This window comes from Bubalus bubalis, chromosome 18 (assembly GCF_019923935.1).
Source record: "Bubalus bubalis isolate 160015118507 breed Murrah chromosome 18, NDDB_SH_1, whole genome shotgun sequence".
NCBI classification, from domain to species: Eukaryota; Metazoa; Chordata; class Mammalia; order Artiodactyla; family Bovidae; genus Bubalus; species Bubalus bubalis.
The window spans coordinates 12940506-12999798 of NC_059174.1; the positions used below are offsets into that span (position 1 = coordinate 12940506).

At 56.6% G+C, this 59293-nt stretch overlaps 1 protein-coding gene and 1 long non-coding RNA gene across 5 annotated transcripts; both read right to left on the minus strand.

Moving 5' to 3' along the window:
• Positions 1–8369: 8369 nt before the first annotated feature.
• On the minus strand, positions 8370–11484 carry LOC123330346. 2 transcript variants are annotated; one of them, XR_006546201.2, is made up of 3 exons: positions 10536–11484; positions 9680–9887; positions 8370–8693 (listed from the first exon to the last, which is right to left on the minus strand). It is a non-coding gene; the product is annotated as an uncharacterized LOC123330346 (long non-coding RNA). The 2 variants fall into 2 exon arrangements; XR_006546202.2 differs by having other exon boundaries at positions 8370–9503.
• Positions 11485–19856: 8372 nt separating this feature from the next.
• Positions 19857–48636, minus strand: SLC7A5 (solute carrier family 7 member 5). Of its 3 annotated transcripts, XR_003104499.3 has the most exons (12): positions 48002–48636; positions 41375–41512; positions 35989–36114; positions 27628–27733; positions 27206–27250; positions 26720–26843; positions 26213–26316; positions 25748–25844; positions 25089–25238; positions 23341–23518; positions 22114–22285; positions 19857–20638 (listed from the first exon to the last, which is right to left on the minus strand). XR_003104499.3 is itself a non-coding variant. In XM_025268507.3 (11 exons), the coding sequence occupies exons 1-11, from the start codon at positions 48531–48533 to the stop codon at positions 22230–22232; spliced, it is 1656 nt and encodes a 551-aa protein (XP_025124292.2). In that variant the 5' UTR covers positions 48534–48636; the 3' UTR covers positions 19857–22229. The 3 variants fall into 3 exon arrangements, 2 of the variants coding, with proteins under 2 accessions (XP_025124292.2, XP_025124295.2); XM_025268507.3 differs by having other exon boundaries at positions 19857–22285; XM_025268510.3 differs by lacking the exon at positions 41375–41512 and having other exon boundaries at positions 19857–22285.
• Positions 48637–59293: the final 10657 nt, after the last annotated feature.

Sequence of the window (59293 nt, forward strand, 5' to 3'; positions counted from 1 at the left end):
TGGACCAGGGCACGTGTCACCCTATTCTAGGGGGTTCTCTGATGCAGTGGCCTTATGTGGGTTACTTCGTTCTCAGGGATGGTCTGTATACCAGCCAGGAGTTGAAATCTTATGTCTCCAGAAGCTGGAGACGGAAGAGAAAGGAGTTGACTGGGTGGGTGGACGTGATGGTTACACGCCCAGGTAGCTGCTGTGCTCACCAGCCAATTCAGTCCCTGGGGACGGAGACTCTGACATTGCTAGATCCTTGGGTGGGTGTTTTTTTTTGTTTGTTTTTTTTTAAGAAAAACAATTAGAAATTTTATTTTTTTTTAATGTGAAGTTTACTGATTTTTTAAAATCACAAATAAGGCTTTTCATTATTTAGCTTCTTACAGTACTCACATAACAGAAACTGACAAATCCATGCTGCTGTTTAGTCGCTAAGTCATGTCCGATTCTTTGCTACCCCATGGACTGTAGTCACCGAGCCCAGGAGAAAGGAGCAAGAGACTGACCCAGACTTGCCTGTGAGTGTCCAGGAGTCTCCGGCGGAGGCGTGGGTCGGGGTCACTGAGTGCAGCAGTGCATGCACCGGACCATATGAGGGAGGTGCCATTATCTTCATACCTCTACCATAGTTTGGTCTCAGGTCAAACAACGGGGAGGGAACACAGCCCCACCCATCAACAGAAAATTGGATTAAAGATCTACTGAGAATGTCCCTGCCCATCAGAACAAGACCCCACTGTTTCTCCCACAGTCAGTCTCTCCCATCAGGAAGCTTCCATAAGCCTCTTATCCTTCTCCATCAGAGGGCAGACAGAATGAAAACCACAATCACAGAAAACTAATCAAACTGATCACATGGCCCATAGCCTTGTCTAGCTCAATGAAACTATGAGCCGTTCCTTGTAGGGCCACCCAAGACAGAGGGGTCATGGTGGAGAGTTCTGACAAAATGTAGTCCACTGCAGAAGGGAATGGCAAACCACTTCAGTATTCTTGCCTTGAGAACCCCACGAACAACAGTATGAAAAGGCAAAAAGATAGGACACTGAAAGATGAACTCCCCAGGTCAGTAGGTGCCCAATATGCTACTGTAGAAGAGTGGAGAAATAACTCCAGAAAGAATGAAGAGGCGGAATCAAAGCAAAAACAACTCCCAGTTGTGGATGTGACTGGCAATGGAAGTAAAGTCCAATGCTGTAATATTGCATAGGAACCTGGAATGTTAGGTCCATGAATCAAGGTAAATTGGAAGTGGTCAAATAGGAGATGGCAAGAGTGAACATTGACATTTTAGGTATCAGTGAACTGAAATGGACTGGAATGGGCAAATTTAACTCAGATGACCATTGCATTTACTACTGTGGGCAAGAATCCCTTAGAAGAAATGGAGTAGCCTTCATAGACAACAAAAAGTCCAAAATGCAGTTGCTGCTAAGTCACTCTAGTCGTGTCCGACTCTGTGCGACCCCATAGACGGCAGCTCACCAGGCTCCCCCTCCCTGGGATTCTCCAGGCAAGAACACTGGAGTGGGTTGCCATTTCCTTCTCCAATGCATGAAAGTGAAAAGTGAAAGTGAAGTCACTCAGTCGTGTCCGACTCTTAGCAACTCCATGGACTGCAGCCTACCAGGCTCCTCCATCCATGGGATTTTCCAGGCAAAAGTACTGGAGTGGGGTGCCATTGCCTTCTCCGATACTTGGGTGCAATCTCAAAAATGACAGAATGATCTCTGTTCATTTCCAAACCATTCAATATCACAGTAATCCAAGTCTATGCCCCAACCAGTAATGCTGAAGAAGCTGAAGTTGAATGGTTCTGTGAAGACCTACAAGACCTTCTAGAACTAACACCCAAAAAATGGTGCATTTGGGTGTTGGATGGATGGATGTCCTTTTCATTATAGGGGACTGGAATGCTAAAGTAGGAAGTCAAAAAATGCCTGGAGAACAGGCAAATTTGGCCTTGGAGTACAGAATGAAGCAGGGCAAAGGCTAATAGAGTTTTGCCAAGAGAAGTCACTGGTCACAGCAAACACCCTCTTCCAACAACACAAGAGAAAACTCTACACACAGACATCACTAGATGGTCAACACCGAAATCAGATTGATTATATTTTTTGCAGCCAAAGATGGAGAAGCTCTATACAGTCAGCAAAAACAAGACCAGGAGCTAACTGGGGCTCAGATCATGAGCTCCTTATTGTCAAATTCACACTTAAGTTGAAGAAGGTAGGGAAAACCACTAGACGATTCAGGTATGACCTAAATCAAATCCCTTATGATTATACAGTGGAAGTGACAAATAGATTCAAGGGATTAGATCTGATAGACAGAGTGCCTGAAGAACTATGGACAGAGATTCATGACATTGTATAGGAGGCAGTGATCAAGACCATTCCCCCAAAAAAGAAACATGAAAAGGCAAAATGGTTGTCTGAGGAGGCCTTACAAATAGCTGAGAAAAGAAGAGAAGCTAAAGGCAAAGGAGAAAAGGAAAGATATACTCATTTGAATGCAGAGTTCCAAAGAATAGCAGAGTTGAGAGTTGGACTATAAAGAAAGCTGAGTGCCAAAGAATTGATGCTTTTGGACTGTAGTATTGGAGAAGACTCTTGAAAGTCCCTTGAACTGCAAGGAGATCAAACCAGTCAATCCTAAAGGAAATCAGTCCTGAATATTCATTGGAATGACTGATGCTGAAGCTGAAACTCCAATACTTTGGCCATCTGATGCAAACAGCTGACTCATTGGAAAAGACCCTGATGCTGGGAAAGATCGAAGGCAGGAGGAGAATGGGACGACAGAAGATGAGATGGTTGAATGGCATCACCAACTCAATGGACATGAATTTGAGCAAGCTGTGGGAGTTGGTGATGGACAGGGAAGCCTGGTGTGCTCACAAAGAGTCAGACTTGACTGAGCAACTGAACTGAACTGAAAGAATAACAAGGAGAGATAAGAAAGCCTTCTTCAGTGGTCAATGCAAAGAAATTGAGGAAAACGACAGAATGGGAAAGACTAGAGATCTCTTCAAGAAAATTAGAGATACCAAGGGAACATTACATGCAAAGATGGGCACAATAAAGGACAGAAATGGAATGGACCTAACAGAAGCACACGATATTAAGAAGAGATGACAAGAATACACAGAAGAACAGTACAAAAAAGATCTTCATGACCCAGATAACCACAATGGTGTGGTCACTTACCTAGAGCCAAACATCCTGGAGTCTGAAGTCAAGTGGGCCTTAAGAAGCATCACTATGAACAAAACTAGTGGAGGTGAGGGAATTTCAGGTGAGTTATTTCAAATCCTAAAAGATGATGCTGTGAAAGTGCTGAACTCAATATGCCAGCAAATTTGGAAAACTCAGCAGTGGCCATAGGACTGGAAAAGATCAGTTTTCATTCCAATCCCAAAGAAAGGCAATACCAAAGAATGTTCAAATTACTGCACAATTGCAGTCATCTCACATGCCAAGAAAGTAATGCTCAAAATTCTCCAAGCCAGGCCTCAACAGTACATGAACCATAAACTTACAGATGTTCAAGCTGGATTTAGAAAAGGCAGAGGAACCAGAGATCAAATTGCCAACATTCCACTGGATCATCAAAAAAGCAAGAGAGTTCCAGAAAAACGTCTATTTCTGCTTTATTGACTGTGTCAAAGCCTCTGACTGTGTGGATCACAAAAACTGTGGGAAATTCTGAAAGAGATGGGAATACCAGACCATCTTACCTGCCTCCTGAGAAATGTGTATGCAGGTCAAGAAGCAACAGTTAGAACTGGACATGGAACAACAGACTAGTTCCAAAGGAGGAGTACATTAAGGCTGTATATTGTTATCCTGCTTATTTAATTATATGCAGTTTAAATAACTTATTTAATATCGTGCAAAATGCCGGGCTGGATGAAGCACAAGCTGGAATCAAGATTGCTGGGAGAAATATCAATAACCTCAGATATGCAGATGACACCACCCTTATGGCAGAAAGCGAAGAAGAACTAAAGAGTCTCTTAATGAAAGTGAAAGAGGAGAGTGAAAAAGTTGCTTAAAACTCAACATTCAGAAAACTAAGATCATGGCATCCAGTCCCATCACTTCATGGCAAATAGATGGGAAAGCAATGGAAACAGTGAGAGACTTTATTTTCTTGGGCTCCAAAATCACTGCAGATGGTGACTGCAGCTGTGAAATTAAAAGACGCTTGCTCCTTGGAAGAAAAGCAATGACCAACCTAGTTCAGTTCAGTTCAGTTCAGTCCCTCAGTCATATCTGACTCTTTGCGACCCCATGAATTGCAGCACACCAGGCCTCCCTGTCCATCACCATCTCCCGGAGTTGACCCAAACTCACGTCCATTGAGTCGGTGATGCCATCCAGCCATCTCATCCTCTATCATCCCCTTCTCCTCCTGCCCCCAATCCCTCCCAGCATCAGAGTATTTTCCAATGAGTCAACTCTTCGCATGAGGTGGCCAAAGTATTGAAGTTTCAGCTTTAGCATCATTCCTTCCAAAGAACACCCAGGACTGATTTCCTTTAGAATAGACTGGTTGGATCTCCTTGCAATCCAAGGGACTCTCAAGAGTCTTCTCCAACACCACACTTCAAAAGCATCAATTCTTCGGTGCTCAGCTTTCTTCACAGTCCAACTCTCACATCCATACATGACCACTGGAAAAACTATAGCCTTGACTAGAGGGACCTTTGTTGGCAAAGTAATGTCTCTGCTTTTGAATATGCTATCTGGGTTGGTCATAACTTTTCTTCCAAGGAGTAAGTGTCTTTTAATTTCATGGCTGCAATCATCATCTGCAGTGATTTTGGAGCCCCCAAAAATAAAGTCTGACACTGTTTCCACTGTTTCCCCATCTATTTACCATGAAGTGATGGGACCAGATGCCATGATCTTTGTTTTCTGAATGTTGAGCTTTAAGCCAACTTTTTCATTTCCACTTTCACTTTTATCAAGAAGCTTTTTAGTTCCTCTTCTCTTTCTGCCATAAGGGTGGTGTCATCTGCATATCTGAGGTTATTGACATTTCTCCTGGCAATCTTGATTCCAGCTTGTGCTTCTTCCAGCCCAGCATTTCTCATGATGTACTCTGCATAGAAGTTAAATAAGCAGGGTGACAATATACAGCCTTGACGTACTCCTTTTCCTATTTGGAACCAGCACTTTCACAGCATCATCTTTCAGGATTTAAAAAGCAGAGACATTACTTTGCCAGCAAAGGTCCATCTAGTCAAAGCTGTGTTTTTTCCAGTAGTCATGTATGGATGTGAGAGTTGGACTATAAAGGAAGCTGAGCACTGAAGAACTGATACTTTTGGACTGTGGTGTTGGAGAAGACTCTTGAGAGTCCCTTGGACTGCAAGGAGATCTAACCAGTCCATTGTAAAGGAAATCACTCCTGAATATTCATTGGAAGGACTGATGCTGAAGCTGAAACTCCAATCCTTTGGCCACCTGATGGGAAGAACTAACTCACTGGAAAAACCTTGATGCTAGGAAAGATTGAAGGCAGGAGGAGAAGGGGACAACAGAGGATGAGATTGTTGGATGGTATCACCAGTTGGTTATGGACCTGAGTTTGAGCAAGCTCTGGAAATTAGTGATTGACAGGGAAGCCTGGCGTGCTGCAGTGCATGGTGTTGCAAAGAGTCGGGTATGACTGAGTGACTGAACTGAACTGGACTGTAGTCTGTCAGGTTTGTCTGTCCTTGGGATTTCCCAGGCAAGAATACTGGAGTGGGTTGTCATTCCTTTTTCACCAATTTTTAAATATTAATGAGTATTATTTGAAAATACTATGTGCAGGGGAAAGTAGCCCGTGGTCCCCTATCAGCTGACCCTGTGCTGGTCAGGCAGGTCCCAGCACCCAAAGTGACCGTGGTGACCAAAGTGACTTCACCTGCTCAACTGAGAGCTGTTCCCACGTGGTCCAGGCAACAAGCTGTGAGGGACTCTATCACTCAGCTGCTGAAGGACACTCACTCCAGGGCTCGAGGCTGAGAACATGTGAGAAAGGGGTGGGAGGCAGGAGGGGACGAGACCCAGGATCTAGTCTATGGCTGTGAAACAGGAGGGAAGAGGATAGGGCACAACCTTTAAAAGAATGACATAGCTGTAGGACAGGACATAAACTGGTTAAAATCCTCTAGGACCAAGATGGTGTAAGATTGGACTTTCAGTGGACCTTGAGCCATCCAGACTTCTCTGGTGCCTCAGAAGGTAAAGCGGCTGCCTGCTATGCGGGAGACCTGGGTTCAAACCCTGGGTTGGCAAGATCTCTTGGAGAAGGCAATGGCGACCCACTCCAGTATTCTCGCCTGGAAAATCCCATGGAGGGAGGAGCCTGGTAGGATACAGTCCATGGGGTCGCAAAGAGTCGGACAGGACTGAGCGACTTCACTTCTACTTTCACTTTGAGCCTCATTCTACACTCATTGTAACACATCAGCATGAGCTAGGTGACACACCCACTGGCACCCTGAAGTCTCCCTTCCCTGAGAGCCAGAGGGAGTCCGGGTCCTCTGAGCATGAACTGCTCATATTTCTTGCTCGGCTGCCTGATTTCTTGGGGTTTCCCAAACCCTGGTCATCCCACGACTCAATCAACCCCCTCACTTTCTCTTTAGCTGCTAGTCCTCTCAATATTTTTCTATAAATTGACTCACTTTCGAGCTTCCCTGGTGGCTAAGAGGGTAAAGCGTCTGCCTGCAATGCAGGAGACCCAGGTTTGATCCCTGGGTCGGGAAGATCCCCTGGAGAAGGAAACGGCAACCCACTCCAGTACTCTTGCCTGGAAAATCCCATGGACGGAGAAGCCTGGTGGGCTACAGTCCATGGGGTCGCAAAGAGTCGGACACGACTGAGCGACATCACTTATTTACTTAAAGGGAAAACCAGACATAAACAGAAGCTAACTGTAAAAATAACGTGAACCAAGCACCACCTTAGATTTGGAGGGGAATCAAATTTGTCCTGCAAATGTGTCTTTTTGGAATATTACTGTAAGCTGGTTATTTTCCAGGAAACAGCAGACATGGGGGGTGGGGTGGGGGGAATGCTGAAAAGCAAGTAAAAGTTAGCTTTGGTCAGAAACACTGACTTTTGTAAGAGAAATCTCCAGCTGTCAGATGCCCACCACCAGCCCCGCGTACGGAGAAGGAAAGAACTGTGTCTCTAGAATGTGTTATTGATGAGGAAGTCATGACCTAAATCTGCATCAGAGTCTGACCCTGGGCCACTGGGCTTTTCCTGCTAAGCTGCACACCTGACTATCCCCCTCTTTCAATATCCTCTTTTGGATCCTCTTTCAGAGTTTAAGCTGAAGACCTTCTTTAAGGTAATACTTTCATTTGAGTTTTCTCCCATTAGTCAGTTTCCTATCTGTTTTAATTCTTAGCCCGTACGCAAGAACCTAGAAACGTAGAGGAAAGCTTCCTCCTCAAACCACAGACACTAGCAGGTTTGGCTGTTCGGCCAGAGAATCGGAAGTCCAGATCTGCCAAAAAGGAGATTCACGAGTGTTGAAAGGCGTTCTAACTGGGGCTTTCTTGATGCCACTGGAGGGGCTGTGAAGGGGCGGATGAGGGCAGGGCACCTTCGGTGGGGTTGCCATGCCCCTGGCTACCTGGGTCAGCTGGCTGGCAGAGCCTGGGAACCAGGCCCCCTCCCCCTCCTAACTGGGAGCCTGAGGCTGGCAGCTCTGGGGAAGGTGGGGTGAGAGCTGGGCCAGAGCATCCAGTCAGAGCACGGAGAGGCAGGTGCACGTCACCTGCACCCCCAGGCATGTGCCCCAGAGAGATGAGAATGGGCGTCGGAATCACCACTGATCACCATGGCAAAGAAGAAACAACCCAGACGTCCGCCCACTGAGATGGTAATACTCCAGCCAAACAGCAGAATACCGCTCACCCATCAGAAGGAATAAGCACCGACGCAGCTGTGATGTGACAGACCCTTGACAACATCATGCTGAGTGAAGGAAGCCATCACGAAAGCCCACATGTCACGTGGTTCTGATAGCTGAACGGTGTCAGATTTGTTATCTCCGAAGAAGATTTAACTTCGGGACCAGGCTTGATCCCTCAAGAGCTTTTGCATAGCAGAGTTTTATTAAAGTATGAACAGGGATCAGAAGAGGGGTGGAGAGTGCCCCCCTTGCTAGTGTTAGCAAGGGAGTTATATTACTTTTTTAAATTCGTTATTACAATAAATCAAAAGAATGTCTCAAGGTTGTAAAAATTTTACCAGACCCACTCCCATAACTTACATTTTAAGATAACAGGATTAGCCAGAAGGTTTTCAGGAAGGAGAAACTGTCCTCAAGCAGGATACATTGTTGTTTTATAATCCTTAGCACAGAGTTTAAACTGAGTTGTTTGTTGTGTAATCACTGGTTCCCGCTTAAAGAAAAAAACGTTTTTGACTAAGACTAAGGAATGTAGAGAGAAAAAAAAAAGATGTTTGTCCTTTCCTCCTCCTTGAGGATTGCAGACCTCTTTCTCCCTGAAAGCCCCAGACCCCTTTCTCCTCCTCGGGGATCCCGGGCTTCTTATCAACCTGTGTAGGAATTGACTCTCTCAGTTCCGCACGTGTGAAACGTCCAGAAGCGGCAAGTCCAGAGCGACAGTGCAGGGACTGGGACGGAGGATGCGGGGTGACCACCAGTGGCTGCAGGGGCTCCTGCTGGGGTGACGGAAACGTTCTGCGACTACACAGAGCTGCTGGTTGTACAACACTGTGAAGGTACTGAATGCCACTGAGGGGTAATTTTTAAATGACTGATTTTACATTACACGAGTTATTCCTTTTTTTTTTTTTTTTTTTTGCTGCGCTGCACAGCTTGCAGGACATCCGTTTTTCAACCAGGGATGGAACCTGGGCCAGTGCAGTGAAAACACTCAGTCCTAACAACTAGGCCACCAGGGAACTCCCTACAGCTCGATTTAAAAGTTTTTTAAAAACACATTTTTGAAAAGAAAGAAACTCAGGGAGAGAAGAGACAGAGGTGGCTTATGGCCTGAGACTGACGAGAAGCTCAGCGCAGTGGGCTCCCCCAAGCCCCCCAGGGCAAGGGCCATCATGCTCAGCCAATTGCTCTGGCCCCCAGAGGACATAAGGAATGGACACAACCAGGCGAGGAGGGGACCCTGAGGCCCAGGCCTGTGTTTGGCGGGGACCCCTCCTGCCTCCCCTGTGCAGCCCCTCCTCCATCCCCCAGGCCCCCCGGGACATTTTTGCTGCTTCTCCCCAGCCGCCGTCCGCCTCTGACCAGCGGCTCCTCTCCCGGCCACGTGGCCCACAGCGAGGAAACAAAGCGTGCCCAGTGTCCAGGCTGACAGAGATGTCCTGAGGCCACTGTCTCTCCGCAGAGACTCAGGGACACCCACACACAGGCCCGATCTTGGGAGGTGACAGCCGTCTGCCAGCTCATCTGAATGGTGGCGCCCACATAATCCTCCTGCCGGATGGGAGATTCCTCCCCATTGGAGAAACCTACCCACGTGGAAATGATGAGGTTGGGGTGCGGGGGGCTGGAGTCCAGTCAGGCCTGCAGGGCTACCATGACCTGGAGCACCCCAGGGGAGTGGCCGGGACCACCTACACCAGACATGCCAGGAGCTGGTGACAAACACCTTGTTTGTCAGTAAGACGGTGACCCCCTAATTTACCTCTACCCGGAAACACCGGTGTGATCTGACTTGGAAACAGGGTCTCTGCAGATAGTCAGCTGAATTTAGATGAGTTCCAAACTGAGGTTAGGGTGGTCCGATGAGCAGTGTCCTTATATCTGAGGCGCATACACAGAGGAGATGACATGTAATGATGGAGGCAGAGCCTGGAGGGAGGCGGCCACCACCCGAGGGACGCCTGGAGCCCCTAGGAGTTGGAAGAAGCAGGAGGGACCTTATCCAAAAGGCCTGTGGAGGGAGCCCAGCCCTGCGACCCTTTGATTTCAGACTCCTGGGCTGGAGGAAAGAGATTTCTGTTGTTCTAAAGCTCCCCAGCTCCGGGTCATCTGAGCCTAGGACACCAGGCCGGGGCAATATGTGGTCTTAGGGCCCAGATCCTTCCTAGGCCTCTGGGCTGATGCTGAGACCGGCTCCGGCCTCACCCACAGCTTCCCCCAGCCCGCCTCTCACATCCCCATGGGAGTGGCAGCCGCTGCACTGCGTGGCCACAGCCCGACATCCACGTGGTTCTGCCGCATAGTGACTCACGGAGCTGGTTCTGAGAAGCACGGCTCACCATTAGGGCACTGCGGAGGCAGATGGAGCTCACCCGTATCCACACAGCCGTGACGACCGCCCAGAGCTTGGGACACTGAGGGCAGGCCACCCCTGCCTCGCCCCGAAAGCAGTCCCACAGGACAGCTAGGGTGCCCGTCCTTGTGTGGACCAGGGTCCGGGGAGGCGCCCTCCAACCCAGGTGAAGCACAGCCCAGGGGGGCCTGGACGGGCAAACAGAGCCACAGGCTGGAGCCCGGCGGCCATGGAGGGAGGAGCGGCCGCACCTGCTTGCACTCACCTCCTGCTGGAGCCAGAAGTGGTCAGTGCTCTCTTCTGACTCTGAGTCCTTAAAACAGCCAGGGCACCTGCGACCCCACTGCGGCTTGGCTGCCTGGAAGGTCCCTGGAGGGTCTTCTCTGAGCCTGGCCACAGCAAAGAGCTCACATTCCCTGATGGTCTGAGTCCTATGAGACGAAGCTGCCTGAAGGAGGAAAAGATTCTCCTCAATAAGGGGCACCTGGGCCCGGGGCAGACCCAGACTGACCAGAACACAGCGATGGACGTGACCAGATGGGGTCGTCGTCCTCCAGGGACAATCCCCAGCCTCAGACCCAGGGCCTGGCTTCTGGTCACCGTAGAGCTCTGGTGCTGCTGAAGAAGGCTGGGCCCAGCTCCAGCGCTGGGTGTAAATTAGGAAACAGAGAAATTCTTCTTTAGTGGAAGTCTGTCGCATTCGAGTGCTTATTCCAGAAATAAAACTAGGAAAATGCCTGGAGAAGGGCGCTGGGCTCTGGGATGACAGGTGACCCAGTGGGGTTAGAAGTCAGTCTGAAAAGGCCTCGCTGAGCACGTGACTGGCCCTGGGAGGTGACAGGTGAGGGAGATTTAGGGCTGACTAAGGCTCCCAACTGAGCCTGGTCTGCATGCGCTGGCTGGGGCACCCAGGATACCGGGTGGGGCGACCTGGTGAGCAAGGGGAAGGCAGGGGGTGGGGCGGACCAGCAGGGTCTTATGGATTTGGGGGTCTGTGGAATGGTTATCCTAGCTGTGCGGTCCCACACCCTCTGGCCATTTCTTTCTGGGTCTGTAGTTCTGACTTAATGCTAATTAATTAACCTAATCAATGCTAATCCAGAAATGGAAGTGCGGGCTATCACAGCGTGTCGGGTCAGCCCTGGGAGGCAGCCCTCATGTTGGGGGCACACGGAGGCTGAGAGGCAGGTATCTTAGTCAGAAGCCCATGGTAGCCCAGCTCTGCACCCCCTCCCTCCCACCCCTGGCCTCCTCCTCGCGCTCACTGTCCGGGGCAGTTACCCTATAGGGTGAGGGCACCCTATAGGGTAGGGAGGGCAGGGAGCAGAGACAGGAGGCCCCGCTGGTCTGTCTGCTTCACCCCTGGCTCCCCATTCGCCGTTGTTTGCATGGAGGGTTGTTTGCTCCGAAGGGCAAAGACTCCGGTCTAGATGGGGGTGTTGTCAAGTTTTCTGAGACCCCAGCTTCACCCCCACACCCTCCCGCCCCCACAATCATCTGGGTCGAGTTTCCAGGTGGACTTCCGCATAGACCAAGCTTGAAGATCTTCACATCAGGGTGCAGGGAGAGCCTGACGCTGGCAGTCCCATGGAACCTCCCATGGATTAAGATGACGCCCCACCCATTCATGTCCACAAAAGAGCCTCAGGCTGGGACGCTGTTTGGAAATAGGGACATTGCAGATGGAATTATAGTAGGGATCTCAAGATGACTTATCCTGGACTAGGATGGGCCCTAAATCCCATTAAAGAGTCCTTATAAGAGAAGGAGAAATGCACGCAGCCTCAGAGACACAGGGAGAGGCCACGTGAGGATGGAGGTGGAGGTTGGATGGATGAAGAGGCAGGAAGGACCCTCCCTGGCATCTCAGGGGATCACTGCCCGGCCCACACCTTGACTGTGGACCTCGGACCCCTGGACTTCGACGGGATAGATTCCTGTTGTCAAAGCCTCTGGGTTGCACTAAGGGGAACACAGCCCCAGGACACTGGTTCAAAGGTGTGTCCCCAGCACGGACTTTCTGGGACGCCGTCACACAGCGCAGCGTGTGGTCCAGGCATCTCTCGTCCAACATGGGGTTTGTGGAACTGCTGCACGTGGCTGTGGCTGGCCCCTCATCCTCACCACGGTTTACTACCCACACATGACCTCACCACAATCTCTCTCTTGACGGTTCACAGAACCCCAGGTAGTCCCCACTGTGAGCTGCAGTGACTGGAACGTTCTCAAACATGCCCTGCACACATCTTGAAATCCGTGCTGGGTACACACCCAGAAGCGGATTTGTGAGTCATGGGCTCCAGCAAGCGCTGCCTCACATTTCCAAAGGATTGAACTCACTTATATCCCCTCCCAGGGATCCAGGGGAGAGTTGGCCAAATGGAATTTATGCCGCCTGCAGGATCCTGAAAACCAGTTAGAGACCTTGACTAAACTGGTCCTGATCCATGGGATCCAGGTGTTTAGTTTGTCTTGGCAGAATTAATGATTCTCCTCCTTGCCCTGGCCTGTGGGGCCCTGCACTCTGGGAGACAAGCATGAGGACATTGGCAGGAACACACTGCCGCGGGCCAGATCTCCAGAGTGGTCCCCAGCGCCTCGTGGTTGATAAGAGACGGAGATTTCCCTTTGGAAGGAGCCAGAGAAAGAAGCAGGATGGAGAGGAGGCCAGACCAGGAGGACAGACTTTCCAGCTCCAGAAATGGGTGGGAATGCTAGTAAAACTGTTCACCTCAGGTTGGGACTCGAACCCGGCCAACACCCTGCCTGGGGCTCTAACTCACGTGGCTGGTACTTGATCCAGCCAAAACCCATGGTCTTCCAACTGAGATCACAGACCTGGTTTCAGGACCTACTGAAACTCCGGTTCTTGGTGTCTCACCTCAGAAAGGATTCAGCGAGAGACAAACTGATAACTAAGAAGTGGATTTATTCAAAGAGAAACACTTCACAGAGTGTGGGCTGTCACAGAGGGCGACAGAGGATGAGATGGCTGGATGGCATCACCGACTCGATGGACGCGAGTTTGAGTGAACTCCAGGAGTTGGTGATGGACAGGGAGGCCTGGCGTGCTGCAGGACACAACTGAGCGACTGAACTGAACTGAACTGAGGAGACCCATGAGCTGACAAAGCAAGAGACCTTATTGGGAAGGGGCGCCTGGGCAGAGAGCAGTAGGGTAAGGGAACCCAGGAGAACTGCTCTGCCACGTGGCTCACAGTCTCGGGTTAAAGCCTAAGATGTGACGGATTCGTTTCTGGGTCGTCTTTGGCCAATCATTCTGATTCAGGGTCCTTCCTGGTGGCGCAAGCCTTGCTCAGCCAAGATGGATGCCAGCGAGGATTTTGGGAGGCGGTTGGACACGAGGTGTCACCTTTTGACCTTTTCTTAACTCTTCTGGTTGGTGGTGGCTTGTTAGTTCCTTGTTCCTTCCTAAAATAACTGTCGTAAATAACTCATGCAAATGGTTACGATGGTGCCTGGCCAGGGTGGGTGGTCCCAGTCAGTGTGTTTCCCCTATCAGCTCCATGTCCCACTGAGCTGCACTTGGTCACAGCTGAGGCCCCAGCTGACCCCACAGGAGCTCTGGGGCCGGGGAGGCTTTGGGCCTGTCCTGAAACTGAGCAGGGCCCCCTGGGGCTCCCAGGCACAGAGGGCCTTTCGTCGCGTTTCTTGTAGGCAAGCCTCTGGCCTCCATGACCTTTCCTGAGTTCCAAAGGGCAGGTTCCAACAGTTGCTAATCAAGGGAGAAGCAGCCAGGAAACCATGGAGATGAGGAGACCACCACCTGAGATGAGATCGAGGGCGTGCAGGCCCTGCCACACCCTAAGCTTGTCAGGGAGCCCACCTTTGTTATAAAACCCTCATTAAATTCTCCTGGGTCAGCACATATAGTTTTTTGGAGCAGGACCCCCCTGTGGTCCCCTTTGCCTGACAAAGCAATAAAGCTATCATTTTCTACTTCTCCCCAAATTCAGTCTCTGAGGTTTGATTCGGTTCTGTACAGAGGGGGCTGCAATTTCGGTAACAGCTGGGGGCAACCAGGGACATGTCTACTTGTCATTGGATGCCGGGTTTAGCTCTGGGTGAGTGGTCCCCTAGGCCAAGGGCAAGTGGGGAGGCCCAGCTGAGAGCGATCAGCAGCCACCCCGGGAGGTGGGACACTTGCGGTCCTGGAGCACCAGGGAGGGGTGCTTGTGGCAGCCTCTCCCGCGCTCCTCGGGCGCTGTGCCCTGTGTATGCGGGCCTCTTTCTCAGGCCACATCCAGAGCAGCAGCGGTTTCAGAACTCACACCGTGTCCCATGGAAGAAAACGGCCTCTTCCTGGCACTGTGCCGAGGCCCCCCGCACGTTTCCTGGGGGCTCCCCCAGCCACTGGCTGCTCCTGGAGCACGTGCTGGATGGGTCCGTCTGTCCCTGGAGTGGGCAGTGGGATCAGGGTCCTGGAGGGAAGGTGGATGCTACACTGACCTGGCCGCTTCCCTTAGCTCCCCCCTCCACACCCACCTTCCAGGTGGGAAAATCAAGGCTCAGGTGGAGGTAGGTGGCGTTGCTCAGGCTGTTGTAGCTGGAGGGCCACAACGCCACACGGACACGGCCAGCGCTCATGTCCTGGGGAAGCTCACAGGGCAGCTCACCCCCTTTCTCTGGTTTCCACCCATGCGTCCAGGAGCCCCCAGCTGCCCACGTTTTCTTAGCGACAAGTGAGGGAAAGAAATGCTAACAGGCAGCTCATGATATTCTGTGGACCTTGAGGTGCTGAGAGGCCCCAAGATCCCAGGGCCCAGAGAGGGTGGGCTCTGTGTGTGGGGGTGGGGGTGGGGCAAGAGGCATTTGCAGATGAGGAGGAGGAACAGGTGCAAAGCCCTAGGGGTCTCCCAGCTGCTGTGAGACCATGCTGGTGGGTGAGGTACAGGAGGGGCTGCTGCTGCTGCAAAGTCACTTCAGTCGTGTCCGACTCTGTGCGACCCCAGAGACGGCAGCCCACGAGGCTCTGCCGTCCCTGGGATCCTCCAGGCAAGAACACTGGAGTGGGTTGCCATTTCCTTCTCCAATGCATGAAAGTGAAAAGCGAAAGGGAAGTCGCTCAGTCGTGTCCGACTCTTAGCAACCCCATGGACTGGCCCTCCAGACTTCTCCATCCATGGGATTTTCCAGGCAAAAGTACTGGAGCGGGGTGCCATTGCGGTGGGTCAGCAAAGTCAGAAGGGCAGGTGCAGGGGCGGATGTGCAAGGCCCTGGGGGTGTTAATGGAGGCGGGTCTTTGTCTCAAATGCAATAGACCCTGAGTCACATCCAACTGAGGGGTGTGATCCTGGGGTCTGCAGGGCACATCAAAGACCCACGGCGAGATCCAGGTGACGGCCAGGGAGCTGAGCCTCTGCTGCACATTTAAAAACACGTACAGGGAAGCGTGTGAATGTTTCGTGCCCAGCAGGATAAATTTCCACCCGACTAGATCTAAACACAGAACAGTGCCAGCATCCCAGGGAGCCTGCTGAGTTTTTAAAAGCTAATTTGAAAGTACTGCTTTTGTGAATGTGTAAATCACCCGTGTGATCAAAAACTCCAGAGGTGCAAAGGGTGCAAGATGGGCGTCCTTCCCCAGGGACTCAAGGCCCTTCCTGCAGGCACCAGGGCAACGACTACTGCAAAATGGAGCACCGCCCCCCACCCCCCCAACAACTCCTTGCCACCGCCCACCCACGAAGACCCTCCATACTCAGGGAAATACACTTGAGATTCTTTTCTCCTTTTTTTTTGGTAAAAATGGAAGGTGCTGGAGAAGACTCTTGAGAGTCCCTTGGACTGCAAGGAGATTAAACCAGTCAATTCTGAAGGAAATCAACCCTGAATATTCCTTGGAAGGACTGATGCTATAGCTGAAGCTCCAATACTTTGGCCACCCGATGCGAAGAGTCGACTCACTGGAAAAGACCCTGATGCTGGGAAAGATTGAAGGCAGGAGGAGAAGTGGGTGACAGAGGATGAAACGGTTAGATAATAGTACTGAATCAATGGACATGAACTTGAGCAAACTCCAGGAGATAGTGAAGGACAGGGAAGCCCGGCGTGCTGCAGTCCATGGGGTTGTAACGAGTCAGACACGACTGAGCAACTGAACAGCCATATCCACCATTCCACACACTGCTTAGTGGTACACGCGGTTTATGAGGCAAGTCTTCATCTCTTTCTTCCTGTTTTCTTTGGTGATGGGTTTATTGAGACATAGCTCACACACTGAGCAAGTCCCCCGACAGTCTCCAGAGCATCTTCCAGGGTTGTGCAACTTCCACCACAGAACTGCCTCACCACCATGTTGGCCTCCACGGTCTCCATCCACCATGGGCTTCAGCCAGTTTCTTAAAAAAATTTTTTTTTATTTAAAACATTTATGTAATTGCAGGATAATTACTTTACAATATTGCGATTTTTTTTTGCCATATATCAATAGGAATCGACCACGGGTATACACGTGTCCCCTCCATCCTGAACCCGCCCCCCCGCCTTGAGGCAGTTTCTTTAGCCAGCTTCCTATTGCTCTGCCGGTGGTTTTAAGAGATCAGGCGGGCCTCAGCACCTGTTTCCTGCTCCCCTGCGGTGGGCAGACTTCAACCCTACATGCATACTCATCACCCTGGGAATCTTTGCAGCACCCGTTACTGGCCGAGGGGCTGTCTACCGCTGGAGGTGGCCCTGGTAACCGGGGGGGCTTGTGGGGGAACAGAGGTGGCAAGGCCAGGCTCACGTCCATGGCCCTCAGAAGGGTGTTGGGCAGCAGGAAGCAGTGGGAGCCGGCAGGGGTTGGGGGGAAGTGTGCCAGGTACCACAGGAGAAAACAGCCTGACTTCATTAAGATGGGGCTCAACTTCCTGGAGAACCCCCGCTGACAGCCCCTCCCCCGTGCTCTGGAACTGCCCCCCAAGACCAGAGGACACTTCCTGTTCCCCTGTGACGAGGCCACATGTGGCCCGGGGAGGGGTCGCTTGTCCTTCGCCCTCTGACCCAGGGGACGAACTGCTCATAACCAGACTCTGGTGACTCCCCTCCCTGCCCAGACCCCGAGCTGACACCGGCTCCTGAAACAGGCTGCCTGGGGAGGAACCTCCCCATGGCCCTCCTGGCTGCCCTCACCACACATCCACCCAGGCCCTCTCTGACCCCTTCCCCTCCCTATGGAGACCCTTGGCCTCCTCCCCTCTCTCCCCAACCCTGCCCCAAATGTGGGCCCATCCTTCAGTCAGGGACTCTCTGCAGTGACTGTCCAACATACCTCCTTCCTCAGGCCAGATCTGGCTCCTGTGTGTCAGCTCCCTCCCTGTGGGGTCCACAGCCCAGAAATAGAACAGGAGCAGCTCTTCTGGAACAGTAGGGGCTCAGCCCCCCATCCCTGGGGCTCCGTGAGACACAGGCAGGCTGTCCCATGGGACCACTGTCAGAGCCTGGAACACATCATGGCAGCTAGAGGAACGGGCCGGGGAAGAGGTCAGGTCCAGGCGGCCTCCTGCTCCCCCAGCAACCACGACAGAGCGGCCGTGGCCACAGAGGAACCAGCCTCAGCGGCTGTATAGGCACATGAGATGGAACCTTCCCGGAGGTGAGGGGCGGCCCAGCCTGCAGTCTCGGCCCGGAGGCCCAGTCAGCCCTTAGGACCTTGCCCTGAACACATCCCTTTCCCAAGTTCAGGGGCCTGGGTAGGGCCCAGTGTGCCTGGGTGGCCACTACCTGCCCAGGCTTGGAAGGGCTGGGACCAGAGGTGGGCAGGGGCAGGCGCATGCCACTCTGGGCCCCGAGCCCTCCTTCTTGGAGAGGAAGTGGGTAAGAGCCCTTCTGGAGGACACGTGCCATCCTCCAGCCAGCCTGCAGAGGGCTACGAGGGAACCTTCCATGCCCATCTTAGATCCAGAGAGGATATGTTCTCCTCCGGGAAAATGGGTAGAGACGAGTTCTGTGAAGATCTGATCACCTGGGGCGCTGGTGTGATTTAAACTTAAGTGTTTTAGTTAATTACAGTTGAGTTCCTACTTGCAGGATTAAGTCACCCTTTGGCTAGAGGACAAAGATCTGGGTCTTGCCAGAGCTGGACCCCTAGAAGGGCAGGCAGCTTGGACCTGTGTGACATGGCCGTGCACAAGGAGGAATTTAGGAGCAGTTTCTGGCAGGAGGGCAAAGGTCCTGGGGCCACAAGGAACTGCTCGCCTGGGGCAGACTCCTAGGTACAGAGAGCCCCTTTGGGGGTGGGGGTATTCTCTCCAGGTCTTTGGCCCCCCTTCACCATCTCGGAGGCTGGGGAAGTCATGTGTTTAAGATGTACATAACTTGTCCCGAAGCAGGAGCACAAGGTGGGCACTGCTTCCTCCCCGGTAGCTCATGACGGCTGGGTTTCCCAGCTCTCCCCCTGGGCCCCTCTCACTCTGCTTGGGATCCAGTTCTGTGTGCCTGGCCCCCATCCCCACAGCCAGGCGAGATCCCACACCCTCCTGGTGGTTTTGGCTAACCCCTGATGTTAGAGGCCCCTGTCTCGCTGCCCACACCCCCACCCTACCAGCCCCTTCCCAAAAATATGGGGACCACAAAGAGAGAGGTCTCCTGCAAGAGCCAGCACCCCTCCACCTTCTTCCCCTTCTCCAAAGAAACATCCTCTCTGTGCCTGGGTGCCCAGGGTTTGAGTGACACAGGCTGTTGGGTGAACATGCCTGGTTCTTCTCCCAGCCCCCAAGGGACATTTCTTTCCCCCCACAGAGGACCCAGATCCACCAGCTCTGCTCAGACCACACATGTGTTGGGCAACTTGCTTGGGCTGGTTGGAGACCCATCCTTTTTGTGTCCAGACCCGTTTCCATCAGCGGCTGTGGCAGGCACATGCCCTCCCCTCACTGCTGCTGTTGGGATGGACGGGGGACATTAATGCACGTGTCCATGTCTCACGGAGCTGATCTGGGACTTTGTCCAGCTGGGCCCCTGAAGCAGTTGAGGGGCTGCAGGATGGACAAGGCATGGGCAGCGGACCTGCTGAGGGCAACACCAGGGCCCAAGCCCAGGGGCTGGAACGAACACAGCCACAGAGGCCCCCAAGGCCCCACACCCCAGCAGACGGGGCTGGCTCAGCAGCTGCCATGGACAGGCTGTAGCAGCCCAGGGGCGCCCTTCCCATTCTGGCACACCTTCACCTGGCTGTGCAAGACCCTGCAAGAAATGGAGTTTGCCATCAACAAGTGAGGGCTGGCGTGGCTCTCGGCCCTGCTCCATCCTGAGGCTGTGTTGTGGAAGCTTGCCCTCCCCTCTGACCCCAAGCTGGCATGTGCCGACCCCCGCCTGGTGACTCCAAGGCCTGCAGGTGCCAGGAGGCCAAGCCCATCTGTTCTCCTCTTCTCGGCTTCAATGCCTCTCCCAAGAAGTGGCTCCAAGTTCCAGCTCAGTGCCCTTGCCTCCTCCCTGGCCTTGCTCACCTGCCTGTTAATGAGTGAATGAGCGAGCGCAGTGACTAAATGAGCCGGGCAAGGAGCTGTGTGATCACCACCCTCCTCCTGGAACTTCCCTCACCCAGAACTTGGCGCGGAAAAAAAGACAAAAAGACCATCAGCAGTGCTTATAATTCCAATTCTTAAAAAACAAATTCCCCCAACAAAACACAAAACTCCCCATCCCAAAGCAGCTAAGAGTAACACATTAGCGTTAACAGCAGAGAAAGGCATTAAGTCACACGCGACATCGTGGCTGGCGGCTGACGCGGCCGGAACCCGAGGGGCGGCACAGCTGCTCATCGCCCCACAATAAATAAACACGGCGCCCTCCCATCAGGGAGATGTGAGGGTGAAGTGAAGCACAACGACTGGACAAACACACGCCTGTTATGCCAAAACCTGGCTTAAAAAAAAAATTAACCCACAAGCAGGAATGCTCAGCACACCTGTCAGTAGTGTGGTCTGGAGTGGAGTCGGCCCAGAAGGCCGACGCAGCAGAACCAGGGTGCCCGGACCCCCAGCCTGCCTTCACAGATGCTGGGGAGCCACACCCCTGGTCTTTCCGTATAAAGGGAGCTCAGGGGTGACAGTACCCCACCCCCTAGGCGCACATCCCAGGGAGGCCACCAAGCTCTGGACAGTCACCTGGCCCCTGTGCTCCGCCAGGTCACATTGAGAGCCGGTGGTGGACCACGAGGTAACCCAAGTGCCGCCTCCAGAGTCCCGCGGGAGGAGGCCGAAATCTGCCACGAGGCTGCTGGAGCCCCGTGGAGAGGCAGAGGGCAGTACCCCATGTACATCCAAGAAAACTGAGGCCCCAACAGTCTCACATCAGGCCTTTGGCTTCCTCGGTGACGTTCTGCCTCCAGACGCTGAGCCGGGCCCCCGACGTGTGGACCGTGGCCTAAAAGGATTCGCTTGGTGAGGAGATATCGGTGGATGCTGTGTTGGGAGCTGCAGGCTGGCAGGGTCTCCTGACCAGCATGGGGAAGAGGGCTGGACATCTGGCTGCCTCCACTTCAGCCTCAATGTCCATCCTGGGCCCCCCTAAGCTGCTCTCTCTGGGCCTATCGGACCACATGGGGCCCCAGAGCCCAGACTGGCTGGACTGGCCACGCAGAGGTCACGTGGCCCCTGGGAACCAGCAGCAGCTCGGCTCAGCCCCACCCTGGTGAGAAGATCAGGGGTCATAGGCCGAGGCAGGGCCTAGAGGGAGACTGACCGCGGGTAACACTGCTCCCCAAGTGGGCTCCGTGGAAGACAGAGAGCCCGCTCAGAAACGCCAGACGAGCTTCTGGGCCTTGGCTGCCTCCCGGGGAGAACGCTATGGGAACTAAAACAACAAAAGCACAGCCTCTTGTTGGGGGCGGGGGGAGGCCGGGTGTGCCTGCTGGCCCCAGCAGGACTCAGGCGGCCTCCGGAGCAGGTGCAGCTGGGGAGCTGAGGCTGGGCGCCAGGGACAGGTGACGGGGGCGGGGCCAGGGGGCCTCGGCCAGGAGCTGGGAGCACCCCAGACAGCTGCCAGGGCTGTGACCCAGCCCTTGAGGCCTGGGGTGGGGGGGTGCAGCCTCATGGGACACAGATAAGAAGCCCCTGAGGGGTCGAGGGGTCTGCTTACAGATTTCAAGTGTGAGGGTTTGAAAGAGCTAGAGCTTGATTCCAAAACTGATGCAGAACAGGCCTGAGGCTGCACTGCCCACCATCTGCCACAGGAGCCAGCGGACTCCTCGGGCCTCTGCTCGGGCTGGCGTTCAGGGTGGGGTGTACAGACAGGACCTTGGAGATGTTCTGAGTGACAGGGTGTAGCCCCCCCCACCCCCCGCCACAACTGCATGTACTGACGGGAGGCCCGGGGTGGCCCAGCTGCCCCTGACCTCTGCTTGGAGCCCCCTGCCCACAGCAGGTGCCAAGGCACCGCTGTCCACCAGCTCGAAGGCCCTGCTTCTACAAGCCTCTAGGCCTCTCTCTTCTCCGGGGGAGGGAGCTAGCGCAGGGCTTTAAGGCAACGAGACGTAAGCCCGGAGGTTAGTTTCACGAAAGTCACTTCATCTACAACAACGGAGAAACAGGGAGGCCAAGCACATGTGTCCAGGCCACTGTCTAGAATCTGGTGACAGGACCTGGCCCCTCGGAAGAACGCTGTGCTGCAGACAGCGTTTGGGGAGAAACTTTTCCACCCCATTTCTTAAAAAAATAATTGTCTTTGTAATATCAACCTGACGCGAGACTTAAGTTAAAAAAAAATAATACAAATAAACAAAGGTGAGAAGAAAGGAGGCCCGGTTTGGGAGGAAGCCTGCGGCCTCCTTGGTCTGATGTTCCTGCCTCCACGCTCGAGAGGTATCTGCGGACATCCACCTTCGGGGACTAAATTCGTACCAGGGTTCACCGTGGCCCGGCCGCCCCCTGGGGCAGGGACAGTGGGGGCCCCGGCAGAGCTGCCTCGATGGTAGGACCAAGTTGCTCTCTCAGGGTGGCCTCCTGGTTCTGGTCGCTTACGTCTCCTGGGGAACCACGTGCATGAGCTTCTGGCACAGGACCGTCGTGGAAACTGCCGGGAGGAGAGGGCATTACTCGGGTGCCCTGGCCTGGTGCCTGGGGGTCAGGACTGCACAGGACGTGGGCTCACCCAGCCCTAGTTGTCTGAGTCCCAAGGTTGTAAGAGAAGCCAGGAATTCACGTGTGGGCATCAGGCCCCAGGCCTCCTGCTGGGGGGGCATGGCCTGCTCCCCTGGCTCTCTGCTGGGACTATTACTGGAGGGTGGCGGGGGTGGTCAAGGATCCTAGCAAGGGAGGATCCTAGGAATGGAGGCAGCAAGTAAGCTGCCTCCACCCCTCACCCCAGTTCAGACCCCAGGACCCATAACGGGGTGATGGGCCCGGCTGCCCGCACGCCCACCACAGGCCTCAGAGGGGCTGAAGCAGGCGGATGTGTGTGCTATGGCCTGGGTGAACCCACAGACACTGCACAAGCATCACTAGGGGGGCGTTTCAGGATGGAGGGGCCCTGTGTGTGAGGCACAGCTCACATCATTTCACTGACGGACAGCACCCTGGGCCCCAGGCAGGTGGCCAGCAATTCTGGGACGGCTCCCTGGGGGTGTTTAAGCCCACCCAGGAGCCCGTTGCACTAACAGCGGTCTCGGCGCAGGTCCTGAACAGGCCTGTCAGCGAGTCCCGTGACCACTGTGAGGGATCCCGTTTTCTCCTCCCCTGCTTTTCTAGGTCAGCTGGCTGGCTTTAAGCTGGAGGCAGACGGTGGGGGTGGGGGGTGGGGGGGTGCGGATTTTGTTACTTGGCAAGAGCAGCCTGGTTTTCTGGAATCCTTTGTTTTGAGATTAGGTGGTGCCAGGCTCAGCGTCTTATCCTGAAATACGTGGGCCAGGTCACCGCCAGACAGGCCCGGCTTAGCCACTGCGGGCCCCTCAGCCAGGACCTCGCACATCCTGATGCTGACCGCCCCCAACCCTGCCAGTGACCCAGGGTGGGGGGCACTGCCCACTGTGCTGCTCCTGGCCACTGGACTGAGGTCAGAGGGGCACAGCCAGGTGGGCGGAACAGACCCTCGGGGGACAGAGGAGGCCCAGCAGGCAGGGAGGGACTCACAGATGCTCTGGAGCAGCCACTTGGGCTTGTCTCTCCACCAGACCCCAAGGAAGTAGATGGGCAGGCCGCTGAGGATGATGGTGAAGCCAATGCCACACTCCACGGGGGTCTTCCAGAAGGAGACGGCAATCAGGAAGAGGCAGGCCAGGATGAAGAACACTGGGAGGGCCAGATGAACCTGCCGGTAGGGGGGCTGCAGCTGACGCCAGGGAGCCTGGAGTCTCCTCCGTGTGTCTCCTCCCGTCCACACCTGCCACGACCCGGGCACCCCTGGAGCCCTCCCTCCGCCCCTGCTGGAGCTGGCCTTCCCTGGGGCCCACCCGGCCTCTCCCACAGACTCCCAGACAGCCCTGTGCCTGGCTGAGCCTTCTTGATCCAAAAGGGCCACCATACTGCCTGAGCAGCATTTCTGCTGTCTGCCAGGGCCTGAGGTTCCCCCAGGCTGGCCTCCCTGAGCCGCACCAGCCTCTTGAGAAATGGGACCCTGCTGCGTTCTCCATTTACCCAGCTCAGCACTGGGCAGCAGGCAGTAATTACCCAAAGACCAGCGGGAGCCAGCGGGTGAGCAGGAACAAGCAGGCTTCTCAAGGTCAGAGGAGGGTGGACTCCCAGGTTCCCACATCACAAGGAGGGAACCCTGCCCCCCCCACCCACGGTCGGCTGATGGGGGGTGACGCCTCTGGGAAGACCATGGCTACCACTAACAAGCAAGATGTGCCTGCCTTCTCAGAGGGCCCTTGTGGACAGGCTGGACCACAGGTACACAGCCGCTGGGCAGAGAGCCCCACCCACACACAGCCAGGGGCCCAGGGACACTCGTCCCCCTCTGCAAACACTGTGCCTCTTGCCAGGCAGTCTGTCTACACACGGACTCCACCCTCTGTCTACACACTGGCAAGAGACCTGGGGAGAGCAAGGGTCCCATAAGGTCAGCCCAGACTGCCTACACCATGCCTGGCCTAACAGGGACAGCACCCCCCCAACAAGCAGGGAGCCAGGTGGACCAGGGCACTGAGGTCGCCCTGGCGCCCGGGGAACCTGTCCAAGGTAGGAAGGCCGGGCCTGGCCTCTGCAGGACTGCTAGGTGGGGAAGCAGGCAAGAGGCCTGTGTCAGCTGCAGAGGGGCTCCGCCTTCGATCCAACACCACTGTTGGGGGACAGAGCTAATGTGTTCGCCAGGGCCTTGGCAGGTGTGTGGCCCCCTTTGTGCAAAAAAACAGTTGCCCTTAGGGAGCTGCCCCCAGTACCAAGTGGAGGAAAGGGAGAGGCCCTCTCAGGCTAGGTGGACAGGGGGCAGACAGTCTGAATGGACCAATCGAGGACAAAGTCGGGGGACATGTCCTACGCTGCAGCCTGTCGCGGCACCCCCATCCTTGGTCACGCCAGCGCCCGCCCCTCCCCAGACAGCATGGCAATCCTCACTCTTCCCATCCCCTCGGCCAGGCAGCTCAGTGCTGCCCCAGGCTATTCAGTCCCCGTGCCCCGCACCCGCCTGGCATGGCAGCCTTCTTCTGCCCTTCTTCTTTTGGCAGAAGACAAGCTCTAGGAGAGCAGGGCTTTAGGGGGTTATTTGTGATCTTGAATGAACCCCAGCACCTGGAATCACACGCTTGGCTGTCAACAGTCATCGACCGAACTCAGTCCCTCGTCCAGATCAGAAGGTGTTCATGCACTGATCAAGGTGCCCTTGGGGAAGGCGCCCTGAGCCCTGGTCTGCGGAGGGGATAGCATGGACGCCCAGCCCTCACCTTGATGGGCCGCTCCAGCTCCGGTTTCTGGTAGCGAAGCCAGAGCATGCCAGCAATGGCCAGGGCCACGCAGAGCCAGTTGAAGAAGCTGAAGAAGTTGATGACGGAGAAGATGTCTTTGGAGAAGGCGTAGAGCAGGGTCATGATGCACTGCAAGCAGAGGGCAGGCCGTGAACCTCAGGATGAGCTGGGGGAGGGACTACTGCACGCATCCCTTCTTAGCGGAAGAAGTGGTCCGCACCACGCGAGGGCCCTCAGAGCAAAAGGGATGTGCTGATGGCAGGCGGCTAAGGTCCTGGGCTTCACGGAGGTGGCAGAGGCCATGTCTACCCTGGTCGGGAGGTTTGGCTTCAAGTGCCTCTATGCTGATTTCAGATTTTTTTTTTAACAACTACCGTGTATTAATTCTGGAGAAACAAAAAACTACCTTATGCTCTCTGGCATCCAGGGGCGCGTGTGATGAAGGGCACTACACTTGTGCTAACCTGTCTATGTCTCACCTCAGCCTCTGATCCCCAGCCTGGCTGACACCAGGTGGAACCAGCACAGGGGTCCCCAGACAGGGCATGCCCCCCCATCTCAAAGCCCCCAGTGATCCCCAAGGGACACGCCTGTCCTCCACCTGCCAGTGACCCCCTACTTGGAGGGCAGGGACTCACTGTGAACACCAGTGAGGGTACGGGCGTCAGCAGCCGCGGGTGGATCATGGAGAGGATGGAGGGCAGGTGGCCCTCCCGGGCCCCCACGAAGAACAGCCTGTGGACAAGGGGGCGGCGGTCAGCCTCGGCCAAGGGACCCAGGCAGGTGGGGGTAGAGGGGCCTGTGCCGTGGGCCTCGGTGTCCCTTGTGGACGGCTGCTGAGGGGTCCCGTCAGCCCCGGCCCAGCAAGGTCCAGATGAACCCACGAGGGTCTGGATGGACAGGGTAGCTGTGTCACCTCTAGGCAGGGATGTGGGTTATTTCCAAGTCACGTGAACATCCTGACGGCTACATTGTTACTCAAAGTAACAAGAAAGAGAACCCTCAGAACTCACGTGGGGAAGCCGTGTGCAGTGTCAACCCATACCCTGTCCTGCTCTGGCCCCACGGGGCCCGCATGACAGAGCCACCCTGGCCGGGTTCACCTGGAGGACGTGAAGAGGGACCCGTTGACGGAGCCGAAGCAGGACAGGCCCACGAAGACGGGGATGATCCAGGACATGACGCCCAAGTGGTAGTTCCCGAAGTCCTGGATGGACACGGACCGTGAGCCCTGCCCCCGAGACACCCCCGCCCTGCAGTCCCTTCCTGAGACACCCCCGGCCCCAGAGTCCCCTTCCTCATCCACACGACCCTCCCTGAGGAGCTCCGTATTTATTCAGATGGTGGACCAGCCTCTGAGGTGGGGCTGGAGGTGTGTAATGGACTCAGCCCCTCAGCTCCAGCACCGCTGAGCCAATCTAAAACCGTCCAGGTGGCCTGAGCACCAGCACCATTAAAGCCTCCTGTGGTCCCCACGCGCAGCCAGTACCCTGCACGCCCGGCGGGCCTGGCAAAGCACTGGCTCAACCCCGCCTGGTAGGAGGGTGATTTGCAAAGGAGGGGCCCGTTCTGCTCCTGTCTGAGCTTGGAGGGCAGGGCTGGCATCTTACCACGGCCACGGCCTCCGACGTGAGCATCTGCTCGGGGGTCAGTGTGGTGAAGTAGGCCAGGTTCGTCAGCACATACACCAGGGTGACGATCGGGAGCGAGATGATAATGGCCAGGGGCAGGTTTCTGAGGGGACCGGGCGGGCATGTCAACAAAACAAGGCCCAGCACAGGGCCAGCCGACCCCTCAGTGGCTGAGCCCACACCTCACTGCAGGGGGAGCGGCACGTGGCTGGAAGGCGGTGCATGGGGCAGGGCAGCTGTGCAGACATGGGCCAGCAACCCAGCCCGTATCTGTGAAGTGGGCTTCCTACCCTTTCTGTGGGAGTATGCTATTCAAGGTCACACAGCCCCCCGTGAGCCCAACCCCAGGGACCCTCCCTGCACTGCACTGGGCTGGGCCCAAGGATGGGCTCTTGGATACAGCCAGGCTTCTTCCTCCTCTCAGGTGAAAATGATGAAAACACACACCTCTGATCACACACATACCTGTAGGGATTAATCATCTCCTCTGTGACAAAATTCAAGTAATTCCTAGAATTCAGAGAGCAGACTTTTACTCGACATTCCTTTTGTCATTGGAACAAAAGAATGTAGGTCCCATGGGACCCTTCCCGGCTGCCCTGGGCGGGGAGAGGGGACCCCACAACCCCCAGGCCCCTACTGAGACGGCGATGGTCCTGCTCCTCCCCACATGCCCGGGCAGCAGCAGTCTCCGAAGGGTCAACAGTGTCCCTAGAGGTTTATCTGGGGGCCCCCTTCTTGGGGGCCAAGAAGAGCACCAGGGCTGCTATGGGGGCCCCTCTGTGCTTCCTTGGGATGTGAGGGGTCTCCTGTCTCTAGAATCACCACGAACAACCGAGATATGTGGGTTACTGGGCGCTCTGGGGCCTAGGAGTTCTAGAACCTACCATCCCCCGTAGGCAAAGAGGCCGCTGTACAGCGCCAGCACGATGTTTCCCACGTCCAGTTTGGTGCCTTCAAAGGAGGACTTGGGATCCAGATTGGCTACGTCACCTGGCAGAGGACAAGCAGACAGAAAGGAATTCTGGGTTAGACAGCATGGCACCGAGGTCAAGCCACAAGTTCCGGAATGTTCCTGGAGCAAAACATGGTAACAGACAAAAATGCGACAGATTAAATGCACCTGTGAGCCACCCGGGGCAGAGGGCGTGGGGGCCAAGGGAGCTCGGCTCTGCCCTGGGCGTGAGGAATGCAGCCCCCAGGGCCCTCCTCTGGACCCTCAGATGGGACTGGTGGCTCTGCAGACCTGTGCTGAGACTGGGTCTCAGCTGTGCTGAGCACCCCTACCTGTCTGTGCCTGGGGGATAGGACACCCCATGACGTGGCTCTGGGCCAGAGACCTGCTCTCCCCTTCAATGCCAGGAGCCCAGAGCTGTAAACCCAGGCTTCTCATGCCTGCCCCTGGACGCGGCAGACCCAAGGGGCTGTAGCTGGGGAAGGTGGGCTGCTCTTTAACCCAGATGGACATACTGGCTCTTGGACACAAGGGGGCTGGCTTCCCAGCTGACCATTTCTACCCCAAAGAGCCCCGGGTGTCCTGGACTTGTGGCCGCATGGTTCGACCTCTGTCCCACCATCACCTGGCACCTCTGGCTGTGACTCCTGTGTCCTAAAAGGACATGTGTCACTGGATTCAGGGCCCCAGCAAACCAGAGTGGCCTCAGCTCCATTCCTCCCTTTTCCTAAATAAGGCCAAATCCATATTTCATTAGACGTGTCACGGGGGCCCCCCCTCAACCTGGTACAATAGACATGAAACATGGGGGTCTCAGAAGGGTCCTTGGGTACCAGCATGGTGTCTGACCTGCCTGTTCTGGACTATAACATCGGTGAAATGGCTCCTTAATACCCAGGGCTGGAAAGACTTGCTCCATAATGAGGCGCCAGCCTGACAGTGGGTGCTGACACAGTAGGGGGTCAGCCAGTCCCCATGGGGGGTCAGTTCCTGGCTCCCCAGCTCTAGGGGTGGCAGCGGCACTGATACACACCTCAGCGACCATCACCTTCATGGGAGAGGCTTGCAACAGAAGCAGAGGTGCTGAGGGGAGCAGAGCCAGTGTGCTGGGCACACGGGGCTGGAGGAGCTGAGCGTCAAATCAGGACAGGGACAGTCTCTCACCTACAGGTGAGGGTTTGAGAACAGCTGGCCCAGGTCCCCAGGGGCCAGGCTGAGACAGGACCCCAGGGCTGCCACATGGGTCCCTGTGGCCCACGGCCAGCAGGTCTGCAGGTCCCTCGGGGGATGGGGAGACGGAGGCTGCCACACCACCCCTGGGGCACGACAGGGAGACTCCCATGAACCCCTCCTTCCACCCACCCAACTGAAGCCTGCACTTCCTTCCAGGCAGCACCCATTTCCTCCAATAAGCTCCTTGGGGGAGAGATGGACCCTGAGTGCCTGTTTCTGGGTCCGCATGCCTGCACTCTGTCTGCCCTTCACCTCTAGCCTAAGCTGGGAGATGGACGGGGGATGCGTGAGGCCGCTTCTGCCCACCAGATGAGGCCATGATCTCGTGATGAGCATGGGCTCGGAGGCAGCTGGCACCTCACCCAGCCCGCCACCCACATGTGATCCGAGTAGGATGCCTGGGTCCCGAGACTGCCCAGTCACAGGGTGATCAGCAGGGCCGGGGGTGGCGCAGAGAGCTGGACAGTGCACCTCAGCGCAGCACCCAGAGCCCGGCCAGTCCCCACGCAATGTTCTGGAATGTACATCCCTTTACATCTGTCCCACCATCAGGGATACAGAGGCTCAGGCCACCTGCCAGGGGCCCAGCTCTGGGGCCATGAGGCGCCTGCTGCTCTCAGAATTCTGCAGCTGCTCCCGAGAGCCCAGGGGAGCCCCTAGCGGCTCCACCATGCCCGGTCTGCACAGATCCCGCACCCCCACATGCTTTGCTGCGGCTGCCACTGGCTTCTAGGGCATCAGAGGTCTTTGCCAACAAGGGCTCCTTCCAAGGAGCGAACCTGCCGTTCTCCTCAACCTGTCCCGCTTGCCCACCAGGACACGCCTCCTTGTCTCCTGCGGATTCACGGGCAGCTTCTTTGCACACAGGCTGCGAGACAGACCTCAGTGCATTGCTAGAACTGGCTCCCACCTGAGGCACAACCCTGAAGCGCTGACACTGCCTGCACGTGTGTGCACGTGGGTCCACACCCAGGAACACACACACGTGCACTTGTGGGCTGGAGACACCACTATGCAGAACAGCTTCTGTTTTTGCCAAGGATGAAATTCGAGGCTTGAAATAGAGGCTGGGTTTTCACGTAAGAACCATGGTTTTTAGCCCTGACGTCTGGAAGCTTCTGTTTTCATCAAGGGTTTACTCAGCTCTGTGGACAACAACCAGCCTGGTGTCCTTACATGAAAGCATCATCGCCCCGAGACAGTGGATGGAATTCCTGTCCCCAGAATTTCCTGGATGTACAGGGTGACTTGTAGCCTTGAAACCCCAAGAAAACAGCGGCTCTGCCTGAACTCAGACTGAACAATCTCACTGGGCTGCCCACGCCTCTGAAGGACAGGTGTGGCTGGGCCGTCCTGCGGGGAGCTCCCGGGTTGTCTGGGGTCTCATTTCCTGTCTACAAAGTGTCCAACTCCCCTGGAGCAAAGTGGAGCATCCCAGACCCCGCATCCCCCTGCCGTCACTCCTGGCACAGTGTCGGGGCTGGGGGGAGCTCCGCCGGGAATCTGGCAGCTTTGGGCTCCGACCCACTACTGCAAGCCCCTCTGGACTGCCCCCACCCCCCGTCACCTCCCTCCCGCCGAACTGCCCCAAGTGAACCCACACAGGCCCCCTCAGTGGAGCTCCTGGGTCTGTCCAGCCTCTGTCTGCTGGAGGGCCTCCCAGATCAGGCCTGCAGCTGCACCGGGCACCCAACCAAATGCTGTCCGAACGCTGCCCTCCTCTCCACAGGCGCCTTGGAGCAGGCGCCGGCTCTGCTGGCTCCACACGGCACTTGGCCGGGGCCCCCCAAGACAGGCACAGCTCAGGGGTAACTGTGAGGGGACAGTGGCCCCACCTGCCCATGCCATCCACACATCCCGTCGGGAATGGGGCCCTCAACGCAGCTCTGGAGAGCCAAGGGGGGCCACCCGCCTGTCTCCAGAACAGCAAAAAGCCGAGTGAGGCGGCCAGAGCCCCACGGGTGCGGGCAGCTGCCCGGTGCCAGCGGCCAGTGCAGGGAACAGACACGGGGGAGCCCTTCTGGGAGGGCAGACCCCAGACTCCACACAGTGGTCTCAGCCACCCACCAGCCCCGGCAAGCAGGGGACATGGTGCTGACCAGAGACACACCTGGGGCTGTCATACAGGGTAAGGGTGGGGGTGGGGGCCATCTGGTGGGCGAAAGCGAGTGCCGCTGGACAGGGCACGAGGAGGCTCCCCCAGCAGACACTGCCGGGCAGGATCCGCCCAAGAGCGATGGCAGGTGTCTGGGCCACGTGAGAGGGTTCCCACGGACCCCAAGCTGGAGTGCGAGTCTTGTTTAAACATAGAGCTCCAGGCACCAGACAGACGCGAGAGAGATGACTGTGCCGATCCCCCACCCCTGCCCACGACCATGGAGCGCCCCACTCTGGCTCTGTCCTCACAGGGCCCCCAGGCCCACGAGAGGCAGACAGGAAATTCACCAGGGCGGACAGGTGGGGAGGCCCTCTTGTGGGGCCCGGGGTGTGGGAACTCCAGCAGTTCAGTGGGGTCCCCTGGGCACCCCCTTCTCTGGGGCTTCTCTGCAGGCCTCACAGGGCCGCAGCAAGGTGAAAGCTAGCAGACAGCCACACACTGGCCCCCGGGCAGCTCTGGACACCAGGCAGGCCCGCCTGCCCGCCAGGATCCCTCTGAGAACAAGGGGGATTGGGAGGGGAGTGTTCACAAGGCCCCAGGGAGCCCATTTCAGGAAAAGCAGCCCAAACCCCTGCGTCATGCAGACAGGGCCGTGGGAACCAGCCAAGAGAGCCTGGGGGTGCAGGCGCCCCGCCCTCAGAGGGGCCGTGTGCGCACTGGAACGCGCCAGCCCCTCCGGATCAGAGGACAAAGGCTCGCCAAGGTCTCTGGGTCCCCCTGGGACTGGCCTGGCCTGTCACCCTCACCACGGCTGGGCCTGGGCCCGGGCATGGGAACCCGCAGCCAGTCTGGAGATGGCGGCTGGTGGAAAGCCAGAAAAATCCCAAAGCCTCAGGGTGACCAGGACCCGCCCCTCCTGCCACAGCCCCTAGAACCCCTCCCCGGATGGGAGGCCGACTGTGAGAAAGTCACCCCCTCAACCAGGGCGGGGGATGGTCCACTGTGCTGGAATCTTTCGCTTGGTCCCTCCGTAACTCTTGGGGTTCTACACAGTGGTTGTGTACGTGATGCCAGGTGCTGAACAGGGTACCCCCGACAGTTCATGTCCCCCCTGGAACCTCAGAACATGACGTGCTCTGATAAAGGGTCTCTGCAGATGTAATCAAGGCAAGGATCGCAAGGCGAGACGCCGTGGACTAGGGTGGGCCCCATTCCCCAAGTGTCCTTGTAAGACAGAGACGTGGGGGCCACGTGAGGATGGAGGCCATGTGATGTGGCCACGAACCTGGGAAGCACTAGGCAGGAAGGCTCCTCCTGTCAGCTTCAGAGGGAGCTCGGCCTGGACTGTGGACTGCCGGCCCAAGACTCTGAGACTGAAACTACAGTGTCTGAAGCCCTGTCCGTGTCCTGTGCTGCGGCCACCCCAGGACACTCTGCAAAGCGAGGGCTCAGACGCCGCAGTCTCCACTCTGCAACGCACAGGCATAGTTGGGACGTGAAACAGCCTGGCCGTGGACCCCGCCTCTCCATCACTGGGCCAGCAAGCAGGTCCTTGGCCGCAGGGCTGAGCTCTGCTGAAAGTCAGCTCTGCCCCCTGCTCCATCCACAGACCAGGCATCCCTGGTGGGGGGGGGGGGGGGGTGTTACTTCTGCAGTGGGCTTGTCAGGGGTCCTCTCTCCTGTTTCCCCACCCTGGGCTGGGCACCTGGGGTCCGGTGCCTGTTCTTTGGCTCTGCCTAAGGGGGTGGGGGGCGAGGACTGGACGGTTCCCACGGCCAGCCTATCTACTGTGTCATCCATCTTTTAAACTCCTGGAGGAGCTGCCGCTGGACATCAAGACTGGTGTGATGATTCAAAGGACCCTCTCCCTACTGCATGGGTAGGCAGATCCGCGAGCACCAACTGTGCCCACTGCACAGGCTGGGAGACCCCCGAGCACCCATAGCGCCCAGCACAGGGCTTTGCCCTGCTGCCGCCGGCCTGCTGCTGACCACCCAGGGCGGGGCTGAGTGGGGGCGGCAGGAAGACAGAGCCAGCTGCCAGGCCTTTGATTTCTTCTGGGCGGGCCTCACAAGCAAAGCATGTGAGCTGCGCTGGCAGACAGAAAGGTCTCAATTAAAAACCATCAAAGAGCACCCGAGGGGGTGAGCCGCCTGCATCCGTCCTCCCACTGCAGCTGTGGCGCCCTGCCTGCATGGGACCTGCTGCTCCGGGCATCAGACGGCCCACCAGGAGCCCGCCCTGTCTTCTGGGGCACGGGTGACTGGGGGAGGACGGAAGCCCAGCCTCGTGGCCCCAGTCAGCAGTCCTGTGTGGTCCTGACCCCTCTAAGACGGCCTGTCACGGGCACCCTGAGTCCTGCACTTGGGTGGCCGGGCCTAGGAGTATCCAAAACATCTCCCCCCGATTTTGAAGAGAGCAGCTCTGCTCACAGGCTGCCCGAGGCACCTGCCCACGACCCAGAGACAGGCCTGGGGCTGCTGCGGCCGCTTATCAGATGAGGATGCGAGGCTCTGGGAGGCACAGGGCTCTGCCTGGAGAGAACAGTCTGAGCCCCAGATCCTCCCGGGATGAGGGTCTCCTCCAGGCCCCACAGCTCCCCCTGCCCCCCAACCACCAGCAGAGCTGCTCAGGGCCTTCCCCACCACCTGCCGACACCGCCCTGGGGCAGGATGCAGGTGGGCTGACCCAAGGGAGCTTATGTCCCTGCACATGGTGACCATCCACAGTGGCCTCCACACCCAGGACTCCTGCTGGGCCCAGTGCCAGGTGAGCTCGCGGGAGCTGCTGTGGGGGGTGTGGGGCGGGGCTGCCTGGTCCCCTCCCATGACCTCCAGCAGGGGCACCCTTTATCTGCAGGGTGACCCCAGCCACCGCATCCACGCACCCACGAGGTCCCACCGTGTGTCCTCTGGGCAGGGCTGGGCTCTAGGGACCCGTCTTCTCTGTACCTCTCCCACCCTCCAATCCGGGAACAGCCTGACCTTGGGCTGAGGGCCTTGCAGGTGCTGTAGGTAAACAGCAAACAGATAAAAGCAAAAACACAAAAAGCTGCCCACGCTTCTCTTCTCGCTCAGCCCTGGTCATCAGGGCTCCACTCCCAACCTTGCCGCTGGGCCTGCTGCTCTCTGTGGCCTCCCCCGGCTGAGCCATGCCCGCTGGGATCTGAGATAATCTCAGTCTCCCCTTTCCTGAAAAGGCTGGGAGTGGTCTTGAGGGCCCACACGCCCGATCCCCCCACCCCCACTCCCAGCAAGCCTCTCCCACACCTGCAATCTCAGTCCAGGACTGCAGAGTGGTCCCTGGACACACCAACCCTCTCTCCGGCCCTCAGAAAAGCCATCCTGGTCGGGGCTGACCCTCCCCAATCTGAGTTTCCTATTCATGGTCTGGTCCTGGGGAAGGAGGATGAGAAGGAGGGCAACACTGCCTGTGAGTCTCACGGCATCAAGGATGAGGCGACAGAGGCCTGGAACCAGACCTGCTGGCCCCACGCCCCAGCCCCTTCTGCAGCCCTGGGACCCCTGGGCTCCAGGCAGGCCGGTGGGGCCAGGCACTGGGTGAAGGACAGCAGAAACAATGCATGGGCCAGTCTGTGAGACACAGGTCTGCCCTCCAGATGCAGTGCGGCCTGCGGCCATCCGGGCACCATGGTGCTGAGCCCCACGTGAAGGGTCCTGGCCCTCCTGCCAACGTTCAGCTCGGGACCCTGGGGCAGCCACCGGAGCGGAGATCAGGTGGCTGTCATGGGGAAAGGGTGGTTTCCACAAAGTCCTCTAGAAGGGAGGGGACCATCTGGAGGAAAACCCGTAGACAGGAATTCTGCAGACGCTGCATTGCTTCCCAGGTTCAGAAAGGAATGGCTTCAGGGGGAGGATGTTTTCGACGGCAACAGAATTATAAACACGTTATGTATTCAAGCTGAACAAAAGCTCTTTGCTATCCCTGCTGAAATCTGTTTTCACAGAAGTCCAGTCCCCCTGCATTCCTCGTCAGTCTGCATCTTATCACACCAGCCAAGCGAATCTCCCTCAGCAAGTCCTCCTCCTTGGGAGACATGACACAGTTCCCAGCAGGACAGGCTGGTGGCACAGGAGGGGTTTCTTCTCCCACCTGTAGGTTCCCAACGTAAGCTCCAGACGGCAGGGAGTCCCCTCCACCCTGACCACCTCCCTCAGAGCCGTCACCCCCTTGACACCTGGAGCCTGGCCTGGCCAGCGTGCTCCAGACACAGTCTTGTCTTCAGGAAAATGCTGGGGCGTGAGATCCCAGGAAGCCAGGGGACACAGACTGGTCTCCCACCTCCTGCCCCCGACTCTATCAGCACCCAGATGCAGAGTGAGGCTCCAGGGTCCCTCCTTACACACGGGGCTGGGGTGGGGACAGCCCTGCGGGGCCACTGACCTGCGGCAGCTGAGCAGATGGCCAGCCCGGCCTACCATCCAGCTGTGCCTCTGTTCACCGAGACACCCTCCTTCAGAAACGGGATTGACTCCACCTGCCCCTGCCCCCCCCGGATAAGCTCTGTGGGCCACCTATCATGCCACGTGGGTGGCCATCGTGGGAGGGGTGGGGATGGTGGGCGGGCATCCACATGGCACCGGGGGCCCTGCAGAGGGCTGGGGGCACGTTCTCAAGTGGAAGACCCACCAGCACTGGCAACAACACCTCTTGGGCACACTCCTGACACGGCAGGTGCATCACCAAGCTCTCCCCTCGACCCCGCGTCACCACCACGCCCGCCCTGTGTGGACAGGGGACCGTGGTCTGCGTGGTGGCCCCATTTCTCCCCTTGCTCCAGGACTGACAACTAGCCGGTGACCACATTCACTGGGCCTACCTCAGCATCAGCGCTTCTCCTGGGACCACCCGACCCACTGACTCTAGTGAATCCCCTTAGCCAAGGGGGTGAATCTGGGGCCAGGTGTCCAGAGACAGCGCCCCCACCCTAGGCGCACTCACCCTTCCCGATCTGGATGAAGCCGAGCAGGATGATCAAGGCCAGCGCCAGCAGCTTGGCAGCGGCAAAGGCGTCCTGGACGCGGGTGGCGGCCTTCACGCTGTAACAGTTCACGGCCGTGAGTAGCACTGTGGAGACAGGGCAGCAAGTGAGTGCTGTGGAAACGCGGGCAGAGGGGCAGGCACTCCCCAGCCCCTTTCCTGGGTCTGACCATCTGGACTCTAGAAGGGAGGGAACCCCAGGCCACAGGCTGAGCACAGGTGCCCCCAGGCTGCCATAAGGGAAGGTTTCCTGATGGACAGATTTCAACCTCCCATGGGGAATCAAAACACCTCCACCCGCACCTGAGTCCCTCCAGGGGGCGCCCTTGAGAAGCACAAGCTGCCACAGTGGGGGTGGGGGGTGTGTGTGCACGCAGTCACTTTTCTGCTCCCACCTGACACTTCAGCACAATTTATCTGACACCCTAACCTCTCAAGGGGGGAACCCTCTCTTCAGAGGGTCCTCGTAGGATCCCCTGGGGACACAGAGGATGAGGCCTAAGCCTGACAAGTCGGCAAGGGGGAGGGTGCAGGGAGGGGCTGAAGGAGACGTACAGTTGGGGGTCCCAGTGGTTAGACCAGAGAACCAGCGCCAACTCTGCTGCTGGTGTCGAGGCAGGTACTGAAGACCCCACCCCAAGGCAGTCCCCGCGGTGGGGTGGAGATGTGGGGCGGGGGCACAGGGCAGGCAAGCTGGGCTCCACAAACTCAACAACACAGGCAGGCCCCACCTGGGACCCGGGGAGACCCCACACCTGAGCAGGGGCAGGGGCTGAGTGCTCAGGGGCCTGGCGAGCTGGCGTGAAGGCAGCCAACTCTGTAAACTCAAAAGCAAATAGAATGAGATGAAAAGGAAGGAAGGAACCAGCCCTACCGGTGCCCTCCTCCACCACATCCCTTGTGGATGAGATGAAAACAAATGAACCAACCAGCCCCCAACACCCATGCCTTCTCCACTGCGTCCCCCGTGGAAACATGCCTGGCGTGATGGCCCTAGGGGTGGCTCTGCCTCATGCTGCTGCTGACACCAGCTGCCCAGGGGGGTGGCCAGGGCGCAGGTAGGGCCTTTTATGCTGGGCGGGCTGGCAGTCAAACATTAACCGGACAGCCTGGACCCATGGGAAGGACATCTGTCCACCACACCCCGCACACAGCGCTTCTCTAGACAGAACCAACCTGGGCTGGCAGGTGCCACGTGGCTCCCTCCCCAGCTAAATTATTTACATGTACTTTTACAAAGTGAGAGAAAGGCCCCCAAAGAAATAAATCCACGCTAATTAACTAAATGAGACACAACAGTCCAGGTGGGTGAAAGACAGGAAATGGCCCCTTGAGCTCTGGTTAGGACCAGCCCCTACCCACAGCTTCTCTCTCGGAAATTAACTGATAGCGTAATACCACCCTCCCTGTCCTTTTCTCTTTGCTGCGCTGAGCCTGGCTCATGCAATGGCTGATCAGGACTGTCTGCCACACGCCAGAAAGTAGAGGTTAAAATCTGCCTTAAAACCAGTTGCCTTTGGCCCCTGCTCCTAAACTGAAACCTTCAGATGTCCCCACACCAGGCATGACAGTGGAGGGCTGTGACAAATGGACCCGGAGTGGCCCTCCCTCATGGGGACCCTGGCCGGGCCCCCAGGGCTCCCAGTTGGTGGTCCTGCACTTGTCAGAGGCTGGTGGTGGACAGCCGCCTCAGGGCGGTGGGGCCCATGTGAGGCCTTGAGAACGTGGGGGCAGAGTCCCCCCACGGCCCCAGAGGGGGCCCCCCAGGGCACCAAAGCTGTCTTCAGCGGCAGGAGCTGAGCCCTGGCTGGGAGAGGCTCAAGGCTCAGATGAAGGGGCCGACATGTGCAAGGGGCAAACAGCACCAGTGACCCTCAGCGTGTGGCTCGGGGGTGGACACACACTCAGTCCAGGCCCTCCAGGTCAGCCCCAACACAGCTGTCCTGTATTATGCACATCAGCACTGCCACTCCCAGCACAGAAGAGGAGCCAGAGGCTTAGAAAGGACCCCTGTTTTCCGTGACAGGGCCAGACCTGGGACTCTGGGGCCCCTCTGATACACATACCCCCACTGTGGGTGGGGAGAGGTGGAGCAGCAGGGAATTCCTTCTCCTGAGCATCCAGGATGGTGCAACCCACCATGTGGCTGGGACCCAGGGTGAGGGGCCCTGGGAGGGCAAGCCCAGGTGCCCTCCCACCAGTGGCCCGAGGAGCCTGGACAGAGCAGAGAGCGGGGAAGGGTTGGGGGAGGAGCGACCTTTCCAGGCAGTCCTATATTTCCTTAGGTGGAAAGGAAAAACCCTGAGGCTTTGGTTTCCGCATGCAGCAAGAGGCTGGAGGATTGCATCACTCCTCCATTCTCTCTCCAGGTCAGAAGCCGGAAGCCGGGAGGGGTGGGGGCGGGGCGGGGAAGAGGCGTGGCCAGAGCCACGGACGGGGAGCCGGCGCTCCCGCCCAGCAGCCCTCGCTGCTGTCATCTCTGCACACCTCAGCCCCTCAGCGGGTGTGGGGGTCTCCGCCCCAAGGGGAACGGGGGCTCCCCTCCCCACCCCACAGATGAGGTCTCTGAGGATCCAGGAAGGGGGTGTGCCTGGCCAAGCCCAGCCCCAGGGCCCCCCCTCAGGGGACCAGGGCCATGCCCGGCAGGCGTCCCAGCCCCCTGTGGACCCAGGAAAAGGGGTGTGGCTGGCCAAGCCCAGCCCCAGGGACCCCAGGGCTCCCTGGACCCTGAGCTTAGCTCTGTCTCAGACAGTGGAGGCTCTTTGGTGGGGAGGGAAATGGGCTGGATCCCAGGACAAAGGGGACTCGGTAACATTCCTTTCTTTTACAGAAAGAAGAATAAAAGCATAGAATGAGACGTTAATGTTCATTGACTTTGGCCGATGAGTAAACGCTTTACTACTCCCCATAATGTCCATTCTATATGGGGCTCCATCCCAGCCTTAGACAGCAGGGCTGGGAGGCCGTCTGGGAAGCTGGGTCGGCCTCTGGCTGCCCTGGCTTTAAGTCCATCACCTCAACAAGGCGCCTCAGCTCCACACTGCAGGATGGAGGGGTCATCCGGTAAAACTAGGGTCCCTGCTGTCATCACCATGGTTAGGGGCAGCTCCCACCTGTGCTTCAGGGCAGGGGCACAGTCTGCCCCAGGGCACCAGTAGGCAGGCACTGGCTGGAAGCCGGCTCCCTTGGGGTTCCCAGTGCTGACACCCCCCAGATAAACACCAGGCAACAGCTGGGGCCAGAAGATAGAGCCTGGTGGGCTTGGGAGAGGAGCGGCTGTGGGCTGTGGGCAGATGGCAGGGCAGGCGGGGCCTGGTGGCTGGTCCCACAGGCTTTCAGGACCAGGCCTGTCCTGGCCTTGTCTGGCTGTAACATGGCACCTTGCTGCCCTGCAGGGGCGCCCCAGTTCTACCTTGCAAGGGGGTCGGGGCCTCAGGTTTCCGCTAGAGGGCCAGCCACCTCCTGCAAAGTCACCATCCCCCCATAACGAACTCACAGACTTGCACCCATCCTCATGTCTGGGAGGGCAGGACATGCTGCGCAGTGAGGGAGGGACAACCCCCGGCAGGCCTGGTGGGCTACTCGCAACCCATGGCCCCCTGGACCACTGGTCACGCTTAGAGCCTGACCAGGAGTGCCAACTCCAGTTGCAACCTGGCCAACCAGGTGGCTTGAGTTCAGAGTCCTGTCTGCAGACTGTAAGCCACCCCCACCCCGCGATGCCGACTTGCAGGTAGAAGAAAGTATTCTGAGCGGGGTGAGCATACAAACGGGAGGCGTGCACCAGGGCATTTATCTATCTGAGCAGCACCCAAAGGCTCTGCCCAGCCTTGCCCAGCCTGACCGGTTATCTCACTCTCCAGGCCTATGGTCCACCTCCGATAACTCTTCACACACAGGCTGTCAGCTGTCAGCCACTGGGGGCAAGCCTCCCAGCCCCCAGCATATGCTGGACTTGAAACACAGCGGGGGCTGTTTTCACTTAAAAACAAAAACACACCAAAACCCATTTCCCTCTCTGACCGAGGGTAAAACCCTCATGAGCCTTATCAGGGCTGCCCTTGGATTCTGTGCATGCCAATAACAAAATAACAACCTTGACAGCTGGGGCAAAGTATAAGCATCCACTGTCTACACCCTACTCAGTACCCTCAGAGTCCCTCACCCTAACTGCCTCTGCTGGAGTTCAAACACACCAGGGCAAGGTTGTGGGCAGGCAACAGAACCATCCAGAACCACAGCATCTGGGGACTGGCTGCCCCCACTCATCAGAAAATTCAGCCACCGTCCCCATGTCTGTGAGGGGGCTGCAGCCATGGACCCTCCCTTGTCCCCAGGTCTGCAGGGACCATCCGCCCCCCACCCCCAAGAATGAAAGGATGAAGGGCCCATGGGCCAGAGCCTGGAACCTCACTATCAAGAAGCTGCCAGTGAGTCTCTTTGAAAGAGGTGCCTTCTTTTTAGGGTCCTTGATAAAAAAGGGGCAACACTTGAGGAAAAGACAGTCTGAGGCCCAGGAGTAACTGCCGACCCCACACAGGTGGGAGGGACTGAGATGCCAGGGAGATGAGCACCGTTTTATCAGAGCTTTGCTGGCAGGCCCCCAGCAGCACCCCAAGACAGCCCTCAGTGGGCTCTGAGATGGGAGAGGAAGTGGCTGGCAGGACACACGGGTTGCAGGAAGCCAGGCCAGCTGGTCTCCTGGGGCAGCAGCTGGTACCAGGCCAGAGAGCAGCAGGTGCTGACCACTGCGACCGCGGCCAGACGAGCCCCGGGCCCAGGCAGCCAGCCTGCCCATTGTCGGAGCCTCTACCCATCAAACAGGGTCACTCACTGGGCATCTGGACCCGAAGCCCTGGCCGCAGGTGGGCTAAGGTGGCTGGGAGAGTGGCTGGCAGTGGGGCTGACTGCTGAAAAGGCAGCGAGTCGCTCTGGGGTGTGTGTCCTGCCTTGACCCTATTGTCCAAATCCGCTCAGCATGCAGGGACCCAGGGTTCAGAGGGTACTCGGTGAACCAGGTCCTCCACTCTGGTCCCGGACTCCCTAACGTCCTCTGGGCTTGGGGCGAGCCCCCCATCCCAAGGCCCAGCCTCCATGGTGGCCTGCACCCCACACCCAGCATTTCTTCCCTTCCTGCCCTAACTCCCCCCACCCAATAACAGACTGGTCTCCCACTGAGTGTACCACCTCCCAGAGCATCTGACTGGGCAGGCCCGAGAACCCACCGTTTCTGACAGTTGAGGGGTGCTGTCCAGAGGACCCACACGGAGAACCAGCAGCTGACTTCATGACATGTAATTCCCCTTTACTGGCTCCAAGAGAGTGAATGCCCAGGACTCATCCGTACCCCAAACATCTGAGGAGGCTGGCCTCACTTCCAGATGCACTGGTGCGCGGAGCCTATGCAGGGCGACAGCTCGGCTCCAGGACCACCAACGATCCCACCACTGGCCACTCAAGATCGGAGCTTCCAGAGTCTGGAGAACTGAACGAAAATGAGGGAATTTCAGGGGCAGGGGCTGCTCAGATGGGACCCAGGGTTCCATCTAATTCCCATGTCCAATCTCTGCAGAGACAGGCCGTGGACGCAGGAACAGGCAAACACAAAACCTCAGTCCAGCTGGGACACAGCCCTTGTCGATCACTGATTTCTTATGAAAACAATTACTAATAGGCCAAGTCACATTTGAAAATGCGACCAGCCCTGGAACACGTGTTTCGTGTTTTCCATTTTTAACCTGGGCTGGGTGACACCCGGCCAGAGCTCCCCCACCCTTGCTCGGAGGCAGAAGTCTCAGCCAGCGTCTGAAACCGGGACTGACACTTCATTTCAAACACACAAGAAAGAGGCAGGTTCAGTCCAGTCTGAGATCTGCTGACACACAAACCCTGAAGTTAGCAGGAAACTCCAAAAATAGCCACATCTCATTTTATTGGGTTCTTCCAAAGCAGAGCCCTGCAGAATAAACAGAGGTTCCCAAAGGCCCCCCACAACCCCAAGAACACCCAGGAGCCACAGGAAGGAGCCCCTTCTAAGTTGGTCCTGATTTCTCACATGCTGTGTGATCTTGGGCTGGTGACTTACTGGGTCTGAGCCTCTGTATTTCCTCATCAGCTAACTGGGAATACTGCTGCAGGGAGCCTGCAAGTTATTAAACTGAGCGGTCATGGTCGAGTGAAGATGTGCTAAGGAGCCGAGGCTGTGCGTGCGGGTGTCTCCACAGTTAGTATCCATCCCCGGCTCGCACCTCCATGGTCTGGAAACCCCCAGCTCACTGCAAACCTGCTGCACCTGAGGCTGACGGGACCCCACGGCCCCCACTCCGAAACCTAGTTTGCTAGTTAGGGGAGGGGGGTGAGGACATCCAGGCCTCCTGAGTCCCACTCCTGTGCGGTGGCCCCTTGCCTGGGGTCGTCAGCCCCGGTGCCTGTGACAGGCTCCTACACTGTGCTACTGCAGACCTGGTCAGCCTGGGGGGCCTGGACGTCACACCTCCCAACCAGATGGTTCCAAGTGCAGTCAGGGTGGGGACCCATCAACTGGGCCAAGTCCTTAGGGCCCCACCACACACACACTGCTGACATCCCTGGAGGGGAGGGGACTCTGAAGCAGGCTGTCACGTTGGTGGGGGCCCTGGGGCAGGGGTCCTGAGCAGGATGTGGGGAAGCACGATGAAGTAGCCTGCCTTCCGCTGTGAACACCCCCATTCATGCGTGTCTGCCTCCCAGCGAGGCTGCCCCCGTCCCCAATCTGTTCCCCTGACTCAGCCTCAACACCCAGCAAGAGTCCTCACGTGGACCAAACAGGGCTGACTTCAGGGCCTGAGGACCCCGCACCAAAGTGCAGGCAGACAGCCCCTTGCCCACACGACCCGAGGACACTCACCTGGTCCCCTGTGATGGGCCAGCCACCAACTCTGGAGGGACTCCCCCATTCATCCCCATAACCCAGGGAACGAATGCATGATTGTCAAGACTCTGGTGACCTTCCCTCCCTGCCCAGACCCCCTGAGCGGACAGCCCCTCCCTGTGCCCAGTGGGGTCGGAGCTCCTGGTCCTCTTGCCAGGCACACCTGCTCTGTCATTTCCTGCCTGGCCAGTCCTTCCGAAACTGGACCCCTGCTGAAATGGGTCAGAACTCACACACCCTCCGCAGGTACAACCTGCCCGCGCTGCTCTGCTCCAGGTTCTGAAACCCAGGACCAGAGAGGCCCAGCACCCAGCCCTAGGTTACACAGCCAGGGCCTCAGGAGCCTTTCGGCTGACAGGATGTCCTTGACGAGTACCAATTGAAGAAGACCCAGCCCTGTAGCCTGTGTCCCTGCTGAGGGCTGAATCCCGTACCGGCCTTGGGCAGAGACCTCAGTTCTGTACTGGCTACACTTGGGGTGACTCTCCTCTGGGTTGTCAGCCAGCAGCCAAGGTCAGGGTGACTCAGGGCGGATTGGGTTGCCTACAGCATGCTGGAGGCTTCTGAACAGGCAAATCCCCCGGGGGTGGGGTGGGTGGGGCCCAGAGAACTGCCCCTGCCTGGAGGCTGGTCTGGATGGGCCGGGTTGGGGTAGGATACACCTCCCTCTGGCACAGGAGGGTGTCAAGGCCACCCACCAGCCCACCCTCCCAAGCAAGAATTCAGGACTTCTCCAGGACTAAGGAAAGAGTTGGGTGGGGGCCTCCTACCAGGATGCAGACAGGACCCCAACCATGAGCCAAGAACCACCGCTGGATGGAGCAGTGGTCCCACTGTGGGGAAGGGAAGGGGCAAAACTGGGGGGTGAGGGGGGGTCAGGTGTGCTCTGGGAGCTCCCCTGGTCAATCCAGACCCAGCAGACCCAGAAAGGTCACACCAACTAGGGGTGTGGAGTCACGTATGCCCAGTCCCCGGCACCTCTCATGGAAGGAGAGGACAGGAACTGGAGGCCAGCATGGGCACAGGACAGGGCCCATGGCCACAAGGCAGCTGGAATCCATAGGGCAGCTGTTGGCCACCCTGCTCTGGAACGTCATTTGCAAGGGGAAGGTCTTGAGAGGAATATGGCGTTTTCCTAGACAGCTCCCTGTAAGGGGTCTGACTCCCCACAGTGGGGGAAGGTATGGGGTGAGGGGTGGAATATGGCGGGGAGTGCTTCCCAGGAAGTCCAGGACACAAACCTCAGATCCACTAGTGTTTGCCCCTGATGACCAGGCACTTGGACATGGTATCAGCCACTGTCCCAGACCCTGGCACCCTCCACCCTCACCACAGACACGGCCACGTCCCCACATGCCGGGTGACAGAGGCGGCTCAGGACGAGGACACCCCGTCTCCCTGGCTGTAAAGTTGGAGGGATGGCAGATCTCAAAGGCTGGGCGTTTCTGCCAAGATAGGGGCAGCGGTCCCGGGGGTCTGGGAACCTGCGATTGAGGGTTTGGGGTGGACATCTCTGGGCAGGGTCTGCATACTGTGAGGGATCATCAAGGGGCCCGTGACCCAGAGGCTTAAAAGGGTCAGAAATGCCGTCTCCCGCCTCCCTTGGGTCACGCGCTCTGTCGAGTACCCGCTGCGCCCCGTGACTGGGCCGGAGTGCTTTCATGTCTGGCCGGGAAAGTTGGATTTCAGGGCTAATTACCCGGCTGTCGTCTGCACTCAGCTCACAGCCTGCAATCCCAGGGTCGCCAGCTCCTTGGAAACACCCAGAAGCCTCTGCTTCGCGAGACGAGGGGCTTAGGCCGGGCAGCTGGCAGACATCCAGACAGCTTGTAGCGGGTGCGGATGGTGTGCCGGCCTTGCTGGGACAGGCCTGGTTTGAGGCCCAGGGACACGGTGGTGGACACGCCAGGAGGGTCTCTCATCGCCAGGAAGGGGGGACCACAATGGGAATCCTGGGGGAGAGGTGTGCTGCCACACAGCCCCTCTTCACGTCATGACCTCAACTGACCATCCTGCCCTGGAGCCAGCTAGCAACGGCTGCCCCAGTGCTGGGAGGGGCCGCCAGTGGGGTGGGCTGAAACGCCGCCAACCCCCACGCTAAAATGGGGTGCGAGGAATGGCTTCTAGCTCAAGACATCGAGGGCGAGAATGATCACGGCCATGGTGTGACCCTTTGTGTGGGGTGCCACGTGCATCAGATACATCATGGCAGAGTTCCCACAAACACCAGGAACCCGAGTCACAGATGCAGAAACAGGCTGGGTGGTTGCATGAATTTCTCTAAAACAGAACCCAAGTCTGTCCACATGTAGAATGCAGGCTCTTCACCTGCCACGAGTAGGAGATATCCCAGGTCATGGGTCCCCGAGGACAACAGCTGAGGACCCCACCCCCACTCCACACAGGCTGCCCAGTGAGGCCAGCTCACCTTAGGGGAGCCTTGGCATCCCATCTGACCCCTGGGAGAAGGAGGGAAGCTGTGCTCTCCAGGCCCACTAAGGGCCACCAAGCTGAAGGGGATGTCGAGTCCCGTTCTTGGCCACCAGCAGACCTGCCAGGTTCCACCAGATGGGTGATAACTAGGGGGTTGTGGGAGAGGGCGAGGGGGAGGTTGGGCGACTCGAGGTCACCTTCTGTGTCCACAACTCAGACAACTTCTGAGTCTGGCCCGGAGAGATCCTCAGTCACTCACCTGAGTGACCTCTGCCACCCTGATAAAACCCAGGGTCACCTGAATCTCAGGTGCCATCAGTAAGTGCTGGATGATCCCTGCAAACCTAGACGCACAGCAGACTCCCGGGCTGTCACAGTGGACTCCTGGGCTGTCAGCAAAGAGTCACGGAGCTTGTGTCATTCACCTTCACGGAAAGACGGAAACCCCAGGGTCACACCATGGAAGGGCCCCACGCTGTCATTTCCACGTCAGACCTACAAGAAAAGGGACCTTCCCCCATTTATTTTGTCCGCAGGATCACTCTAAGCACCAGACCCAATGTGAGCCACCATATGTAGAGAGCAGCTGTCCTGGGGCATGCCTGGGGGCAGGAAAGGCAATCGGCAAAACTGTGGCTCCACAACATGCTGTTCATAGGGTGGGCCCCTGGGCCGTTCACCACGCATTGGCTCAGGCTGTGGGCTGCTGGGCTGGGGCACGTGGGCTTGCTGCCACAAGCGGGGGGCTCAGGGAGTGCGAACCTGGCATGTGTGCAATAATCAAACAACACTTAGAAACTGTGGCTTTTCATTGCCATCTCAGATGCGCCCAAGAGCAGACCCTTTCTTGGGTGGTTGTGACCTTCCTGCCAGCCTCGGACAAGCCCCCATCCCCCTCTATATGTGGCAGGCTCTAGACTAGCGCTCCCTCCTTCAGACAGCATATCCTTGTGTTACTGAAAATCTCCTTTTCACCAGAAAATACAACACACACACAACACACTCGCAAGGGTGGTTCAGAGGAAAAGAGCAGAGAATGGCCAATGGACACGTGAAGAACGTCATCCCAGCTCGCACGAGAAGGGGTGGAACTTATGTGACCCTCCTTGCCGCCCACAGGAGTCCTGGTGAGGGCTTATCCGCCACAGCCACTCCAGAATCCATCCCATGGCTTCACCTGCTTAAACCCAAAAGGTTGAGAAAGTGAGGGATCCACTTTCCAAGATCACAGAGGGGACCTTTAAGGCAGTGTTATGTCATCACATCCTGGGCCCAAACATTAGACCTAGCAACGATGAAAATCGGACAATGAAAATTCTACTGACAGAAAATCAACAAAGAGGGGCTTTTCCTCACTCGGCCCAAAGCATCGTCTGAGAAGCCCACTGGAAGCCACAGGTTCCCCTGCCCTCAGGCAAATCAACTATCTCTGTGACTGTTCCTAGATTTGGGCCAAAGGTTTTTATGAGCTGAGATGTTCATTGCTGAAATTCCCCTCAAAGGCAAGACATCCCCCTCCCCCGGCACGGCCGCTCTGTGGTCTCAGGTCTCCCTGGGACACCACTTCCCAGAGTATGCCTCTGAAAGCCCCCCACCCAACACACACACAGTGATGGTGCCCAGGCTCCAGAATTCCAACAGCGCCAGCGCGTACTGCTGGTCAAAGCTGCTCCAAGCGATGGCACAGCTCCCTGAGTCTTGGGACTTGGACAGAAACCAGCCCTGCTGGCCCCACACCTCTGTGCACCTCAAGGTTTAGGCAGAGCCTCAAATCAGGTGGCCGGACACTTCCACCCTGCACATCTCCCTAGATGTTTGCAGCCATAGACAAAGATACGAAAATCGTGTGGCTTTCAGTACAAAAATTTTTTCCTGAAATACCACCAGAAAACAACCCACCAACATACCAGGACCTCCTCCACCAACATCCTGGGACCTCCTCCACCAACATCTGGGCTGTGCCCAGTGTGTGTATTTCAGCACAGCTTGGGATCCCAAAGCCAGCACCCACCCTGCACACACTTAAGAATCAGTTAAGCACCCCTCTTTTAAGACTGGTTAGAGGATGCAAACTTCCATTGTCTACAAGAGCAACTCATTCATTACCCACGCACAATTTTACTATTATTGGTTTTGTATGAGTCAGCCCTTCCTGACTGAGCATGTTTGAACGACGTTTGTTGATTTTTTTTTTTTAAACTACGATCTCTCTCCACAAACAGTAAGGCTTGGGGAAGTCAAAAGACACAGAAACAGACAGGCTTCTCAGGCACTCCACGTGGGTGCCTCTCAAGAGGTAAGTAAGGGTCAGCTTAAGCATGGTTCCGGAAGGACCGAGTGGGAAGGCGCTACTGGCAAGGCTCAGGGCGGGGACCCTGCTGTGTGACTCACTGCGGAGTTCCCAAGGCGGTGTGGAAAGGAATGAATGAAACGCACGTGGTAATGGGGCCCTTGCCCTCAGTCTAGAACTCCGGGGTCGGACCGGGGACGGGGGCGGGGGGCGCGGGGTGTAAGGATAGTCCAGGAGTGCCGGGAGGGCCAAGGATGCGGCGACCACGGCTCGGCACACACCCCCTACTCCAACCCTCCCCGCGTCCGCCGGTGTCCCGGGGCCCGGTACTCAGTACTCACGCACGCAGAGGCACGCCACGAGCTTGGCGGCCTCCTCGGGGACAGGGCAGGTGGGGAAGACCGGCTTGAGCAGGTAGGTGGCGAAGACGAGCGCCACGATGTACTGCGAGGAGGGCCGGATGATGAGCAGCTCGATCCACAGCTTGAGGAAGGCGGGCAGCGAGCCGTACACCTCCAGCATGTAGGCGTAGTCGCCGCCCGACTTGGTAATGGTAGTCCCCAGCTCGGCGTAGCAGAGCGCGCCCACGATGGAGAACACGCCACACACGGCCCAAACCACCAGCGCCAGCCCGGGCGAGCCCGCCTCTTTGAGCACGCCGGTGGGCGTCACGAAGATGCCCGAGCCGATTATGGTCCCTACGATGATCGCCACGCCGTTCAGCAGCGTGATGTTGCGCTGCAGGGTCACCTCGCCCTCCGCGCCGTCCGCGCCCCGCGCCGCCAGCATCCGCTCCCGCGCCTGCCGTTCCTCCTCCTCGTTCGCCGGGAGGGTGGCCGCCGCCGCGCGCCGCTTGGGGCCTGAGCCCGCCATGCTGCCGCGCAGGGTCGGGCCGGGCAGGGCCGGGAAAGTCCGGACACCCGGCGCGCGCCGCCCACCGGAGAGAACCGGCTCTTCTACCGCGATCTTGGCGGTAGCTAGCAAACTCCACCATTTATACCGGGACGGTGGCCCCGCCCCCGACCCGCCCCATCGTTGACGCGCCTCGCCCTGGGGGTGTGGCCTCCGCCCCCGTTGAGAAGAACGGCTGCGACTCGGCTCACGCGAGTACGCAGTGACCTGCACGGATGGTGGTGACCACCCTGGCCCCACGTGGTCCCGGGAGTTCCGGCTCCGCCGCGCGCGCGCGCGCGGAGCACTGGGCTCCTCGCCCCCCTCACTAGTTCCGTGGTCATCGCCGCCCCTCTCCCGCGTGCACTGGGGACCCCCGCTGCTCGAGCGGAAGCGGGTGGGTTACAGCAGGGCCGACGATCTGGGGCCACCGCAGAGGATGAGTGGAATTTGGGGCGTCTTAGGGTCTCAGTCAGAGGAGGCAATGCCTGCCGCCCTGGAGGGCGCCCAAGGCCCGAGGTGGTAGGACCCCGCTTGGTCCGCTCATCCCGGGGACTTGCGGAATATATTAAGATGGTCAGAACCGCCTCTGGGGAGGGGGGGGGGAGGGGGGAGGGGGGGGGGAAGAGGGGTGGCGAGCTCTCGAGATCTAGGCTGGGCCTAGGACCCTAAATCCCAGGGCTGAGGGAGCACGATCTCGCATCTGAGCTCATTCATTCCTGGGCTCGGAAATTCTCATTCTATCGCAGGGGGAACCCTTTGCCAATGAGCAGCGTTCAAGGGCTCATGGCTTAGAGGAGCAGCGACAAAGAATCTGGGAAAACCGGACTGCAGAAAGCTCGGTTACATTGACAGAATGGGGGTTTCCTGAAGGAGCCCGGTCTGCAGGGTGAAAGGGCCTTAGCCTTGAAGGACTCCAGAGGCACCTGGGTCGGAGGGCCAGCAGGTAACCAGTGCTCAGAGTCAGAAGGGGAAATGCAAGATGACCAGTCACTGCAGGCCTGCAAGCAGGAGTCAGACATGCTTGCTGATGAAATTGACGTGTGCACAGAGAAAGAATTTAGAATCCCATCCTGGGGATTTAGCCAAAGCATATCATTTGGACCTTCCACAGCCCCCCCCCCCCCCCCCCCCCGCTGTCCCCAACAGGCCAGCCCTTCATGTGCAGTGTTCGAACCAAACACTTCCACAAGCCTTGGCAGCTGGAAGATCACACAGCACAAATATTAGCTTGCGAGATGTCTAAGTCAGTGACTTGGTGGAATCAGAAATAACCTCTCAGCTCTTGTTTTTCCCACTGTCCTTTTAGAGGGTGCTGCTTGGCAAAGACCAGACAACCAAAGCTAAGCAAACTTTCCGACCCTTTATCAGGCATGAGCCCTTGGTGTACAAAGTCTCATTTAATAGAGGAGCTGCTGATGTTACTGTAGATGAGGAAACAGTCTCAGCAGAACAACGGGACTTGTCTGACCAGTGCCCTGAACCTACGTGGTGCTCATTCTGTCGCCTCTCTTCTTGTGGTTTATTTATCACTAAATTTGTTTTACGAGGATGGCAGTTATTTGCAATGCTCTAAGGAGAGGTCCCGAGCTCCTCCACCCTGTACTCCCATAGCAGGCACCTCCTGGAGCACCTCCTGGAGCACCTCCTCCAGACATAGACAGGCAATCAATAATTGCTCATCAGAGTGTAAAATTAACAACCGTGATAAGCCCAGGGCTCTAAGGAGCCAGAGCCAGGTGGAAGGAACCAGGCCACTCCACTACAGCTTTCCTAGGGTAAGAATTAACAAGGGAGATGGGAGGGGCGGGATATGCATGTGGACTTGTCGGTGTCTCCCGTGGGGGCTCCTGGGAACCTGCAGAAGACTTAATAGCTGGATGGTGACAACCGCCAGTGGTGTTTCCACCGTCTCGTGGCAGCTGTGCCACCATTGTCAGTTTCTACCTGGTTTTCATGTGAGACGGTACTAGATTTCCAAGGGTAAACTTGATTTGTCTGTGTGTGTGTACCTCAGACTTCCCTTACCAGAAATCTAGAACCTTGCTGCTAAGTCACTTCAGTCATGTTCGACTCTGTGTGACCCCATAGAAGACAGCCCACCAGGCTCCCCCATCCCTGGGATTCTCCAGGCAAGAACACTGGAGTGGGTTGCCATTTCCTTCTCCAATGCATGAAAGTGAAGTCGTTCAGTTGCGTCCGACTATTAGCGACCCCATGGACTGCGGCCTTCCAGGCTCCTCTGTCCATGGGATTTTCCAGGCAAGAGAACCTTAGCTGGTGGTAAAACTCACCTGCCACTGCAGGAGACACAGGAGACAGGCGACTTGGCATGCAGGATGCAAAAACCTTAGCTAACAGCACCATCTGGTGGACAGGAAAGCAACTTCTTGTCCCAGGCAGATTCAGTTCTGCTCACTCGGCAGTGCTCTTCAGTTGTTTTAGTCCCTCAGTGTCCAACTCTTTGCAATCCCATGGACTGAAGCCGTTCAGGCTCCTCTGTCCCTGGGATTTCCCAGGCAAGAATAATGCAGTGGGTTGCCATTTCCTTCTCCAAGGGATCTCCCAGACCCAGGGATCAAACCCGGGTCTCCTGTATTAGCAAGTGGGTTCTTTACCACGGAGTCAACCAGGGAAGCCCACTCTTTTCAGTGCTAGCCAGTAGTTTCTTAAAAGTTATGTCATTTATTCTCACAAGGATTGGTGGAGAATAACAGGCATTTCTACAGGGAGAGCTTGGGAGTTTCAGTCAAAAACCTTAAAACCGTGTGTCTCACCTGACCTGTAATTCCACTTGCAGAAATAGATCAAAGGTGGTAAGGATTGTGCTGAGTTTTGGCTACATGATTGTTTATTGTAGTTTTAAGAACGGAGTTGCCAACCATGGAAATAATCCAAAGTCCCTGGGGACTTGCTTTGGCAAATGTTGCTACATCCGTGTGGTGGGATCCAGCGTAGCTATTAAAAACCCGGAGGTACACCTCTAAGCACAAAGTGCTCTTGACGTACAGATGAGTGAAACAATGGAGTGCCGCGTTCCAGAGTCCTATCTGGTAGGCCCTGGGGGTGCTCTGGAGGAGCCCAGGTGCTTGCTGAGCTCTGGGAGAGCTGCCATGTTTGGAGGAACAAGCAGTTTGATTCTCGGCTGTGCGATGCAATCTGGGCCCAAGGTCGCTGCCTCTTCCGCGGAGGAGCCTTTCCCAGGGCCTCTTGGAACAGGGAGTGTTGGCCTTGGAGAAGCTGAGCCCAGCGGGGACCTATCCCCACACTTCAGTGGGAGGATCTGTGTCTCTGGGTCAGGGGTTGCACACTATGACCCCTTTGGGGAAGTCTCTCCTGTCTGGGGGCTTGGCGGCTCTGGGTCCAGCCTTAGGAGAGAAAAGCGTCACAGGAAGGGTAGGCTGGACGTTGGGCCAGTGTAGGAGGTGCCTTGAAGATTTTCTGCCGGCTCTCTGAACTCTCTCCTGTTATTTCCAAACCAGTGAATTTTCAGATTCCTCCTGGCTTCAGAAAATGGGGGGTGGGGGTAGGGAAGCAGGTGAAGGTGGATAAAGGCACAAGCTCCAGTTATGAGATGGATAAGTCCCGGGGAAGGTGGGGGGGCGTCTAATGTACAGCCTGACGACCATCGTTAATAATGCCGTACAGCATACTTGAAAGCTCCTCAGAGGGTAGATCTGAAAAGTTCTCATGACAATAAAAAGGGTGGAGCTATGTGAAGTGGTGGATGAGAACTGAACTTACTGTGGTCATCATGTTGCAAAATAAGCACATATCAAATCACTATGCTGTACATCTGAAACGCACACCAGGTTATATGTCAATAAAACTGGGGGCAAAGAAAACGCGAAGGCGACTTCACGGCAGCGGCAGAGACCATGGGCTTGAAGGTCAGACCGCCTGAGTCCCCACCTGGGTCCGCTGCATACCTGCTGAAGGAATTTGGGCAGACCTACCCCACTCTGGGCCTCATTTTCACTTTCTGTAAAATGAAAATTATAGTACCTACTGCAAATGAACTAATATATGTGAAGTGCTCAGATCAGAGTCTATCCCAAAGGAACAACTCAACCCCGGGTAGTAGTAGTAGAGCCTATAAAGTGGGTGGAAAAATCAAAGAAATTTATACCAAAATGGTAACAGCAGCCACCTTCAGATGGGGGGGAGGGGTGCACCTGCTATTTGACCTCTTCTTCTTTCTCTTTCTCTGTTGTTCCTCAACTATCTACAGTGAAATATACTCTCTTTACATGGTGAATCTTGTTTAAGAGTTCAGTTTCGAATTCCCAACGTTGAAAGAAAATTTAGTCACAAGCACAGAAAGAGCTTTGTAGTTCAGCCTTCCTTTCCAAACCCAGCTGCACCCTTCTCTCCTGCCCTGGTTTGCGATCTTCCTCAGGGAACATACGAGTCTCTGTGAAGACGCCTTTCTGCCTGTCTGGCTTGGTCTCTGCCTATTTGTGGAGAGGGGCAAACTCTGAAATTTTTCACCTTGGGAAGGAAACAGTTGGGGAGAGCTGAATGGCCTGAAAAAAATCTTTAATCAGCAGAAGTGGAGTCAATGTCAAGTGGCATTCCAAGCAAAAGTCGTCAGGAGGTGCGTTTCACTGGAAGCAAAGCCTACTGTTTATTTTTTTTAGGGGCGGTGGTGCTGTGCCATGTGGCTTGCAGATCTTAGTTTCCTGACCAGGGATCGAACCCATGCCCCAGCAGTGAAAGCACCGAGTCTTAACCCCTGGACCACCAGGGAATCCCTAAAGCCTACTGTTTCTATGGATACATACAACCCACAAAAGAGACACTGAGAGTGAGTGACTTTCTGCGGCACCTACAGACCCTGGGCTCTGACAGGCAGGGCATCCCCAAGGTCTAAGAGGTGCCCGTGCCCCTGGGTTGCACTCAGGGTGCTCCTGCTTCAACAGCTGGTCCAGAATTGCACTTCCTCGCATGTGCAGATGGGCTGGTGGCCCAGGCTCCAGGGGATGCTCTGGGGTCGGGGGTGAGGGGTCAGCCTGAGCCTCGCCTTCCACATTTGCACCAGGGTCGGGGAAGTAATGGTGCTTCTTTCTCACGTTGTTTCAAGTTTAAGTGAGACACGGCGTGTACAGCCTCTCAGAAAGCGCAAGAGTTAGCAGCCTCCCTCTCTGACTAGGTTGACCTATATCATCCCTCTATCTCGCTGGAAGTGACCACAGATGGTGGCAAGGAGGCAGAAGGCTGGGATGCTGGTAAACGGATGGCTCTTTGCTTGCTGTTACAGTCTCAGACTTCTTACCACTCAAGATTTGTGGTTGTAATTCCTCTGCAGAATCCAAGGGTGATGGCCTGAGTATGCATACTCCTACTAGGGCCTGGATCATTAACTCACTCTTTTTCCTGGAAAAAATGTACCTGATAAGCCCTTCACTGATGTGGAAGCCACCCTGCCTTGTGCCGCTGCCCTGCTGTGTCTGTCCGCAGTCGTATGGGACTCACATTTGTGTCCTTTTCATGTTGCAAATGTCTTTTCCTCTTCAGGAAACTCGTTCTTAAAAGTCGTGCTTTGGTGGTGCTCCTCTGTTAGTTTTTCCATCTGCACTTGTGAACAGGGGACTGCCCTCATTAGTCTCAGAACTTCAGTTCTGTTTCCCCAACACATGTGTGGCATCTCCGTCACATTGACTGTTGAGCCCAAACCAGGACTTGAAGATGTTTTGTGTCATTTAATTATTGCATCAGCCATAGCTTGACCCCGATTGTGGCTGGAGGAATAAGACACTGGCTTATTATATGACACTGAGTGGTCAGCCAGGTTCAGACCCACCATGGGCCTTTGATCGTAGCTGTGATGCTGTGACCTCCCACTCACCCAACCAGACCACCTGCCCTCCAGGCTAGATTGATGAGTGTGACTTCTTTTGGCCACAAGTGGCTTTATTTTAGCTCTCCTTGGGGCTCCTGAAAGTTTCATTTCTCTCATTGGAAACCCCCCATTCTTGTGGAGGGCAGGCTTAGTGACTTTCCCCACACAGGCTTTCCAGCACCCTCCAGCTTCTCAGCAAGGTCACCCAATTTTCTGAAGTTCACAGGGTGGACATGGTGATTGTCTGTAATTCTGAGTGGAACCAAGGCCTGGGGATTTCTGAGTAACAGTAGAAGCAAAGCTGGAGACACTGAGGCTAGGTTTTCCATGGTGGTCTCCACTAAGTTAAAAAAAAGAAAAATCAGAGTTTGCCTGGCACCCAGGCTCTAGGCTTTGTGTCAGCCACTGTGGGGGCTGATTATGTGCTCAGAAGGCCGGCCCTACTTGTTGAGGGGTCTAGAGAAGCAATACTGTGGTGGCAAACAGGGCTTGAGAGTTCAGGACTGGCTGTCAGTGAATCGATGGATGGATGATGGGTAAATGCAGGCGGTCCATGCACGCAAGGGACTGTCCAGTTCAGCCATAAAAAGGAGTGAGGCGCTGACCTGCCACAATGTGGACGAATTGTGAAAACCCTCCGCTCAGGGCAATGGCTGGATGCCTGGGAGTGTCTGGTATCATTTACATGAAATGACAGAGGACGTTGAGGCTGGAGAGATACCAAGTACGTTGGTGGTACCTGGGGCGGGAGAGGGGGGTGGGTGTGAATGGCAGCAGGTTTGTGGTGATGAAACTTCTTGGAACCAGATGATGATGAAGGTTGCACAACAGTGTGAACACCTAAATGCCACCAAATTGTTCACTTTAAAATGGTTAATGGTTGACTTCATATTATGTGGGGGGTGTGTGTTTATGTGCTTAGTCGTGTCCAACTCTTTGATACTCCAGGGACTGTAGCCCACCAGGCTCCTCTGTCCATGGGATCCTCTGGGCCACAATACTGGACTGGGTTGCCATTTCCTTCTCCAGGGCTTCTTCCCAACCCAGGGATCGAACCTGTGTCTCTTGCGTCTCCTGCATTGCAAGCAGATTCTTTAACACTATACCACCTGGGAAGCCCATATTATGTGGATTTGTACCTGAAAAAACAAAAAAGCATGCAGGCCTACAGTCAGAAGCCCTGGGTTCAAACCCCGACTCTGTCTCATGGAGAGGCTAATGGAGCTTCGGGGTGGGGGGTGAGAAACGCAACTCAGCTTCCAGGATTCAGGGTCCCCCTCCACACAGGGTACAGCATCACCTCTGGCCTCTGCAGGGTGGGTGAGGTAGCAGGGTGAAGCCCCCATACCTGACAGAGCTGTGGCTGGTGGGCTGGTGTGAGGGTGAGACAGACAGTGACCTTCCGGGACCTAGGGACTGGCCAGCTAGGTTCCCCGACTCTGCCCTCGACCTTCCAGGCAGAGCTCAGCTGGACCCGGTGTCAGAGGAGACATGCGGCCCAACCACGGCCACCCCGTGATGAGCTCTGGCCCCTGGTCAGGCCTGGCCGCCCTCCGGGTCCTACCCCCACACCTCTGGGTTTGCGATGCAGAGTCCTCTTCCCAGGCTTTGCTCCAGGCACCTGGCTTGACCAGCAGAGGATTGGCCACTGGACTCTAGTCCGATTTCTTCACGCAGATCAAGTGCAGTCTACACTTCTGCTCCCCTCCTGCCCCGCCCTGGGGTGGGGGACTCTTCTGGGATGTGCTGCTGCCCTGCCCACTGTTACAGTTGAAGAGTGTCTCCCCCCAAACAGGGCACTGCAGTCCAACCCCAGAGCCTCAGAACCTGTCCTCCTCTGGACGTAGGGCCACTGCAGGTAGAACTAGTTAGGAGGAGGTCATCTCAGAGCAGGGTGACCCCTAACCCCGTACCACTGGTGTCCTCGTAAGAAACGGCCACATGACGAAGGACATTGGGTGCTGGTGGAGGCAGAGGCTGGGCGGATGCGGCCCCAAGCCAAGACCACCAGTGACACGGAGCCGGAAGAGGCAGGAAGGACCCTCCCCTTCAGGCTGCAGGGGGCTCGGCCCTGATGCTGGACTGCAGGCCTCCAGACCCTGAGAGGACAAACTTCAGGTGTTTAAAGCCTCTGGGTTGTGGCACACTGTCTCAGTGGCCCCAAACCACTGTGAGATGTTATAAAAGGTGGCACTCCTCCATGTGGGCCCCCTTGGGTCTCGCTGTTTCGTTAGTCTGTGCAGGCACAGGGAAGGCCCACCTGGCTGGCGCACTGTGTCCTCCGCCAGCCTCTCCCTCAACACCAACACCAGCTCTGTGGGCAGCCCAGCCTTTCTTGAGAGAGGGAGGGGACAGGGCCCAGAGCCGCAGCAGCTGGGGAAAGTGCCCTGGAGAACCAGCTTCTGCCTGGAAGGAAGGAGAGCAGGTGAGTTGCTGTCCTGCCGGGACCCCCACAGGGTCCTGTAGACACTGATGTGAGCCTGCAGGCCATCGGGACCCAGTGTCCCTTCCCTCCTCGGGCTGGCCACCTCAGGGACATCTGGAGGGAAGCGGCAAGGATGAGGTGGCCCACAGGGCTAAGCCAACTCCCCGTGGCCAGCTCGGGCAGGCAGGAAGGACTCTGGCGTGATCTGTCCTGGCCTGTCTGTGATTCCATCCTGAGTGGACACGATGATGGGAAGGACTCCAGTGTCTCTGTCGCTCACACTCATGTGACTGGACAGCTCCCTCGGGAGATCCCAGATGCCCCAGGATGAGACCCTCCTCCCTGCGTCCAATTGCCAAGCAGTCCATTTTGGGGGCATCACCCATGTTGCCCCAAAGCAGCTTGGGCTCCCGTGTGGCCCATGGGGCTGCCCTGCTGGTTGAGAGCTTGAGACTCTTCTTCAACTCAGTGTATGGCCCTTCTTTAGGTTTTGCCCCTTTTAGGTTCTAGAAAATGCGTGGGTAATGGAAAAACAAGACAGCTAAGACTAAAAGCACAGCTCTTGAAACTTAAAATGACCACAAAGGGACTGCCCTGGTGGGCCAGTGGTTAAGACTCCATGTTTCCACTGCAGGGGGCCCGGGGTTCGATCACTGGTTGGAGAACTAAGATACCGCATGCCACATGTGTGGCAGAAAGAAAGAAAACGAGCAAGAATTCAAGAGCTGCAGGGAGTGGGAGATTTGTAGCCTTGATCAGCTTTCTCCGTCACCTCCCAAGAGCTTCTCCACCCCGGCCTCCCAGTTCAGTTGAGGGCAACTCCATCCTCCAAGCTGTTTGCACCAAGGCCCTTGGCCTTACCCATTTTTTTTTTTTTATGATATTATTTATTTATTTTAATTTTTGATTGTGCTGGATCTTAATTGCTTGCAGGCTTCTCATTGCGGTGGCCTCTCTTGTTGGGGGCACGGACGGTAGTGCACAGGGTCGGTAGTTGTGGGGCACGGGCCTAGTTGCCCTGTGGCATGTGGGGTCTTCCCAGACCAGGGATAGAACCCATGTCCCTTTCATCGGCAGACGGCTTCTCATCCACTGGACCAGCAGGGAAGTCCCCTTGGCCTTATCTTTGATGCCCCGCTTTCTCTCGCACCCCCAGCTGGTAGGGCTGGAGATCACGACACACGTGTGTCCTGCACCTGGCACTTCTCACTCCCCCTTCAGGGGGCTTTCCACCTGCGGTTTGTCCGTCACCCAGTGTCTCCCCTCTTTGAGAAGCTGGGTGAGACGTGCATGTGCCCCGTAGCCATTCTCACGCCTCTCAGAGCAAAGCCCCCCACCCCTGCATGTGGCCCGTCTGGTCAGTCTCTGACCTCCTCTCCTGCCACTGTGACCCTCACGCACTGCATCTGCCGCTCCTGAACTTTCCAGAACCATCCTGGTATCACCCCCTCACCTCATGCAAATCTCTGCTCCATTGTCAGCTTCTCAGTGAAACCCACCCTGACCGGGTACCCGGCTTCCTGCCCATGGTGCTTTTCCCGGAGCCCTGGCCACCTGTCGCTTTGCTCCCGCCGGGCCTGCCCCACCCATCATCTCTGGACCGTCTCCCCTGCTGATGCAGACACCACGGGGGCCGGGGTCTCCGCTTGTCATCTCGTCACTCACATTCCCCGACTGTCTTGCCTCACTAATGGGTACACGTGGCCAGGGGGTGTTCGATAAACAGTGGTGTCAGACTGGAGTGGGGCTGTGTGTGTCATTACGAAACTGTGAAACAAGGCAGAGAACATGGCAAGTGGAGGCTGAGTGTCAGGCCTGTTTTTGATGTTCACACTTTTGATTTGTGTTTGTGTGTGTTCAGGGAGCTAGCGCACCTGGAGGGTGGCCCCCCTCTGGATTTCCAGAGTTCAGTAAAAAGCATCAGATGGTTTCGCTTTGCTTAAAAATAATTTCCCTATTTAAATTCCAGTAAAAGAAAACAAACTCACTGACTGAGGAAATTCTGACAGAATAATCTCAACACTGAAAAAATATACAGCTTTTATCTTCAATGCCGTGGTTGGTGAATGTATCTTAAGGATGGCGGAAACAGAAGACCTTTCTTTCCTGTTGACGCACGTTTGAACTTTTCCACAGACGTGGGAGCTGGGTGTTTCTACTGCAGAGCCCCCAAGGTGTGACCCAACCTGTGGGTCAGGGAACCTGAGTCAGGCTGTCTATCACGATGAAATTGCCGCAGACTGAGCCCGCACCACCCACGCTGTGCTGAGCAGGGCCGGGGTCCGGGCGGCTCTTGTGATCCTATTGCTTCTGGAGGGACCTGTGCTGTTTGTCCCCACGGTTTTCAGAGCTGCTCACCTGGGCTACCTGGCCCTTCCTCCCAGCTCCAGCACAGAGACTGAGGGGACAGCGCCACACATGCCAGGGCAGGGACGGCAGGGCGGAGCAGCGAAGGCAGGTTTCGGGAGCTTGAAG

Excerpts from the sequence above, each read along its gene's own strand:
- SLC7A5 (XM_025268507.3), bottom strand. The coding sequence starts at position 48,533 with ATGGCGGGCTCAGGCCCCAAGCGGCGCGCGGCGGCGGCCACCCTCCCG. Across the intron at positions 36,115-41,374 it reads AGCCTCCTCAGATGTTTGGG|TGCTACTCACGGCCGTGAAC; the intron begins GTACGGATGAGT and ends CTGTCTCCACAG. Across the intron at positions 23,519-25,088 it reads AGCTGGAGCGGCCCATCAAG|GTTCATCTGGCCCTCCCAGT; the intron begins GTGAGGGCTGGG and ends CCCTACCGGCAG.